General features: G+C 46.4%; 1 long non-coding RNA gene across 1 annotated transcript; it reads left to right on the top strand.

The window, feature by feature from the left end:
* Positions 1–330: 330 nt before the first annotated feature.
* LOC142451342 (uncharacterized) lies at positions 331–41,409 on the top strand. Its single transcript, XR_012784987.1, has 3 exons — positions 331–504; positions 18,133–18,218; positions 41,251–41,409. It is a non-coding gene; the product is annotated as an uncharacterized LOC142451342 (long non-coding RNA).
* Positions 41,410–72,089: the final 30,680 nt, after the last annotated feature.

Genomic DNA, 72,089 nt, shown 5'->3' on the forward strand with positions numbered 1-72,089 from the left:
AAGGGTACAGAGTCTCATGCATTACTAACTCATCCTCCAAACACCCGCTCAGGAACAGGAAATGACTGTGGCCGCATCCCTCGGAGCTTGTCCTTGCTTGGGCTTGCAGTTACCGCCTCCAGGCAACACACACAGAGACACCTTTCTCTTGGGTCTTAGGGACAGCCCTCCCCGCATGTGCCGTCGTCTCTGGTGAACTTTACTTTAAAAATTACAGCCTGGGAGCAGCTCGGAGGCATTTGAAGTATCCAGCCACATTCCATGAGTGGTTAGTTCCCTTGTAATTCGTTTTTGGTAGTCCTCTGATTAGCACTTGAGGTTTTGTTCCTTGGCACTTCACATAGTCACACTGAAATCTGTTCGTTGGCATGAAGGTATTAGAAGAAAGGAAATCTTCCTTGGTGGAATGTGTATTCCGTTGTATTCAATGTATGCAGTTGGCTAGAAACTCCCGGTCAATGGAATGCCCACATTGACGTCACCATGATTTAAAGGAAATGAAAGGTAAGCAGAGTCAAGGATTTCCATTTGGGAATAGAAGAACTAGATAGTGCCTGTCACTACTACTGACCAGGAATACAATGGATGGATCCTAATGTAAAGGGAGAGATGTGGAACAGAATTCCAAATTTTTAAAGAATCCAGATTTACTGGACCCAATAAAACTGGAGACTCTGGCCCTGAGCCGCTCTTAAACCCTGGCATTTAAACGATCTCCTGAAGTCACCTTTAAGCTAAGCAAACATTTATCCCAAAGAATAAACCTTTCAGAATTATGTTTCTAAAAGGAAAAGTCTGTTTGTTCCTACGGGTCAGCAGTCATTTAAGTCATAGATTAAAAAGCTGTGGGGACAGATGGGGAGCAGAGGCTGGGGTGGGGGTGGAAATTAAGTAAATGGAAGTGAAACAATGAGAACAGAAATAAGAATGTTGACACCATTTGAAAAATATAATGGTGGTAGTTACATAATCTGTTGCCAATTTGAGATTAAAGAGTGAAGGGGTGGAGTTTAGCCTGCCAATCAGGTTGCAGCTTGATGACCTCATTTGGAGGCACTAAGGCAGCCGTTCTCAACCTTTGGGTCGAGACCCCTTTGGGGGGTCGAGCGACCCTTTAACAGGGGTCCCATGATTCATAACAGTAGCAAAATGACATTTATGAGGTAGCAATGAAAATAATTTTATGATTAGGGGTCATTAAGGGTCACAGAATTAAGAAGGTTGAGAACCACTGCCTTACAACAATAACTAGGTAAGAGATTCGTCTAGAAACGTTATGAGGTGTTCTTTGTGTGCAACATTCTGTAATAACTCCAATGAGAAATGAAGTCTTGTGAAACATATTCTCAGACCCTTATTTAGACTTTATTGCATATTGACTCTATGTCTTCCTAGCTTTATCTGTTTTCCTAAGTACACTATTTTGTTTCCAAGTGATTTTTGTCTCTTGTTGATCAACTATATCTGTAATTGTGTGCACTCACACATACCTGTGGCAAATATCTAAAACAATCTACTGATAAAATGATATGTTCTGTCAGGCGTGGCTGTAGGGAAATGAAAGTAGAGATGGTATATAATTTATATCAAATTGTCAGGTTTTAGGTATTTCTACTAAACTACAGAGGAGACCATTTTGTCTTAAAACCAGAAGGTTTATCAATTGATGTCTTAAACTGACTTAACCTCCAACTCCATATTGAAAGAATGTTGGAAGATTATTTGTGGGAAAAGGACATGAAGACATTAAACCACCCTTCAGTAAATAGTCAAACCCCAAATAAATCCAAAGTTGCAAACTACTTGATCAAATTACAATTGCTAATTAATGGTTATATGAAGAATATTCTCACGTCAAAGTTGTGGGCAAGGTTTCCTATAACCAGCATATTACCCATGTTGCTCCTGCAGCAAGTCTTTCTTTCCAGTGAGAAGCGAGAATGCATTTTGGACTGAGAGACTTATCCATCTTGTCAACAGGTTAAGAAAGAGATCAAATGTACTCATCAAGAGTGATCCTTCCATTTTTACTGGTAACAGTTGGAAAAGAGAACTGATTTTTACACACTTAACCAATTTTGCTGAGGCTTCTTGGGAAATCCAAAAGACTCATAAATATTACCTGGGGAAAGAATCAGCTTGCTCCAAGTACCCATAGTCCACAAACTTTTCTCCTTTATCGCCTCATGGGTATTTCTTTGCATCAATCAGGCAATTTCTCTCTTGAATAAGAGAAAAATCTACATGAGGACCATAGACGTCTTTTCAGCACCAAAGAGAATGGAGACCAACATAGGAGCCAAAATATGATATTTCCAGTATAATTTTCCCTCCCACCCTGCAGACTTAGATGTATTCTGTTTGGCCCCTGTCTTGGTCAAACAGAGGGAATGTTGTTATATCTTGACTCTACGAGGCCATGAAAGTATAGTTTATTGACATTCATAACTAAGACGTTCCCATGGCCATCACAAAAACGTAAGTCTGCTATTGTTCTTCATGACGGACGTAGCCACTCATCAATGACTACAATCCCGGGCAAGCACCTATGGATAACCAAGAGGGCTCATAATCAGTGACTAAAACAGGTCATTGTGGGCTTTCCACAGGTATTTCCTTATTTGAAAATCAGCGCCATGTGGTGCTCAGGATAGGCCCATGGCAAGCTGTTAGATTTCATGAGAGCTTTCATGTTGTGTGAAGTTGAGAAGCTAATCACATCCTCAATCTCATTATACTGAGAAATTGCATTTTTAAAAATTTCTCTTGCAGCTCAAGAATCGAGTGAATAAAATGACATAAAGCATCTTAGCAGCTGGATGGTAAAATTAATCTTTTCAGGGTATCCCATTCACAACTGTAAACCATTGTGATTTTTAATGGAATAATTGTCAGGGAAGGCCAGACTCACAGTGTTTTGAAACCAGAAAAATAGCATGGCCTTCCTTCTTTCCTGAAATGGTCTTGGGTCAATTCTCATCTTGTTTGACGTTTGGTGTACACAGTTTTAGAAAACACTTTGTTGTGCTTCAGGCGAAGGTTTACAGAGCAGATAGATCATCACGACTTTCACATCCAACAATGTTTACACATTTGTTGCAGCTCATCGATTGCAAGGACTTCACTAAACCTCCCTTATCCCACCACCACCCAGTGTTCCCTATTTCTTTCTTTACTCATTCTCTGGACTTCGTACTTGGGCCAATGTTGCCTTTTGGGTCTTAAATGGCTGGCTATTCTAATTCGAGGGTGACTTCACTTTCAGACTGAAGGGTGATTGAGGAACATAGTCACTCAGGGACATGGACAGAACATAAGCCTGGTCAGTGGTGCGAGTGTGAGTGCCGTTCTGCATTTTCACCCACTTTATCCAGTGTGATCCTTGTCAAAGCTGTTGGTAGTGGAAGCCAGGCACCATCTAGTTCTTCTGATCTCAGGGTAGTGGTGCCTGATGATGATGCGATGAGGTCCATGAGTCCATTGCACTAATTAATTCCATGCATTTTTAATTTTTATCACTTCTCTTTCTCCTGACCAGAGAGAGACCTATCATTCCACCTTAGGTGACTGCTTATGAGCTGAGAAGACCCTAGTTTCTTCTCACAATGTAAGAGGGGAAAATAATGCTGTCTTTGAGAACTGCGTGATGCCAATTTACTTAGTGTCCACTGAGACTGTAGTCCTGAGTCCCTTTGCCCAGTATCTCACCCATGAAGATGTTTGACGGTATCTAAGAAGTGTTCTTAACTGTGCCCCAATATTCTTCCCACATTCATGGATAAATTTGTAGCAAAGTTAAGTACAAATACTCTATTTCATATATCTATATTTAGCTATATATACTCACACTTTCCCTCCCACATGTGTTCAGCCTACATAACAGACATGTCATTTCTATTTATGAAAAAAAATGAAAAAGGAAGAGAGGATTCCTAATAAGGAAAGACTTGCTAAAATATTGCCTTAAAATAGTACATTTTTACATGATGAATGGCATTATATCTTTGAGTTCATCGTTTCTTCCCTGCAGATAATACTGAATAGACTAGAATTTCCATAGATGAAGCAATTATACTAAAAACATAAAATATTGGGAACTATCAGAAAGGCTAATATCTGAAATATTTACTCTTTCTCCCAAATCGTGAAACAAAAATAGCCTAGAGCTTTAGTAAGACATTCTACACTATGTATCACTGTTATTTTTTAAACGTTTTATTAGGGGCTCATACAACTCTTATCAATCCATACAGACATCAATTGTGTAAAGCACATTTGTACATTCATTGCCCTCATCATTTTCAAAGCATTTGCTCTCCGCTTAAGCCCTTGGCATCAGGTCCTCTTTTTTTCCCCTTCCCTCCCCACTCCCCCCACACTATGTATTATTTAAAGAAAAAATATATCAATGGGTTTAAGCAGTAACATTTCTAAAATGAATCAGGTCCATTTTGACCCTGTTTTCTGCCGATCTGGAACATTCGAATAATGACCAACATTCCAAGGGTCTGATAGTTTATTTATTCTTCCTTAAAAATATTACAGAATAAATCCCGTTCAACTACAGAGATACACTTTAACCTGTGTATTTCTCTGTGTCTACTATGAATGCTCACCATGGATCTAGTGTTACTTTCTTCACGTTGTTTCTTAAATATCGCGGAATTTTCACTTTTCATGTCGATATGGGATATGAACTCAAATAAAGCACCAGACCTAAAAACAAATACAAATGGATCTGGTACTAAAGTCTTACCTTATTCTTTAACACAAATTCAAATTTTCTTTCTTATCATTAAAAAATGTTTTTCTTTGTGGTGAAGCTAAGACTGTGGATATTACATATCATGGGGTATATAAGAGAGTCTGTTCTTTACAATGTTTGGTATAGTAGGAAGAATTTCTAAAAATCTTTTTAGACTATCTAAAACACATTTTATTTTGTTTTGCTAATTTATTATTTTCAATTGGATATTGTTTATTGTGTATATTTTTGCCATAATTAAAAAATAATTACACTAATAATGAGTACAAAGAAGAAGAAAATGTTCTAAAATTGATTTTGGTAATGATTCTACAACTCTTCTATTTATTTATTTTTTTAGCGATCATTTTATTGGGGGGCTCTTATCACAATCCACACATCGATTGTATCAAGTTCATTTGTACATAGGTTGCCATTATTATTTTTTAAACATTTATTTTCTATTTGAGCCCTTGGAATCAGCTCCTCTTTTTTCCCTCCCTCCCCCTTCCCATCCTTGTGACCCCTTGATAAATTATAAATTATTTTTACTTTCATATATTACACGGGCTGCTGTCTCCCTAAGGGGTCTCTGTTGTATCCCCCACCCTTAGTGGGGAATCTGTTTATTTGTAGGTCATTGCGATCAATTCCCCCTTCCTCCCCTCTTCTCCCCACTTTCTCCTATCCTCCTGGTATCCCTACTCCCATTTCTGTTCCTGAGAGGTTTATCTGTCCATGTGTTGTGAGTTCTTATCTGTACCCAGCGTACATACTCGGGTCTAGCCTGCAGTGAAAGGCAGGACTGGGGTCATGATAGTGGGGGTTGAGGAAGCCTCCAGGATCCAGAAGAATATTGCGTGTTTCATCAGAGCTATGCTGCACCCTGGTTGATTCATCCCTTCCTTGTGACCCTTCTGTGAGGGGATGTCCCATTGTCTACAGATGGGTTTGTGTCTCTGCTCTGGGCCCATTCTCAACAATATGTTTTTTGTTTGTTTGTTTGCTTTGGGTCCTCTGATGCCTGTTACCTGATCCCGTCGACACCTTGTGATCGCACAGGCTGGTGTGTTTCTTCCATGTGAGCTTGTTGCATCTCTGCTAGATGGCCACTTGTTTAACTTCAAGCTTTCAAGACTCAAAACACATTTTGATCATAATGTTTAGAAATATTTTTGTGTATGTTCTTGTTTCAAATTAACATTATTTCTTTTCCCATTGCTTTTGTGAATCAATCATTTAAAATATTAATAGTTTTATTGACAATTAACCTACATGTTATACAATGTAATAATTTGAACATATTAAAAAGAGTTGTCCAGTTATCGCCACCATCAATTTTAGTACATTTTCTTCTTTCTTATACATGCTATTTTAATTTTCCCCAATAACCTCTGCCACGACCCCAAGAGACTAGCTCTATAGTTTACCTCTCCTGGATTTCATGTAACGAAAAACAAAAAGCAAAACAAACAGACAAAAACTCTCAAAACAATGACAGGGAAAAAAGGAAACCGTAACAGAAAACAATAAAAGCTAGAAGAAGTATAAAATGGATCAAAGGGAAGACGGATGACACGGCGTCACATTTTGACTTCATTGCATCTGCACTGGCCCACGTTCCAATGCCCTTTGTCGGATAACTAGGCCAGTCACCTCCCTGGTCAATGGTCACAGGAGACTCCCCAAAGGCTTAATGCACACGGGGACCCTGCAAATGAATGTTAGGCTTTCACCGACATCCATAGCCTTCAGCAAACTGGCTGCTCAGCATTGAAACTCTAATACTGTTCCTTCCTCCTGTCTTGGGTGTTATTATTTATAATCCTTGGATCACACAGAAAGTGTGCTTCTTCCATGTGGATGGAGCTGACATCTAACTTAGATGACTGCTTGTTTTAAAACAAAGTTTGAAAGCCCCAGGCACTATCTGTCTGCTAGTATCACACCAGTTGGATCCTTCACCACACCCAGATAGCATATTTTCAGTGGTCTTTTCAGGAGGGTAAGTATGGAAGAGGGCTCTGCCATAAAACATTGTTCTTCCTTTAGGGCTGAGATGAAGTATGCATTCAAAATCCACTCACGTCTCTATGGCTCTGTAAGTCACGGATCTACTCTAGAGGCACCATTCTCCTGTTATTGGGGAATATATGAACCATTTCCCGTGGGGCATATGGTAATTCTAGTGACAGTATCATCAATTTAGCCAAGGGTATTTCAAATACTCTTTTGAAAAGGAAAGCACACATGTAGAGGACAACTTTTTAGACCAAGTACATGGATTGTTTACCAGAGAATAAGGACTGGAGCTAAAGTGAAATTTCATAAGAAGAACCATGTCTGCTAGATTCAGACCTGTCATTAAAACAAAACAAGCAAACAAACAAACAACAAAGAGAGCATGAAAATAGTAAATATATGGTTGCCCCCAGTAGCTATTCATTGGACACCCACAAAGCAAGAGATCTGAACCAAAGTCCAATGACCTCCAAATCCATAACCTTAGGATAGCAGCCTTCTGATTCTTCTCACACGAGGGCATTTCAGTCTAAAGTCCAAGGGAATATTTTAGTTCCTTAAATCTGCCACAGGTGAGTTTAAGGTAAAGTTCAGTTCACTTAGTGGGGTTTCCAAATTTGAGCCTTCTGGTATATCCTATGAAGGATATTGGACATTGCAAAAGGATGAAGTCTAAAGTCCTGCTGGGCTATAGCATTCAGCCTGGGTCACCCAGGACTGGACAGAAACTTGGTCAAAAGTACCCAATTATTAACATAATATCTGATTAAGTTCTTATCAAGTTTTAGACTTTCAGAAAGTATTGTTGTTATCAGTTACTCATTACCACTTTTATGTTTGATTTCTGCAGCTAAGTTTTACTTTGCTTGACCAAAAGATTTCTTTTTTAAAATGTATTAGATTAAAAAAAAAGACTAGACAAAGTTTCATACATAGTTATTATTGGACTAAATCAAGATTGATAGGAATTTTTTGAAGAAGTGGATGACATTTTCAGATTACTACTGATCCAGAGTTACCTGAAATTAAAATTAATCACACTAGACACATTAGATACTGTAAAAGAACAGAATTACTATGAGATTTATGCATATATAGGAACATTGCTGGTGCTCTGTTGTGTTGACTAGATCTCAAGGAAATATTTTTCTTTTCATTCCCTCATTAGTCCAGATTTGTACCTATTTCAATAGTATAATTATTTTATTTCTTTTTTTAACCTCAGATATGATTAGAAGATGTCATAGCCCATGGCAAAACTCTGATTAACTGTATTCTGAGAGTTTTAACTAATTCAATCTAGTTTGCTGTAGTGAAGTGAAGTTTCTTAATACGGTTCTTCTATCCATGTCTCTAAGCCCCCCGCCCCGCCCCCCCGACCAATGCAAACAGACTCGGCAAATAGGGTGTGTGCAACACTAATCCGGAGGACTGGTCAGTTTTAGTTGCTGCTCCGCTGATTATTAGGATGTACCATCTTGGCAGGGAGAAAGGGAGAAATCCCAGGACCATTGGAAGTGGAGCCTGTTCGAGAGCTCTGTCTGAAGTGGAGGAAGTCGAGATCAGAGCCACCAGAGCCAAGGCAAGGAGAACAGGAGAGCTTGTTTGAACAGGAGAGCTTGCTGAGACCATGAGACCACGAGGCAAAGCGGTGGGCTGAGTGCCTGGCCCACGGAAGTGGCTGAGAGGTTGAGAACTGGAGAGACCTGGCTGCTGGCTAAAGAAAGCTATTGCTGCAGACTAATGGCTGAATCTGTGTTAGGCTGGGTTCACTAGAGAACCAATCCAGAGACACACATGTATATGTAAGAAAGAGCTTTATCAACAAAGCCCACATGGAAGAAGCACACCAGCCTGTGCGATCACGAGGTGTTGAAGGGATCAGGTATCAGGCATCATCAGAACAAAAAAATATTACCATAGTGAATGATGGGGGGAGTGAGGAGTGGAGACCCAAAGCCCATTTGTAGGCCACTGGAGATCCCTTACAGAGGGGTCTCCGGGAGGAGACGAGCCTGTCAGAGTGCGATGTAGCAACGATGAAAAATACAACTTTTCTCTAGTTCCTAAATGTTTCCTCCCCCACCACTATCACAGATAGGAACTGGAAACAGAGGGAATCCAGGCCGGATGATCCCTTCAGGACCAGTGATGTGAGTGGCGATACTGGGAGTGGGGAGGGAGGGTGGTTTGGAAAGGGGGAACTGATTACAAGGATCTACATGTGACCTCCTCCCTGGGGGACGGACAACAGAAAAGTGGGTGAAGGGAGACGTTGGACAGTGTAAGATATGACAAAATAATAATTTATAAATTATCAAGGGTTCATGAGGGAGGGGGGAGCAGGGAGGGGGGGTAAAAAATGAGGACCTGATGCCAGGGACTTAGTGGAGAGCAAATGTTTTGAGAATGATGAGGGCAATGAATGTACAAATGTGCTTTACACAATAGATGTATGTATGGATTGTGATAAGAGTTGTATGAGCCCCCAATAAAATGATTTAAAAAAAAGAAAGAGCTTTATATCAAGAAGTAATTACCTATCAAGCAAACATCGCAGCCCAGTTCCCAGTCAAGTACATAAGTTTGATCCTAGCCCATAAGTCTGATGCTGGCCCATAAATCCCTCTTCAGAATCACGCAGCCACCTGCAACAATGCAGAATGCAGGACGATCACAGGCTGGTGGGTACAAGGTCTTATGGATCCAATGGCGCCGGCTGCATCACAGGGCTCGCAGGTCTCAGCAGGGCTGCAGCAGCAATCCGAGTGAGTCAACGGCAGGTAGGTGAAAGCAGAGCGGGAGGCTGTTGCCAGGATCCTCCTTCTGAGAAGGTCTTGCCCAACAAGAGGTACTATCAGGCTGTGATCTGATTGACAGGCTAAACTCCACCCCTTTCCTCTTATACCTTCAAGTTGGCACAAGATTATGTAATGACCACAGTATCCTTCATGTTTTCTGATCCTGGCTTGTGGCAATCTATGAACTTCCCTAATCAATTCCCTTCATTGGGAGAATTGTCTGGGAGTTCTGTGCGGCTCTTGCAACACAGGGTTGAACCCCGCATAGATAGAGAGCCCTGGGAGACATGGCAGGTGTGAGAACAGGTGACGAAGGATGGACGATGGAAGGGTGCCTCACTTTCACAACCAGTAAATGGCAGAGCTAGGGCTCAGAGATCTTGGTGCCTCTACTCTTCAATTCTTACCCACCATGCTGTGAGGAGACTAACCATCCCCAGCCCCCACCCCAACCCCAACCCACATCCACTGAGTCAATTCCAACTCACAGAGACCCACTCTAGGGTCTCTGACACTGCAAATGGACACAGAAGCAGATAATCTCTTCTTTCTCGTGTGGAGCCACTGGTGGATTTGAACTGTGGAACTTGTAATTCATAATCCAAAACACTTATCCAACAGCACCACCACCAGGGCTCTTTGAATGGAGATGGAAACCTCCCAATATTTGTGCTGTTTGCCGGTAATCCAGATCTCTGTGGAGGTGTCTGGTCATTTCTGTTCTCAGAACTATTCTGAACGTTAGAAACAACAGATGTGAAATACGTATGTTGTTAGGTGCCACTGAGCGGGCTACAACTCCCAGTGGTCCCATTGATCACCGAATGGAATGCTCCCTCGTCCTGGACTGTTCACGCAATCATGGCTATGTCTGAGTGCATTGTTGCAGTTACTTGTCAGGTCGTCCCATGGAAGTCTGTCTTCTTTCTGTCTAATTCTTTACAGTAACAAACATGATCTTCCCCTCCGTCAATTGGACTCTCCCGATGATGTGGCCAAAGCACAAGAGACGAAGTCTTGCCATCTTGCTTCTAAGAATTATTGTTGTACTTCCTTTCTCTTTCTCCCTGTGCGTGTGTACATACTCACACACACATTGATGTGTGAGGAGGAGATGGAAAAAATTAGGAATATTTGATTATTTGAATTGTAAGGGAGAAATTGGAAGAAGTGCACATACAAATATGTTTGGACATAGGCAAAGGTACACCGTTCAATTGCATTTAGCAATATAATGCCCTTTATCTTTTCTGAGGACACATAAGAGGCCCTGACCCAATATGAAAAATACATTTCCAGTAGAGAAAATTCTAAAACATTGGAATAAACTGCCCACATGAACTTAGGTGTTACCTAAAAATATATATCATTATTATATCATTAATATATTATACATACTTCATATATATAATTAGTGCTTTGACTATATGACACTCCAAAAAATTTTACTTCCCCAATGGGGTAAAAAGCCAGCCAATTGGTTGGTTAGTGTTATGCGGGACCCCTGGTAGCTTAGTGGTTAGTGTTGGGCGCCTGCTAACTGCAGGGTACGCAGTTCGGAACCACAGGAGAAAGACTGAGCTGTGACTTGCATCAACTCAATAGCAGAGGTTTGTTTGGGGTCCTGTAGGGCATTGTGCTTGGGAGAGTAGAGGGCTGAGGAGAGAGAGAAAGACACTCGATGAAATTGGCACCATGGCTGCGACAATGAGCTCCCACACAGCAGTCATTGTGAGGATGGCGCCGGACCAAGCAGTGTTTTCATTCTGTTGTACATGTCCTTGATGGCACCTGTGTTCCTTCGGGTCGACCAGAGAAGCAAATCCAGGCACACTCAAATATGATTAGGAAAGAGATTTATATCGAAAGCAATTGCATATTGAGAAAACACCCCATTCCAGCCCAGAGAAAATCCGTAAGTCCATATTAGCCCACAGGTCCGATACCAGCCCTTAAAGTCCTCGTCAGACTCGCGCAGCACATGCAATGATGCCAAATGCAGGAAGGTCACCAGCCAGTGGGTGGGAAGGTGAGAGATCCAATGCTAGTGGACTCAGCTCAGGGCTCTGGCTGCCATCAGTGTGGCTCAATGCGGCTTGTCAACAGGAAGGTGAATAGACAGAGAGGCTGTGTCCTGCCTCTGGGGAGGAAGAGAGGAAAACTCCCAGAATCCTCCTAAGAAGACCCCGCCCACAAGGAGGCACCAATTAGTCTGTGACCTGATTGACAGGCTAGACTCTTCCCCTATAGACTCTTTAACAAGATGATACAAAATTATGTAAAAGCCACAGCACCCAACAGCAAAATCATGGTGTAGTTTTTAGAAGAAGAAATAATATATGCATTTAAATTCTCACTTTTTAGCAAATGGTATGTAGAGAGAGCTAGCACCTAGCTCACTTCTTCCAAGTGACTGTGCTGTCTTATTGGGGGCCTGCAGCAAAGCAGCACGTTCACGTCTGAGGGGACCTTTGGGCCTGTTTCTGAGTGGAAGGACTAAGAACGGGTCATTTGTGCTGAGCCTGCTGCCGGGTCCTGCTGCGTCTGAAGGACAGACTGAATGTGTGCTCCGTCTCAGTCCTTGCAAGAGTCTTCAGTGCGCCTGGAGCCGCCAGCCACACAGGCTGTTACACTGGCGGTAGGTGTCATCTAGTCCATTCTGACTCAGCGAATCCACGTGACCGAGTGCTACCGCCTCATATGATGGGCTTGGCTGCAGTCCTTAAGAGAGTTCATTGCCAGGCCTGTCTCCTGTGGAGCTGTTTGGCAAGTCCTGTAAGGGACCCCCTGAAAGCTTAATCACCGAGTCACCGGTGCTTCTTCACACAGCTCTAGGCCTTTAAACGATCGTGAGTTTAAAATCTACTCAACAGCACCAAACAACAGCGGCCACGCAACTTTGGGGAAACCATAGAATGACTGTGTAGGACTCTTTTCTGATTCAGTGGTTCTTTCATTCAAAGGTGAATAAAATAGGAAGTCGTACTTTCCAAAATGAAATTTAGGGACCACTCAATCCTTTGGAAAAGATGTCCACACCATTGCCCTTGGGAATTGATGTTGTGAACACGAATAAAGAGAAATCTATACAGGGCCTTGCCGGCTGGTGGGCTGTGGTCAGAGGGGTTTGGAAACCTGAAAGGTACCCTCGCTGTTCTGTTAGGTGTGCTGTAATTGTAATCTTTCCCATCGGCGCAGTGTTTGCTGTGATTCTACAATCCATGATTGATGTTAAGTGCTATTGAGTAAGTGCTGACTCGAAGCAACAGATGACCGATCGCAACACTGCCTGTTCCTACATCGTCCTCAGAATTGTTGCTGTGCAAGAGCTCACTGGCAGCTTCGGCGTCAGTCCGTGTCCTCGCCAAAGCCTTTCTCCTATTCGCTGACCCTGACCTGGACCAGGCATGATGTCCTTCAACAGGGATCGGTCTCCCCTAATAAGACGTATAAAGCATATGGACAAAGACGTGCATTCCTCACTTCTAAGGAGCATTCTGGTTGCACTCTTCCAGGGCAGACTTGTTCATTCTGTTGGTAGCCCAGAGCACAAAGACAAGTCAAAACGTATTGTTACCAGGAGACCAATTCATACATCATGGGATTACAAGAGGATGCCCACCCCCAGCCCCCAATAAAAGAAAAAGGTTTTTTTTTCTAAAGCTATGTATTTAATTTTTTTTAAACAAAACTACTTTATCACCTTCAAAGTACTCTCCATTATACTCAATGCATTTGTCAAATCTGCGATTCCATTCTGGGAAACATTTTTCAAACTCATCTGTTTGGATGGCTGACAGCACCTCCTTCGTTTTTTCTTCACCCCTTCTACATGGTATAATCGCTGTCCTTTCATGTCCCTCTTCATTCTTGGAAACAAAAAGAAGTTGCACAGAGTAAGGTCAGGTGAGTAAGGTGTGTGGGGCAAGAGACGCATGCTGGGTTTTGCGAAAGACTGGCGCACTGAGATGGCTGCATGAGTAGATGCATTGTTGTGGTGGCAAAACCAGTGCCCTGTCTGCCTCAAATCAGGCCTTTATTTGCATACTGTTATGCAATCTTTTCAGAACCTCTAAATAGAAAGCTTGATTAACAGTCTGACCTAGTGGAACAAACTTCAAATGCACTACAAGTGGAAATTTTTGTCCATTCAGGAAGTTGACGGATGTCCAGAATGAGGTTTGTCATCAATCAACATTTCACTGTCTTTGAAAAAGAAAACCACTCGCACACTTGAGTTATTTCCATAACGCTGTCCTTGTAAGCTGTGTTCATTATCACAAAAGTTTCTGTGCCATTTTTCCCAAGCAGGAAACAAGATTTCACAGCCACACTCTGTTCTCTTAAACTGGCCATCACAAAAAACGATGTTCAAGTGAAACTGCTTTTGTGAAAAAATTCACTGTGACCAGAAAGAATCTTCCTAGGTGATGCCACTGGGTGCACTAACTCAGAGTGAGTTGCTCGACGCTCGCCGACTGGGAAGAATGGGTATTATGGAAACCCCGCCTAACAGAGCTTTTTTCCGTAGTTGTTTTTTTTAAGGGGGGGGAGAAGCCCCTAATATTCCAAACAAAATGTATTTGAACATGCTTTTGTGATCAATGGTTGGCTACAGACAAATTCTCTGTGCAATACCCCTGACTTAGACTTTTCAGAATGCTTTCAGAACAAAAAAAGTCCAGTCAAAACGGTGTCTTCTGAGGGGATCTCTTGGCCATTTCAATTCAAGGCTGGAAGGCCAGCTTTGCTGATATGGTCGCTGTTTCCTGGGTTTTATGAAGGAGTTTATTGTATTAGATTTGCTTAACGGACACAGGACCATCATGGTGCTTATTGGGAAGATGTTTTCAGAAAGTTGAAAAGTATACTAGTGACAAAAAAGGCCAGGAAAGTGGTACAGAGATACACCCCTCAATCCCCCATTACAACCACACACCTGCTCCTTTCTTATGGAAAGCAAAGGCTGTCCTACAAGAATTTTCTTGGGAAACCTTACCTTATCCACCCTACAGCCCTGATCTTGCTCATTCAGACTTCTTTTTAGTTCGCAAAAAAAGTGTGTTTAAAAGGAACATTATTGGAGCCCTAAGAGGACCCCCAAACTGCAGTTTTGATTAAATGAATCAAAGAACTCAGAATCCTTCAGGGAAGGGTTAGAGATGGAAACACGGTCTAGATGTAGGGATACGACAGCTGTACCTTTTGATATTTTTATTTAATACAGGTTTTGATGACTTTGTACCAATGCTTTTTACTTCCCCTATATATTCAATATTCTTTATCAGTACTCTAATTCAAATGCATCCGTTTTTCTTGGTCTTTCTTATTCATTGTGATACATAGGGTGTGTGGGGGAGCAGCCTCCAGAATAGAAAGGGCCCTAAGGGGAATTGTGTAATTGAGGGGTAAATTAAAGAAGCGACAGACGAGACATGCAAATGCTTACCTCTCCCCTGGTGACCAGAACCAGAGTGAGGGAGGAATATGTTCTCTTAGCAGACATATAATCTCAGGCATGTGAGCCACGTCACACACATGCGTAGCAGGAAGGGATTGTATTACAGGCATATACATAACAGGAGGGGGATGAGCTAAGGATGTACACGCAATAGGAAGGGGAGGTACTAGAGCACTGTTCTTAACCTGCCTCATGTCGCGACCCTTTCATTCAGTTCCTCATGTGGTGGTGACCCCCCAATGAAAATTATTTTTGTTGCTACTTTATCACTGTCATTTTGCTACTGTTAAGAATCGGGCAATCCCTGTGAAAGGGTCGTTCAACCCTCAAAGGGGTCTCAACCCTCAGGCACCCATGTGACAGGAAGGTACATACATACCCGGAAGGGCAGGTCTAGAGGTCAGATTGTGGCCTAACCTTGGTTGTCTCTGAGCTGGCTGACCTTAGGTGTCCCTGAGGCCTTCTCCAGAGGAACCATCCAGGATCCTCCTGCGTCAGGAATGGACCGAACTTCGGGTTAGATGGCCTGATTGCTTTTGGTGGAAGATCACCTTCAGGCAGAGAGCCTTCAAGCAGTTAAACTTCAAGAGTGTAGTAAGCATGTGCTTGCGAAATTGGCATTACTCTGGGGGGACGTCATAGGGAACAACTTTCATTAGGAGAATCTGACTGGGATGCATCTCCAACTCATGAGTGTGAAATCCTTCCTCCACCGGAGTCTGCCTCCGAGACTCCTTAAACACGTCCGCGTTCTCTTTGTCCCACAGTAGGGCCGCTGTGAGTCAGAACTGACCCAGGGGACTCAACAACAACATTCCCTGTCCAGCTGTAGCCTGTGGAGACGAGGTGAAGGCACACCTCAGTCCTGAAAATGACATTTTTGTTATTTGACTCTTTACTGAGTTGTTGTTTTAAAATATATTTACCTAATGAAACTCTGATTAAATACATATTATTGAAACATTTTCCATCCAAATAGATAATTATTCACTCCCAAATATAGAGCACTTGCAATGTGCCAGACCCGGGCTAAGATCATCAAACTAAGATAGCACATTATCTCTCATTTATAAATGAGCAGGCAGCATGTTAGAAAAATAAGTCACTGTTCCAACCAAGTCACAAATCTCAGAGGAGCCGAACAGGATTCTCTCCCACCTCTGTCTGATGGGTATCACTTAAGGGGTCTTAATACTGATTTCCCTTGGTTTTCTGTACTCCTATAAAGTAAGGGCCTCTTTTCGGATAGGTTAGGAACACATTTTAATACATGTTCACAGACAGTAACTTCCTACCCTGTCCATTTACTGCTCTGCTCTGCCAAGGTCTTATTTTGTGCTCCGTCTGTTAGGTAGCTAGCTTAGGGACAGGGTTGGCTGTCCCGTGCACTCAACGGCCCCCCTAGAGGAGGTTGGAAAGAAATCAGGCAACTATTAGGAAGCCCCCAAACGGAGCATGCTCACACTCTAGCCCCCAGCCAGGGGATAGGTACATTTGGGCAGGCCAAATTAGGCCCAGGTTCAGGACATCACCCAGGTGGACTTAACCCAGCCAATGGGGTCAACCAATACCATCAACCATGCCTCCCCAGGCAGAGGTTCGAAATATCCTGGATGTGGGAAGGCCACTCTTTCTGACCCTGCTCCTGGTTAGAGGCAGTGGGAGGGGGAGGGTCTCCCTCCCCTGAGCGGGCACGCATGCACCTGCTCTGGGCCTCCTCGGGGCCACAGCCTCTGGACCCACGTACTCTTAGCCTCTAGAGTTCTTGGGCTTCTGGTCTCCTAGGATTCCCGCCCCCTCCCTGCCCCCCTTCCATCTACAATCCTGGGTGATCTTTTCCACGTGGTTTTTCGTGCCCAGTGGGGAACCCCAGCGGGGCTTCCGCACAGCTGGGCATGCTTCCCAGAGAGAGCGTGCATCTTTTAGAGACTGTAACACCTGGAGCTTGTCTCTTCCTTCATAACATCCCACGTGGATCACACAACGTGCTTCGGCAAAGAACTGAGTGAGGCATCACACGCTCTAGAAACCTAACTGATCCTGCCCTTGCCACATCTGCACGGTATATTGGGTGCTCTTGTGCCCACGCAGGACTTCTTTCTCCCGTGGTGCACTTGTCCTACCAGTTCACAGCCGTCCTCCTTCTGGAGGAAACTCCCTCCCACCACCTAGCTCCTCCTCCCGCCCCCCTCTTCCTGTAGCCGTGCCTACTAGACTTAGCGGATGAGGGAGGAGCACCAGTCCAGCGTGTTCACAGAAGCTGGGACCTGAAATCAACTGAAGCTACTCTTCTGTTGTTAAGACTTCTATTGTTGTTAAGACTCCACTGCTCCCCGATAGCTCCCGTTCCCTTCCTCCCTTGTCCTGAGAACACAAGCCACTTCTTCACAGCTTGAGCAAGGATCCGCATTTTTTACTCTTCCAGTAGCTAACCCCATGGTAGATCACTGGCCATAGCTGAGTTTTTCTCTGCCATAGCGTTGAACTCTTACTTTTAAATCGTTGGCTTTAAGGATCGCACTTGAACACTTCTGCTCACGTTCATTGCTCGTTTGTTGGAAACACATCCGAGTTCCTTGCCTGTCCTTCAGGAGAACAGGTCCCATTTGAGCAAAGGCGTGATCTCATGCGCCCTTGTGACACTCCCGGTCTAGCTTCAGAGATCTTTGTCCTGCCAGGGAAGGACAGAAGTGGACGGAAAGGAAGAATCTGTCCTAGGGAACCCTGAGCTTCTGTTAGGGTGATGGTCTAATAATAGTGGTTGACCATGTGACGGACATCATTAACGCCATTTACATATGAAATGATAGAAGTGTCAAATATTCTGCGACATGTATCTTATTCTGATTTCTAAGAAAGAGAGAGAGAAAGAGACAGCTTGGTCCTACGATCTGATGGCTGACACAGGAGATGGCTTAACAACATCTCCTTGGTTGCGTCATGTTATGTCACAAGTTCATAACAACGTTGCAGTCTCTCCTCAGATAACATGCTACGCCGCTCCTATTTAGTGTACAATGATCGCTCTAGCCCAGATTCCTTCAGCTTTCCAAGTGTTTGTACCGAGTCACAAGGTCTGACATTCATTTCTTTTCTTCCCCAAGGGAAAGCACCTCTCCTGACTTTCTCTGTGCCTAAGGCCCGTCCCGATTCCTAAGTCACACTCGGATCACTGCACTGCGGACCTCTGGTAAGCCAGTCTGCCATAGCACCCTGCAGCGATAGCACAGCACGTTCTCAAGATAAATAAATTAAAATGCATTTTCCAAACGGGCCTGCCTTATAATTTGGAAGAATCATTTCCCTGAAAACCCAGCTTAAACTTGGGTGTTGAGAGAAAGCAAATATATGTTTGGGAAAACTGCCAAAAATGCATTAAAAATTCTGTTTTCTGCCAGTTAATCATTTGCCATTTTAAGTCTAGGTAGATAAACAAGATCCGACCCCCAAAGATAAGAAGGTTGGAAAGCAACCAAGGGACATTCGCAAGTCCAAAGTCTAGAAATCATTCTGCAGAGTCCATTTGATCCATTCCATGGTTTCAATTTCCTCCACAGCATAGGGGCCACGACTTGAGAACAATGTGAATATGGCAGGAAGAATGCTTTCAAGGTTCATCATTGGTACTAAATTCTAACGAAGCTGCCGCACCTCTTGACACTTGACACATAGAGCTCTTATCTTTCCTCCTCAACTGTCCCACTGTGTTTATACTCACGGATGATTTAGTCTCGAGCTTCACAAGTCTCCAAACTCACTGCCATCGAGTCGATGCTAACTCAAAGAGACGTGCTAGAACAGGGTAGAATGGCTTCTGTGAGTTTCTGATGCAGTGACTTTATGGGAGTAGAAAGCCTCCTCTTTTTCCCTCAGAGCAGCTTGTAGTTTTGAACTGCTGACCTTGCTTGTGCTGAGCAGCCCAACCCTGACCTACTCTGCCACCAGGGCTCCCATTGATATATCCTGACCCCATTTCCCAAATGATTTTAGCCTTCCCTTCTCTTATTTCAGACCTTGATGACATGCCTTTTCTCTGAGGATAAAACTTCTCCAGGTGAATAACAATATGACTGTTAAAGTACATGGCGTGAATTGTTCAGGTTTCCACAGTCCAATGGTAAAATCCTCAGAGCTCTGTCTCATGTGCAGGTAGTCCAGGTCACCTATTCTCCTTTCGTTGCCTCTTTCTTCCTAGACCAGTGGTTCTCAACCTTCCCAATGCCTCCACCCATGAATACAGTTCCTCGTGGTGTGGTGACCCCGTATGTGGAGGTCTCTGCCTGTGGGCAGACCCGCCTGCAGACAGTGTAGAGGAACGGAGTCTCAGTCTCGGTTCCTAAGACCATCAGAAATATGGCCTTAGACGACCCCTATGAAAGATCCTTCGACTCCCACAGTGGTCGTGACCCACAGGTTGAGAACTGCTGCCCTCCACCTTCCTCCGCCCACATACTGCCTCGCTTGGTTAACAGAGACTACCAGCAAAGGGCAGCGACAGAGTATAACCTCATGAAAGCATTTGTCCTGCGCCCCAAACAGACAGAAACCAATCGTGAAGCTTCCCTTTAAATGGTAATTTGCTTGAAATTGCCCCTCAACCGGTGAGTCATTTCCTGCTAACATTACTAAGTAATAGTCCCTTCCTTTCCGACAAAATTCTCAGAGTTTCCCCATAGCACATAATGCCAATGCCTTTTCCCGAAGTAAAACTCACCCATTTATAAACAAGCAAACAACAATGAAAACATTACCATTCCGTTGATTCTGACTCACAGGACCTCATAGGTCAGTCTAGAACTGGCTAATAGGGTTGCTGAAGCTGCAATCATTCTGGAAACAGGTGAATTCTATGAACCCCAGAAAGCCATGTAGAACTCACTAGAAATATTTGGGACATTTTCTATGTGAATCAACCTAAGAATTAAAAACTGCAAAATGATAACTGATTTCTTTACCTTTAAAAGCCCCAAAAGTAGAACTCTCAACACTCATGTTAATTAGTCTCTTGTTGAAAGGACTTGTTGATCAAGTGGTCTACCTAAGGTCAGAGGACACTTGCTAATGGACTATTTTTTTAATTGCATAACTCACTATTTTGGGCTGCTCATTTGGCTTGCAATAGAACAGTGTTCTTTCTGGGTTGAGAGAAGCATATTTGTGGAATATTTCCATTAGGCGATGTCTTCAGTAATGTCACTCCCTTTTCCCGGTTTTTGATCCTAGAAAAAGCTAACAGCCAGGGAGGCAGGTCACATCAGTCCTTAACATTCTCTTTCTCAATGTCCCCTTAATGGGCAAAAGGTGTAGCTTACTTTTTTCCTAATAGCTTTAAAAAATCATTTTATTGGGGTCTCATACAACTCATCACAATCCATCCATCCCTCCATTGTGTCAAGCACATTTGTACATTTGTTGCCATCATCATACTCAAAACATTTGCTTTCTGCTTGAGCCCTTGGGATCAGCTCCTAATAGCTATTTTTAAGTGTTATTTTTTGTTTGTTTTTAGATCATTTTATCAGGGGCTCTTACAGCTCACATAACATTCCATATATCAACCCTATCCAGCACATCAATACGTATGTTGCCATTATCATTTCCAAAACATTCTCTACTTGAGTCGTTGATATAAGCTCCTCTTTGGTCCCTCCCTCTCCCACCTTCCCACCCTCGTGGATCCTTGATCAATTGTATATTGTTACTATTTTTTTCACATCTTACTCTGTCTGTTGTCTCCCTTCAACCACATTTCTTTTATCTGTCCCCTTGGGAGTGGGGGACTATATATCTAATCTTGTTATGGGTTCCTCCTTTCTTTCCCTTCCCCCTCTCTTACCATCCTCCTATCTCTTGATATCTCGTGCTGCCACACTATTTCTGAGGGGTTTATCTGATCTGAATTCCATGTGTCAAGAGCTCTTATCTGTACCAATGTGTGTTCTCCAGTCCAGCCAGTTTTGTAAGGCAGAACTGGCTCATGGTAGTGGGGGGTGGGGGGTGGGGGAGAACACATTCATGAACTAGAGGAATGATGTGTGATTTGTCATTGCTATACTGCACCTTGGATGAATCATCCCTTCCTTATAACCCTTCTGTGGGGTGATGTCCAATTGTCTACAGATGGGCTTTGGGTCTCCATTCCAACCCCTCTACTTCACATTGATATAGTTGTTTGCTTTGGATCTTTTGACACCTGACACCTGATCTCATTGAGACCTCATGATCACACAGGCTGGTGTGCTTCTTCCATGTGGGCTTACTGTATTTGCTTTTCGGCTAGGTGGCCGTTTGTTTAATTTGAAGACTTTAACACCCAGATGCTATATTTTTGATAGTCGGGCACCATCCTCTCTCTTCACCTCATTTGCTTATGCCCCCATTTTGTCTTCAGCGATTGTGTTGGGAAGGTGAGTATCAAAGAGTGCCAGGTTCTAATAGCGATGTTTGAGGTATAATTTAAATATCACAAATTTATCCCTCAGCCCCTCCCTCTCCCTGCAAATTCACATGAGCCAGTATGTGGTCAGCTCCTACTGGTGCCACAAGCACGCATACATACCGATCTCTAGCAGTTTGTCTTTTCTGCACATGTGACATAAATGTAATCATGCAATATGGAGCCTTTTCCATCTGGCTTCTTTCACTGTGGGTGTCTTTTTGAGCTTCGGCTCGTTTCAGCTTGTGATTTTGTGTGCTGCATCTGTTTTCAGGTCTTTGGGCCAATTCCTAGGAGTGGAATTGTTGAGTCTAGAATAATTTTATATTTTATCTCGGAAGATAATGTCATTTTTGCAGTTGTCTAAAAGAGAGATTAAAATCATGAATGAACGAGGTTGTTAGTGAGAGACTACGCCAGTGTGGACAGAAATGGGCAAAATAACACTTTATGGTTATAAAACCAATAAATATCCATCTTAACAATTTTAATACACATAATAAGGAGGAGAATACCACCTTTCATAGATCTATGTGTGTACGGTTTTGGTGCCTTGGGGTTTGGGTCCAAGGCATGGCTGTCATTTTGAGGGGTAAAAGGGCTCTTGCTTCATGTGCTTGCTACAAAGTCAGAGGCAGGCCGAGGTTATCGCGCAGGTAAGACGCAAGCGAAGTGGGCGCTGACCAGTTTTCAGCTAGTACCCCTCCCCCCGCCCCCACACACTGTGGGTGCCCCCCAAGGTTAGGTCTTGGACGAAGGGCGAATCCACGAGCGAAGTGTTCTCCAGGGGGATGGGTCCGCGCTGGACGGGGTCGGCGCCTGGTGGCCCGCTGCGGGCACCCTTGGGCGCCTGCTCCCGCCCGACGCCCTGCTGGCCTCTCCGCGGGGGCCTGGCGCCCCCTGGTGGCGCCGTCGCAGCGCAGCCGCCCCCCTGTCCGGCGATGTCCAGCCGGAGGCCTGTCCCTAAATGCCCTCCGTGCGGGCCCTCTGTGGCTCCTCCTGCCACACGGCGAGACAGCAGGCGAGGCGTTGGGTTTTGCTTTATTTTCCCCTCCCCTTCGGGACACCATCCAACTTCTTTTTTCCCTTTTAATTAATCCAGGCACGGACTGAGTTGCCCTTCTTTTTCCACCGGGTCTCACCGAGTGAGGGACTGGTCATGTCCAGACCCACCGCACGCCGTCGCTGCTATGAACAGCCTCCAAACTAAGCCAGTTCTGAACCTGCCATTACTTAATATCTTTTTAAAATAAAAATCATGAAATGAAATCTGCTTTTTTGGGGGGAGCAGGGGGAGTGTGTCAATATAGTGAAATGAATGTTCCGGGAACACGGAGGGAAACAGCAGGGCTACCGCTGTGACGAGGGATACTGGGCTTCGTCCCACGGCGTCCTTTCGCTGTAGACTTAAGCACAGATAGCCATGCTGCTAGTTTAGCAATGAACCCAGAAGTTTCCTCTGCCAGGCTGCCTCAGTCCTTTACAGCCGTCTCCGTGTGCTAAAAGCAGGTCTAGCTGGAGGAGCAGACGGGGGCGAAGGCACCAAGAACAGGCAGCGTGCACCTCCTTACCCACCCACCCACCCACACACCACTCAAGGTCCTCTTTTTCTTATTTGCAGCCCAAGAGGATTTAATTCACCCACTGCCATCAAGTGGGTGCTGACTTAGAATGACCCTGCAGGACAGGGAAAACGGCCCCAGTAGGTTTCCAAGACTGTAACTCCTCACGGGAGTAGAAAGCCTTGTTTTTCTCCCCAGACGAGTAGCTGGTGGTTTCGAACTGCTGAACTTGCAGTTAGTGGCCCAACTTGGAACCACTACGCCACCAGGGGGATCTTGAGGATTTAATTCGATGCCCCATCAACAACTCTCCCAGTGAAAGCTCTATGTAGAAACATATCGCTTCATCTCCGCTCACAGAGGCATCCAGGGTTCAGTGGAAGCCATTGTTCTTGGCCGCCAGGTGGAAGACCTACACTCTGTTTCCACAGCCACCTGCCTCTCCTGGGAACCCTGCACGCTGGTGTGAGAGTGAACTGGTTTCAGCCTGAAATGGACTAGGAAGAAAGACTGTTTTTGTTTGTTTGTTTGTGGGAAACAACAACAAAAAACAGCCAATAAAAAATGCAACCTGCCGCTGAGGATGAGGACACAGATGTCACAGAGCTGGGCAGCATGCTGTGAGGTCCCCGTCCATGGAGAGCCCCCTTGATAGCAGTGGATAGCAGGGCTTCTTCTTTTTTTAAAAAACAAATAATTTTATCGGGGGCTCATATAGTGCTTATCACAATCCATACATACATCAATTGCGTGAAGCACATTTGTACATTCATGGCCCTCATCATTCTCAAAACATTTGCTCTCCACTTAAGCCCATGACATTAGCTCCTTATTTTACCCCCTCTCTCCCTGCTCCCCCTCCCTCATGAACCCTTGATAATTTATAAATTATTATTTTGTCATATTTTACACTGTCTGACATCTCCTTTCACCCACTTTACTGTTATCCATTCCCCCAGGGAGGAGGTTATATGTAGATCCTCATTATGAAGGCTGAGCAAAAGTACAAGGAAATAGAGGAAAGATCTAAGAGGCAAAGGGCATTTATAAAGGTCTAAATAAAGGTATGTATATATGTAAATATACCTTTATTTGACAATGGGGAACTAGATCTATGTGCATATATTTATAGGTTTTGTATTAAGGTAGCAGATGGATATTGGGTCTCCCCTCAAGTACTCTCTCAATGCAAGAATACTTTGTTCTATAAAAACTGGCATTCCATGATGCTCACCTTCCCAACACGATCCCTGAAGACAAATGGGTACATAAGTAAATGTGGTGAAGAAAGCTGATGGAGCCCAACTATCAAAAGATACAGCATCTGAGGTCTTAAAGGCTTGAAGGCAAACAAGTGGCCATCTAGCTCAGAAGCAGCACTTTTTTACAGAACCACAGAAGAGAAGTCTTTTCTGTGCACCCACCGCCATCAAGGTGTGCTTGTGATGTCAAATCCAACAACAAAACAGGGACAATTCCTTTCTATAAGTTCCTGGCTCAAGTGGCCAGGGCATCTTCATCTGTCCTTCAAGCACAGGCGGCCTTCATGATACAGTTGCAGTGGGTGAAGAAAGACACCCCTGTTTTTCAAGAATGGACCTCCTCAACTTGAATTGCTTGCCTTTGATTTCGACGGGGATCCAAACGAACATGACGGTTTTGACCTCGGCAAAGACAAAGGCTGCTTCAGCCCAGAAAACACGTCTGTCTCTATTTATTGGTGGAGTTTTCAGACTGTGTTTGATGAGTGACTATTGATGGCCTTCCAAACACAGTGCTGGAGGAAGGGGATGTAAAGGATGTCTTCAGTGAATCTTGCTGCTGGTGGTGATGGTGGGGTGTTCTTTGAGGAGGTTAATCTGCACACTAACCTTATCACCCTGAGAAGGAGCCCTGGTGGTGCTGTGGGCCGCTAACCTCAAGGTTGGAGGTTCAAGCCAGCAGCTGCTCTATGTGGAAGAAAGATGAGGCTGTCTGCTCCCATAAAAGTTTGCCGTCTGGAAACCCCTGAATCAGGTCTCTGTGCGCTGGATTGAACTGGTTGGCAGTGGGCTTTGATTCTTCCTTGGTGTATCACCCCGATACCACGCTCTGGGGAATGGAAGAGATGAGAGATGTCAGGTTGGGTGAGTTTTCACTTGGATGTTGAGAAGTCACCCAAGAAGGCTCACCCACCATGCTGTCTCATGATCTGGAAATGGAGAAGGCCGGTGTTTGACCTCACGAAGATTGGGGACGGGAGACAAGGGCAAGAAGAGAAAGTGTTCTGCGGTGGGTGGGGCATATCAATGTTGACGGAGTTCATTGCCCGCTCCTGCCTGACTTGGTGTCAGCAGACCTTAGTCAGGGAAATGCCATTGAAAGAACGCATGGAAAACAAGCACATACATACGTAGATAAAACCAAACTCTCTGCTAGGGAGCTGATGCCAACTCCATACAAGAGAGATCTGTTCCCAATTGGTGACCTTGTGGCTCGCAGTCCAACGCAGGGTTTTGTGTGTGTGTGTGTGTGTGTGTGTGTTTATTAACCGACTACTGTGTATAGACAGCAACCTACTATTACTTTGGTGTGTCTCATGTCCAGGGGAACTATAGCAATAGACTGTCACAAAAAGGGATCTGATGGACAAGGGGGCCCTGGTTATTTGTCTGCCTGCAGAACCCCACATTTGCATGTTTTCATGCAAACAATGGACCTTGTCCTAGAACCGTGCTATTTTGGTTTTTGTCTGTCATCTGCCGTTCACATCATCAGTCATTTCACTTCTCTGGAGCCTGGGTGAGCGAGCCGTTTTCATTGGATGATTTGGTTCCCTTTCGAGAAGCCTCGAGTGGGAGGAGGCTGAGCGTCCTGTCAGGACAGGGCAATACTGTGAGGCGGGCTGACACTGCTGCTGGGTCATTCCATGGCGGGCATTGGAAGGAACGAGAGCATATTTGTGTGCCCGTGGACTTGGGCTGGGTTGGGGTGTGGCTGCAGGTCTCCTGCTGCAGCGAGTCTCCTGGACAAATGATTAGACTCCAGTGCTGGAGAGCTGCTACCATCAGCAGTTCAGATATGGTTTCCGCCTCCCCCCGCCCCATTTTCTTTCTCCCACCCATGAAATACACAACTCCCCTCTAGCTCTATAGTGCTTCCTTCCCCCCACTGTCATGACCTCAATTTTACCTGACAAATCAGATTAGACCAGAGCATGCACACTGCTGCAGATAAGATCCTGCAACACAGGGAATCCAGGACAGATAAACCCCTCAGGACCAACAAGGAGAGTAGAGATACCAGGAGGATTAGGGTAGGGTGGGAGGAGAAAGAGGGAGCCAATCACAAGGATGAACTAGAACCCCCCCCCCCAGGGACAAATAACAGAAAGGTGGCTGAGGGGCGACGGAGGACGATGTAAGATATGGAAAAAGTCATCTATAACTTATCAAGGGTTCACAAGGGTGGGCGGGCCAGGGAAGGAGGGAGGGAGAAGAAATGGGGAGCTGATATCAGGGGCTCTAGTGGGAAGAGACTGCTTTGAAAATGACGGTGGTGGCATATGTGCAAATGTGCTTGACACATTGGAGGAATGTATGGATTGTGATAAGAGATGCAAGAGTCCCCCCCAAAAGTATTTTTTTTTAAAGAAGAAGTTCTGAAATGTCATTATCCTCTACACCTCCAGGCTGCCGGGTGTACATTCTCTTGGTGTGTAATACCCTTTAATAAAGAGGGTCCCAGATGGTCCCTGCTCGGATTTTCTCCAGCTCGACCCTTCCCCGCCCGGGCAGTACAACCACGTCTAGCCGGGGCCAGGGCTCTCTCTTCCTTGTGGACACGTGGGTCTCGGCACAGCACCATCCCCGCTCCTGAAGTTTGGCTAGCCACGCAAGTGACCCGCCTCAAGGTCAGAAGCGCGGAACCAAACGTGTTGAGGGGTGGGCCGATGAATCAGTAGTTGAACAGTCTGCAAGCTGATTCCAGGGGCCCTGGTGGTTCCCTGTGGTAAGCATTGGGCTGCTTATTGGAAGGTTCATGGTTTGAACCCGTCCCCCACAGGAGAAAGATGCGGTAGTCTGCCCTGGTAAAGATTTATAGCCTCAGGAAACCTCCGGACTCGTTTTACTCTTTCCTATGGGAGCTGGAGTCCAGTTAATGATGACGGGCTTGGTTTTTCTTTTTCTTCTCTCTTCCTTTTCCCCCTCGGTGATTCTGGGAGTCCCGGGTGCAGGGGGAGGGGGAGAGGGGGGCAGCAGAAAAATCGACCTTGAGGGGACAGAATCCTTAAAACTGTACTCTGACTCTGATCCCTGCTCGCATTTGAACATGGGCGTTCTGGATTTGCCTCTGGGGGACACCCAGGAATTCTAGGCTCTGGTGCTCAGAACCCACTTCCACCACGAACATACTGCTGTCAGTTCTGGTTCTGCTGACAGATGGTCTTCTTTGGGCAAAATGCAGCTCCTGGCCATGGGTCAGGTACATTGGTGGACTGATTTGTCCAAAATTGTAACTTGGCTTTCTAAGCCATTATGAAAATACACCCATCAAAGTAAGTGGAGAGAGCATGGATAACTTAATATGTGTTAGTATGATTTATAGCTTTTAAATATTGAGACATAGGCATGTGGGCCTGCATTTTTACTCTTATCTTGGTCTCTGCAATTAAAAAATCATTTTATTGGGGGCTCTTACAGCTCTTGTCACAATCCATCCATCCATTGTGTCAAGCACATTTGTCCATATGTTGTCATCATCATTTTCAAAACATCTTCTTTCTACTTGAGCCCTTGGGATCAGCTCATTCCCCTCTCCTTCCACCCCATCCCTCCCTCATGATCCTTTGATAATTTATTATTTTTTTTCAAGTCCACAAATTTTAAGGGTAGACCTCTTCTTGCTAAACATCTACATTCTTTCACTTATTCACTCACTCATTCATTTATTATTTTGTTTCTCTCTGTGGATATTCTCTATTTGATATGACGGAGTCATCATACCTGCCTCTACTTCTTTGACCATGATTTCCTTTTGTTCTTGAACATGTTGTGATGGCTACCTTCAAGTCTACGGTGGCTTGGTTAATTCTGATTTCTCATAGACAGCTTTCATTTCTTTGCATCATCTAATAATGTTTTATTAAAAGGTGGACATGCTAGATGATGTTTTGATTGTTGCGACTCTGGGCATTGGTCCCCTCTCCCTGAAGTTTGTTCTTGTCATTTCCGTGCACATTTATTCAGAAACTGGTTGGGTTGCTTTATGGAAGCATATTGACTTGGTTAGGAGTCCTGGTTACAAATTAGAATGCCATCCCAAAGGTCTGAAGTTCGAAGTCACCAGGAGCTCCGTGAGAGAAAGATGAGGCTTTCTATTTCTGCAAAGAGTTACAGACCCGGCAGCCCGTAGGGGCAGTTCTACCCCATCCTGTAGGGTCACCATGAGTCATAATTGGTTGCAAGTCTGGTGCTAGGGCATGACTCCTGCTCAGATGATTAGACTCCATTGCTAACGAGCTGCTATACCATCACAAGTTCCAAAACGTCATTATTCCCTATACCTCACCCCTCCTCCAGGCTGCCTGGAGGTTTTGTTTTGTTTTGAGTGTTGGCTTCAGTAATTAATCCTGGTGCTGCAGTAGGTTAATTATTGGGCCAATTAATAAAATGTTGGTGTTTCGAACCCACCAGCTACTCCAGGAGAGACAGATGAGGCGGTCTGCTTCTGTAACGATTTACAGCCTTGGAAACCATATGAGAAAGTTCTCCCCCACTGGAACAGACCAGAACTGAAACATGGGGAGTCCAGGGCAGATGAACCCCTCAGGACCAATGATGAGAGTGGTGATACCAGGAGGATAAGGGGAAGGTGGGGGAGAAAGGGGGAACTGCATATAACCCCCTCCCTGGGGGATGGACAACAGAAAAGTGGGTGAGGGGAGATGTCAGGCAGTGTAAGACATGACAAAATAATAATAATTTATGAATTATCAAGGGTTTGTGGGGGGGAGGGTAAAATGATACCAAGGGCTCAAGTAAAAAGCAAATGTTTTGAGAATGATGATGGCAATGAATATACACATGTGCTTGGCACAGTGGATGGATGGATTGCAATAAGAGTTGTTCGAGCCTCCAATAAAAACATTTTGAAAAGAGAAAAGATAAAGTTCTCCACTGCCCTTTCCAGTCACTATGAGTCAGAATTGACTCAGCATCACTGAGTTAGTGGCTTGGGTCTAGATGGCACAAACAGGGAAGGGCTTGACTACTAATCAAAAGATTAGTGCTTTGAACATGCCCCCCCCTCCCAAGGAGTAGCCTGGAAGAAAGGCCTGGTTGTCTACTTCTGTAAGGTGACAGCCTTGCAGACCAATGGTGCAGCGCTCTACCCTAAAGCACAGTGAGTCGGTCTGAGTCAGAATGCAGTTGACCTGGCATGGGTCTGAGCAGGGCTCGCTTCTTCACTGCCTCCGACTGTACGCAACTACTGTGTGTGATCTACGCAGTGCCCAGCCAACTTTGCCTTTGCTGTCAACAATGCCCTGGGATATAAATGGCTCTAAGACTAATTCAATCAAATTTAGGCATTGGGGGAAGGAACAGCTTCCTGAAGCCAATGTTTCATTTTGTTCTCACCCAAGAGGGCCTTCTACCCATCTCCTTCTCCAACTTCCTTCCACTCACTAGCCATTTTACAATGAATATTTAATTGTTCATAGAATTGATGATCTCTCCCCCCTCCCCGCCTGCCGCTGCTCAATGCCCTTAGCATCTCCTGCTCTGCTTTTAAGAATTCCCTCTGTCTTGAAGCTGTCCAGGCTCTGTGGCAAATTACATCAGTTCTGTTTTGAAAAGCTGTTTCATGTCTTTGCTTCTTCCCTTCCTGCTGTACCCCCACTTCACAACATCTCTGATCTAGGGCTCTGGATCTGGGGGTAGGGTCAATGAATGCTTCTGAGTGACACTCTCACTTACGGAGCTGAGTGCTTGGCTGGGCAGAGGGAGAAGCAGCCTGAGATCTCTTGTCGAAAGCACCAAAAGGTGGTTTTTGTTGGAATGCCGATTATAACATGCAGTGGTCTCAATCAACCAGGGGTTTTGCGAGAAATATAGAAGACTAGGCACAAATGCTGTGACAAAAAGGTCAACTGAACTCATGTGACAGGTGAAAGGAGGAAGGTGGGACGTCGAAGTTTGGCACATCGGTGTGGGAAGCTTGGTACCTCCGTGTGGGCTGGATGGAGTGTGGTCTCGGGCCAGAGGAAAGCAGTCTGGGTGTTTCTGGAAAGATGACACAGAGGTCTGCCCTGGACTAGGTGCCGCTGCTCACGGCTCGCCCTGCCACGCACGCACTGGGCTTGGGCAGTGGTCCATGCGCCGCCGCCTGGGTTGAGCTTCTCTGGAAGCTGTTCTGCAAGACACTTCTGTGTCCCCGTGGAGGGATCTGTAACAGGCCTTTCTGGTACACCATTAGGGTGTGTTGAGCACATCCTGTGTTTCCATATCTATCCTTGGACAATTTCATTGAATGATGTAAAGTTTCATTGGTTCCAGCTTGTTTCTCCTTACAGGGATGGCGGGAGGACGGGGGGCGTGGTGGGGAGCACCAGGAGTGCTCTGCCCATGGTAACGCCTCTATTCTATGTGGGGGAGCTGAGTGGGAGAAACCCTAAACCTACCCTCAGTGACAAGTCATTGGGAACAGAAAGAGCAAAGTTGATGTCTTGCTCCTCCAGGGAATGAGGCCTTGTTGCTGAGAGCCAGGGAGGTGGAGCTCTGTGTTCCTAGCTCCCTGCTCTGGAGTGGACTTTCTGCCTTGCTGAGATGGGAGGAGGGCAGTCCTGGCTCACCTACACAGGCTCTTGCTTTCTTAATGAGTTTCTGTAAATGTTGGTGCATCGATATTTATTCACTTCCTGCACACCTTTAAAACATATATATTTACAATATATTTTACATATTATATTACATATGTAATATATTATTGTATAATATATACATGTAAGTATACATGTATAACCCATATACTTTCTTTTATATGTACTTCATACTTTCTTTCATGTATCTAAAGCATATATTGAAGAATTTTCAAGGGCTTCAGTGGGGTTTGCAAAGGTCTTCATGCTGTCATAGCAGAAGCCTCTCTTTTAATCACTTATTTGCCATCCACTGCACATCTACTATGTGTCTAGTCCTGTCCTGGGGGCAGGGATATCATCTCAGCAACTGCAAACTGACCACTGTCTGGTTGATTCCGACTCAGCAGCCCAGGGTACAGAGTGGAACTCCCCCTTTGGGTTTCAGAGATTTTCAAATCTTTACCGGAGCAGGTAGCATCTTCTCTCTCCTGACGTGTGAGCTGTTGACCTTGTGCCTGGATCACTGCAGCTCCTTAAGGGGTGTGGATATGCCAAACCAAACCAAACAAAAAACCCAACCCCAAACTCACTGCTGTAGAGACTGTTAGCACCCCTGTTGTTATTACGTGTCATCAAGTCTGTTGCGACTCATAGCAACCTGACGTACAGCGGAACGAAACACTGCCCGGTCCTATGAAAGCCTCACACTTGTTCTATTGGAGCCCATTGTTGTAGCCGCTGTGTCACTTCACCTTCTTCAGGGTCTTCTCCTCCACGTTATCCAGCGGGCTGCCCTTCTCCAGTGTGTTAGCCCAGGTAGACTAGAAAAACAAATCCAGAGAGACTCAGGAAAGGACTTGTGTGAGTCTGGGTTGACTAGAGAAACAAATTCATAGACACTCATATGTGTATAAGAAAGAGCTTTATATCAAAGAGTAATTGTATATTAAGAAAACATCCCAGCCCAGTCCAGCCAGATCAAGTCCATAGTCCAATATTAGCCCATATGCTTGATAGCAGTCTGTAATTTCCTCCTCAGACTCATGCAACACATGCAATGATGCCAAATTCAGGAAGATCACAGGTCAGTGGGTGGAAAGTCTTGTGGATCCAGTGGTGGTGGAAGCATCTCAGCGCTGGCCAGGGTCTCCAGGTGACTCTTCCGGCTCCAGGACTCTGGCTCCATCAGCGTGGCTCCATGTGGCTTGTCAACAGGAATGTGTAGCAGAGAGAGTGTATCTGGCCTCCAGTGCACCTCCAAATGAGGTCATCAAGCTGTGTCCGGATTGACAGGCTGGACTCCACCCTTTCCTCAAGTTGACTGCAGATTATGTAACTGCCCCGTGAGACAAACTTTGACATCCTTGCCTCTAGGGACCATTCTGGCTGTACTTCATCCAAGAAAGATTTGTTGGTCCTTTTAGCAGCTCATGATATTTTCAATATTCTTTTCTAGCACCATAATTCAAATACATCAGCTCTTCCTTATTCAATGCCCAGCTTTCACATGCATGTGGGGCAATTAAAGATACCCTGGCTTGGGTCAGTGCACATTAGTACTCCAAGCAACACTCTTGTTGGCACCACTTTAGAGAGGTCTTGTGCAGCAGACTTACCCACCACCATGCACTGTGTGGCTGCTCAGCTGCCACTTCAGTGAGCACTGAGTGTGGATGCAAGCATGATGAAATCCTTGGCAATGTCAGTCTTTTCTCGCTTGGTCGTGCTGTCACCCACTGGCCCAGATGTGAGGCTTTGGGTTTTCTTCACATTGAGTTGTCATCCATTTTGAAGACTGTAATCCCTGATCTTCATCAGCAAGTGCGTCAAGTCCTCCTAGCTTTCAGCAAGCAGGACGGTGTCATCTGCATATCGCAGGATGCTGACAAGCCTCCCTCCACGATACTGGAGAACAAAAGGGGCACCGCCCTGTTTGTCGGCTTGGCGCATGCGCGAACTCAGCAAATAGCTGCCGAGTAAACGGATAACAGAAATAGAAGTGGTTTTGTTTTCCTTTTTTAAGTTTGGGAACTTTCTGGGCCATATTACTAACTGAATTTTGAGAACTGGGGTTTCCATTCTTGTGGAACCTGACTTCTGGGTTCCTGGTAGTGGGGTGCCTTCCTCCCAGGTCATTGTCCTGAGATGATCTTTGGGATCTTGAGCTTTGAGCACATGATCTCCTAACATGCCTATAAGTCAATAACTCTAACGACGGGTCATTAGTAAAGACTATTTTGCCTTAAGCGTTGTGCTTTTCTGATGAAGTATCTATGTGCACTCTATTTAGAGAAGCAGACATTCCAAGGTTAGACTGGAAGCCATGTTTTGGGGGAAAATCACGATTATATAAATAACACTGCGCTAGCCATGTTTCCATGGCAGTATCGATAATCTGGGATGTAGGAATCTAGAAGTTCTCTTACCGTTGGTAGTGTCTCACAAGTGTGCCTGATTTCCAAATCGTCTATTAAATAAAATCATTATGTGTATTAGGGACTTATTCCTATGATTGTCTATGCAGTTTCATGGCCCTGTAGGCTTGGTGGTTCTGCACTGGGAGGCTCAGTGCAGAGTCAGCAGTTTGAGTCTACCAGCCGCTCCGAGGGGCAGGGGCCTTTCTACTCCCATCAAGAGTTACAGTCTCAGAAACTCACAAGGGCGTCCTGCTCTGTTGTGGAGTGTCACTATTAGTCGGCGTGGACTTAATGGCAGTGACCTGGTAGAGCCCTGGTGGAGCCCTCAACTGCTAACCAAAAGGTAATGGTACAAACCCATTAGCTGCTTTGTGAGGAAAACATGGGACAATCTGCTCCCATGAAGATTACGGTCTTGCAAACTCTATAGGGAAATTCTGCTCTGTCCTATAAGTCAGAAGCACACAACCACAGGAGGCTATGTGTTGTTAAGGGGACCATGCCTGACTACAATATCCTATCCTAACACAACTTCTTTTAATCCCCATTTCTTAGAAGGTGTGCAGGTAGCGATTGCTATCATCATTGTCTATTGGACCACCCACCACATCCCCTGTGTGCTCCTCTGCCTTTGGGGACCTCAGAAAGGGTTAAAAAAGTGCCCCTGCCCAAAGGTCCAAGGCTCGGGGACTACAGCAGCATGTTCTTGGCATGGTCCTGATCAGGAAAATCCTTCTTTTTTGTTGTGTCATTGCAGATGATCAGTCTGCACCGGTTTCCCTGGCACTCCCTAACTGACATTTTCTTCTAACATCTGGTTATATCCTGTTCAAGAACCCAGGCTGGGACTTCTTCCCAATCTATTGCTCTTTTCAGGAAAAACTCCGGGCATGCTTGGGCTGAGCTGCGGTAAGAGGGAATGTCAGGCATCCAGTCTTAGAGAAACCTCGCGGTCCCTGCTCTGCCCAAGCCCTTCATGGTAAAGGGATAGTCTACTCAGCCATCAAGATGGTTATGTGTTTAACAGAGAATGAGGATGTGTGTTAGGCTGGGTTGTCTACAGAAACAAACCCAGTGACACTTATCTGTGCATAAAGAGCTTTATATCAAGAAATAATGATATGTTAAGAAGGCATCCTAGCTCAGTCCAACTCAGGACCATAAGGCCAATGCCAGTCAGTCTCCCTTCAGACTCACATAGCTTAGGCTGGTGACTGAGAATGGTCATCCCAGAAGCAGGAAGATCACAGGCCAGTCAGTATAGGCTCATGGATCCAACGGTGGTGGAAGCATGGTAGGGTGCTGACAGCTCTCAAGGTCAGTGGCAGAATCCCAGCAAGCAAGAAGGCAACATTGCTGAGATAGAGATAGGGATAAAGGTTCCTAGTTCCTCTTATAAGAAAGTCACACCCTCAAGAAGGCATGATCAGGCTGTGACCTGGCTGACAGGTGGATCTCCCTCCCTATATTTTCATAAAAATTCAAGTTGACCTCAGATCATCTTACTACCACAGAATGCATCTGAGTAACGGGGAAGCCTGACCAAAATATATGCTCTGACTTCTGGAAGCCTATCAAAGGAGAAAGTGATTGTTGGGGTGAGCTCTGAAGGCTGGCAGCTAATGGGACTGGAGGAGAAGGTGGGATGGATAAAGGTCAGAAAAGCTCCCTGGGGTGGCCGTGCCAGCACCAGAAACACAGATTGACATTCGAGAACGAATTAGATGTCTCCCTCCCCTTCGCGAAACTGGCAGATGAAGATGATGATTTCAGTCCAGTCCAGAACAGGCAAAGGCTCTCTCAGCTCACCGTGCCTCTGTTTCTGCTCCTGAGAGGAAGCAAGGCTCAGAGATAAATAAGCTATTTTAGTGTCTGCACAACGTGCTACATAAACACCTTTGGGGAAGAACCAACAAGGGGAGCAATGACCTCCTTTCTGGGACGGGAGAAAGCGGCTTGGGAGGAGCTGGGCAGGCTTCTGGGCACCTTCTCAGATTTGCTGGGCTGAGATAGTCTCATGCTCACAGGATTCTGCTGTTACATAAATGTCGTCCTTCGGATGTGTAACTAAATATAACCTTATTTTAGGCTTTGATAGGAATTTTATGTGTTAAAATTTTAAAAAACCTATCTCATCACTCAGAGTCATTTATTCATTCATTCATTCAACAAGCACTTATTAAGTACCAGTAATGCTCCAGGCACTCTGCTAGATCCTCGGAGGATAAAGAGGAATAGGATACAACCCCCAGCTCAAGCAGAAAGAAATTGTTTTGAGAATGATGATGGCAACAAATGCACAAATGTGCTCGACACAATGGATGTGTATGCACTGTGATAAGAGCTGTATGAGCCCCCAATAAAATGATTTTTAAAAAGATTTATAATAAGCAAAAAAAAGATACAATCTCCACCCTCAGGAAGTCCTTAGTCTATCTACTAGGGCTAATGGATCCACAGGCACATCATTATAATTTGACAGGAAGCAGGGAATGGTAAAGGGATCCAAGCTATGCGGACAGACGGACGGGAAGAACCTGACTCTGACTCGGCAGAAGTGTGTTTCAGAGAAGGCTGAGTTTAAAGATGAGTAGGTACCACCCTGAGAATAGAGACTGGAGCGAGGGCTTTCTGTGCGCTTGCCAGCCAATCTACACGCTCAAACAGAGAGGCGGGAAGCATCATCGTACGCTGCTGGAACTGCGAGAGCTGGATCCAGTAGATCGCTAGTCTAAGATCTCCAGAAGCTCCAACTCACTGCCACGGGGTCTATAGTCTGTCCCTACGTACAGGGACGGGCGAACTGTGCCTGTGGGTGTGACTGTCTGCAGGGAGCAGCCAGCCTCATCTTTCTTCTGTGGAGAGGCTGGTGTGTTGGAACTGCCGACTTTGCAGTAGCAGCCACGAATAATACACTATGCCACCAGGGCTCCTAAAATAAGGGGGGGAAATAGGTGGTGCTTTCCTGGAGAAATTTTTAGGGCTCATTAGGGAGCATGGAGCACCTTCTCTGTGCAAAGAAGAGCTACTGTAATGTTTTATGCAGAGAGAGACATGGTCAGATTATTGGTCTTGGATAAAATGCGTTGAAAGTTGGAGACAATATTGGAAGTGATGAAACTAGAGGATGCTGATGAATAAATAGATTTGAGAAACAGCTTAGAGTTACCACTATGAGAACTGGAGATGGACTGAATGCGGGATGCGAGAGAGAGAGAGTAGCAGAGGATGTCTCATGGTCAACTTCACCTTAAGAAGAAATACAATAATATATGCACTGTGATTACCTACCTCGAGTCTGTTGCCACAAATAACTCAGATTGCAAATTACAGTTCATGGAAATTCATCCATTTCATGTCTTAAAGATTCTTCTTTTGCAAAAGCCGCATAATAAAATGTTAAATTACTAAGAAGCAAATACTTTTAAAACCTGTTAATGTGTTAGGTGAAGAAATTATTTAAATTATTGAGCTGAGATCATTATAATCATGATTGGATTATATAAGCGTCTACTCTGGGGCCATGTTTTCTTCCTCTGGGGACTTTTCACAACTTTTTAATTTATTTGATTTTTCAAAAATTTTGTCCTTTTTTTGAGGAGAGTAGATCAAGAAAGAAAAGCAAAGGCACGTTGCCCTTAGCAACTTGACTTGAACGATCTGAGCACCAGGCAGCGAAAATAGCAACTTGATTAAAGGCTCAGGCATTCTGGACTGTGGCGGCCAGCTCAGGGAACTAGATAACGCATATATCCGAATACAAGCAAAAGGCCAACATTTACAGATGTGACTAGGATTCCACCAAATCACGACCAAGAAGACCTCTAGGGGCCCAGTGTCATTCTGAGCCAGAATGAACTCACAGCCTTGAGTTTCGGTTGGATTCGGCATGAAAAATCCTATTGCCATCAGTTGGTTCTGATTCATAGTGACCCAGTATGCTGTTTCCAAGGCTGTCAATCTCTATGGGAGTTCAACCAATCAATCCCTCTGGTAGGTAGCCAGAACAGGGAAAAGGGTGTGTACCTCCCATGCCTATACAGGCCCATAAAGCAGGTTGGAAAGGAGGACTCAGGCAAACATTAGCCACCCATAAAAACCTCCACCCTGGGCATGCTCCAATTCAGGTCTCTGAGCCAGGTGAGCAGTATACCTGGGCGGCCCAAACTAGGCCCAAGCTCATGATCCCACCCAGGTGGGCTTAATTCAGCCAATGGAGTCAACCAAGACCTTCAACCACACCACCCCAGCCAGAGGTTTGAAATACCCTGGCAGCGGGAGGGCTGGGCTCTCTCTGGCCCCTCTCCCGGTCAGTGGCAGGCCGGAGAGGACTCTCTTTTCTCTTTCACCCAGCCCCATTGCCCACTCAGGCAGCGCCGCTCACTGTGGCCTCATTTCCACATGTGGGGTACACTGCTCCACAAGCTCGTGTCTAGTGGTGAGCCCCGGCGCAGCTTACACGTGGTCTGGCATGCTTCTCTGAAATAGCATGTACTCTTTGAGACTGTAAAGCCAGAAACTTCTCCCGTTCTTCATAAAATCGCATTTGGATTACAAACCAGGCTTTGGCGTGAACTCTTTCTCCTGCAAAACAAAGACCCGAGGTATTACCCACTCGAGAAACCTCACACATCAACCGACTGACCGACCGACTGACCAACCAACCAACCAACCAACCAACCAACCAACCAACCAACCAACCAATCTATCCAACAGTAAAGGGATGTCTGGATGGCACATGTTTCCCATACTTGGCTGCTCCCTGAAAAGATGCATGTTGAAGACCACCCTGAGCCCCCTCAGAAGGGAGTCCGAACAATCTCTGGCTGAAAAATCAGCCACTGAAGACGTTTGAAGCCCTGCTTTACTTTGACACAGAGAGGATCACAGAAAAGTGAGTTGACTCTGACACCTTTTTTTTTAATGTACAGTAAAAATAAAGACAAATATGATTCCTCATCCCTTAGAGCTCGTATTCTAGCTGGAGAAGGCAGCAAAGAAAGAGACAATCCCCAGTGACCAGGGATTGACCCCATAAAGCCATTGCATTAAAAGTCGAGGTTCATAATAACAAACAGGTGATGCTCAACCGCATGCTCGTGCTCGGTTACGGAAGTAGTAGGGCAAAGATATGTTGGTGTGCTTGGGGGCGTTTCTTTAAGGTTTTTATGCACAGAACGGTTCGGAAACAAGCACACAAACTCCAATCCACTGCCTTGTGGTCAAGTCCAGCAAGCCAACCGTTTCTAAGGCTGTCAATCTTCATCGGGGCAGACAGCCTTGTCGCCTTCCGCGAGCCGCTGGGGCTTGAATCGCCGACTTTGTGGTGATCTCTGCGATGCTTAGCGAGCAGCACCACAAGGGGCCCTGACAGCGACGTACACGACACACAATGCACCAAGACGGACGTTTGACTAACTGCATACGAGCCATGCCTCACTATCCAGCTTACTTGCAAGGGGGGACCTGTTGTCATGGCGCTGCCCGGACGAACGCTGTGTTGGTGAGAGTTTCAGAAGGTGGATGCCCAGTGCCATGTCCTGGGTGCTAATGATAACTTTCACTTTAATCCAAAGATTTTTCAGAGCCTATCTTAAGAGTCTCCTTTTTTATTCATTTGTAGAACATGGGTTTAATAATCTTATGATATGGGCCAATGAATATGACAGCCATTTCCTCAGGGAACACGCAGTGTTGTAGGAGTGGCAGTGATGCAGACGAGCAATTTGCATGCAGTGTGATAGGGGCTGGGTGCCTTGTTGGATGTTACGTTGGTCCGGGTTGCTGAGAGAAACAAATCCAGGACACTCATATATATGTAAGAGAGGGCTTTATATCACAGAGTAAATGTACATCCGGAAAGCACCCCAACCCAGTCTAATCCAAGCCCCTAAATCCAATATTAGCCCATCTGTCTTATACCCATCTAGAAAGTCCTCTTCAGACTCACGAAACACATGCAATGACGCTGAACGCAGGAAGCTCACAGGCCAGTGGGTAGAAAGCCTTTGGATCCAGTGGCATTGTAAGCTTTCAGTGCTGGCTGGGGTCTCCACGTGGCTTCTCCAGCACCCAGTGCTGCATCAGGGTAGGTCCATGTAGCAGAGAGAGAGATTGTCCCCCACCTCTAAGGAGGAAAGACTGGGGTTCCCAGAATACTCAGGCGAAGGCCATGCCCACACAGGGGCCTCATTGGTTAGATCTTGATTGGCAGGCCAGACTCCACCCCTACCCTCTTAATCTCAAATGGACAAGAGATTAGGTAACTACCACAGATATGTTCCGAGAACCCAAAAGGTTGGCTGTTCTAATCCACCAGTTGCTCCATGGAAGTTTCCAGCCATAGTGATTCCAGCCAGGGAAACTCATTCTGCTCTCCATAGATAGCTTCGAAAACTTTATGGAAAGTTCATTTAATTAAAAAACAATCGTCTAATTAGCATACACCTCACCGATCATCCCATTTAGTGGTTCTATCCGGTTCAGATTTACACACTCCGTTCCAGACTCATTTCTTCCCATTGTCCTAAGCTCCCTGCTTTCCCTCCAGCCACTCCTGTTCCAGCCTGGCTTTCCCATCCGGAAGACACGGCACCATCATACAAAGTCCTACAGAGCAACCCAGTGGGTGCGTGGGAAAGCACGCAGTGTCAACCAGGAGGAGGTACCCCGAGGGCCGAGTGGGGACAAGGTCCACTGGAGGAAATCCAGCGATTTCCTTCTGGCTTTGCCAGGAGCCTGTGCCAATGAGATCACGTCCTCAGAGCCCTTAGGTCCGCAGTCAAGGGCACTGCCACCGTTGACTGTGTGTCACCGCAGAGGTAGATTCTGCCGGTGCCATGTACTCAGAAATAGGCTCATTTCCGCTGCTGTGGGGGACCATCAAGGGGAAGAAGGCCGATGGAGGGATGGTGCGGTTCTCTGGAGGAAAACCAGGGCCACCTTTCCCTTCACAAACAGCCCCCTGCATTGGCTCTTTAGAGAGCCCTGTTTCCTGAGCAGGCCTTTGATAGGAAACGCGTCTGCAGCCTCCCTCACATGCATTTTCTATTAATTAACACAGTACTTCCTCTGCCTAGACATTGGCAGGAGTTCCCATGATCCGAACGAGAGAGCCGGATTCCTGCCAAACTGTCTATCCTGGGCCTGCTTTGCATAATGCCCCCTGTATGAGCTTGGACTTGGGTCAAGCGCCTGGTTCTGTGACACACTCCCCTAGGAGGTTTTTTGTTTTGTTTTGTTTTTGAAGTCTGTGATGTGTGAATGGTGGCTGTCAGGGAACCAGAGCCTATTCAGGCCCAGAAGGAGCAGGCGCTTTGAGGGCCAGCAAAAGCTCATGGCCTGATCAATGGGGAAGGGAGATGGCTAGGGCAGGGGGTTACATTTGAAGAATCTTGGGACGAGGCCTGAAGTGACCTGTGTGTCTGGGAGGAAAGGGGGTGGGCCAGGCCTCTTAGCAACTGAAAGCCGAGGCAGAAAGGGTCCATTAGACCTCCGAAGTCCCAAAAGAGCAGTTACTGCCAGGTGGCTGCCCGGATCGATCCCACTTCATCCCTAGAACAAAGCAAGACGAAGCATTTATCTGTTGAAAGCCTCCCAGGGTAAAGACCCTCACTAGTGGGAGGATATGGAATGGAGCGGGTCAAATTTTCTAGGCCTTAGTTTCTTCTTTTTAGGGAAAAAGAAAAAAAAAGGTTATTATTTGGTCGCTAAGAACTATTTTTCCTCTGCTAAGAACCTAACCTCAAAATGTAGCTCTGCTCTCCGGTGGGAATGGAGCGGCAAGGTGGAGCCTGACACCTTCTCACCTCCACTTTTTCTGACGGGCATGGACAGGGTTCTCTGGCTTGTTCATGAAGGGTTCTTTCTCTCATGAAGGACTGATTGGGGTTAGAAAGAGCGGTGCATGCTTCTTGCTCTCATAACCTCGACAAAGCAAATTCCACATGCATATCTGTCTCCAGACAGGCAGGCATATCGGGCAAAGGAATGACGATTCAAGGTGAAGAGGCTGCTTCAGATCCCTCACCAGGAAACATCACAGGATGCGGCCTAAAAAACAGGCTCCTGGAAGTCACCGAGGGGCTGATTATAATGTGCTGATGAATCACTTGGGAAACATCCCCCAGGTAACACTTCCAGAACTCCTTTTTTTTTTTTTTTTTTGAGGCAGGGTAGGCAAACAGTAGTGGCAATTGTTTGGAAGCTGGAATGAATGAGGCCAAGGTCATAGGAGCCGATACTGTTCTTCAGCCCCGATGTGCCCTGGAAGGTGGGCAGTGAGGACGGCCTCAGGGTCTGAGGTGGGCACGAGAGAATGGCAGAAGCCCAGACTGAAGGCCCTTCAGGACTGTCTGCTGAGATAACACACTAAGTAGCATGTGTGATTGAATGCACCCCTTCCCCACACACTCTCAGGACCGACCTTCCTCTCCCCTGCCTCACAGCCCCAAGAGTGTTGCTGGGAAGGTCCCCCCTGGCCCATTCCGAAAGAAGCCTTCCCACAAGGTTGGCAGTTGGAATCCATGAGCTGTTCTTTGGAAAAAAGATAAGGCTTTCCGTTCCCATAAAAACTTGCAGCATTTGAAAACCAAAGGAGGCAACTTCTGTCCTCGGGGGTTGCTATGAATCAGAATCCACTGGAAGGGTGAAAGGAAGGGAGGGAGAGGTGAGGGAGTGAGTGATAACATAGACGTGAATCCTGGCAGGTCTCCCGCATGGTGCACTAGGTGCTGGTTTAGCCAGAACCCATTTCTGCAGGAAGAACGACTAAAAATCTCACTGCTGCTGAGACTATTCCAACCCACAGCAATCCTATCGGACAGAGAAGAACTATCTAGTGGTCTCTGAGACTATAGCTCATCTTCCTCCAGAGGAGTAGAAAGCTTCATCTTCCTCCAGGGGAGTGGTTGGTGGTTTCGAACTACTGATCTTTCAGTTAGCAGCCCACTGAAGAACCCACTCTGCCACCCGGGCTCCTCAGAGTGAGTAAAATCACCCCAATCTCTGCTTTGCTCTGGGTCTCTGCCTCTTCCCGCTTCTAAGTGAGCAGGTAGACGTGCTTTCCAATCTCCAAACACCACTGGGACACTGGGTCCAAGTCAGTCTGCTGTAATTCCAATTCTTGAGACAGACTCTTGTAGCCCATTCCAGGTAGCATGTCTAGCTTAAATCCAACCATATAGGGGCCAGGGGAAGCCCAACCTCTTCCCCAGGGGCCTTAAGGGATGGGCAGTTTCCAGGGAGGAGAGTGTGGACAGAGCCCTCTCTCTGAGAAACCTCCGCCACACAGATACAGGTGGTCGTAGGTGTAGAACTATGCCGCATGGAGTTTTCAGTGGCTGGTTTTCCAGAAGGATGTCCCAGGCCTTTCCCCTTCTGTGGCACCTCTGACTGGACCCCAGCCTCCCACCTTTCAGAGAGCAGTGGGGGCTAACAAACCAAATTGTTCCTGCTGCCCAGGGATTCCTCTCCTGTTACAGCCCCTCTCATTTTCTTAGTTATGTATATGCAATTGTGGTCACTACATAATTTTGCAATGTAGGGGTGGAGCCTAGGCTGATTGGTCACAGCCTGATGGTGCCTCCTTGTGGGCGTGGTGTCTTCATAAGGAGGGTCCTGGGAACGTCCCTCTCATACCCTCTCTCGCTCCGCTTCACCTTCCCTCTGGCAAGCCACTCTGAAACCTGTGCCAGCCCCGTAGATGCTTCTGCTGCCATTGGATCCCCACAACTCTGCACCCACTGGCCTGTGATCTCCCTGCATTGTGCATCATTGCATGTGACTGCGTGAGTCTGAAGAGGGATTTATGAACTAGTGTCAGACTTATGGCCTTGATCTGGACTGGGATGTTTCCCTGATCTATAACTACTTCATGATATAAAGTCCTCGCTAACACATATATGAGTGTCTCTGGACTTGTTTCTCTAGTCTCCCCAGCCCGACACGATGCTGGATCATAAGTTGCACAGAACAGAGTGCTGGAGTTGTGCCTGCTTCTGCAGTGCGTAGGATCAGGCCTGGAACACGAAGAATGGAGCACATTAGACCATCCACAAAGCTTTCCCACTGGAAGCACTGAATGGATGGCCACTCAGCTCATTTGGACATGAAAGGATGGAAGGGGGCGGGGGTGGTATCAGCTGCTGGCTGCCCTGCCCTTCCCAGTGGCTCAGCAGATGAAAGTCTGCTGGTTTTAAGGCAGCGCCGTATTTGCTGCGTAGTGCTCATTTGCTTCACACACATTTCCTATTAATTAACACAGTTCTTCCTTGGCAGATCAGTTGGCAGGGCCCGGCAAAATTAGAGTTTGAATGTCTGCCAAACTGTCCATCCTGCAGTTGCTTTGCATCACATGGGCCGTGTGAGTGCTGACCGTATCCAGTCCTGGGGTTTTTAAAATGACCACCTTGGCTGGGCTTTCCACATTGCGAACTTGACTCTCAGCTGTTCCCAAAGTTCAGGGCCAGCTTGTACTCATCTCAGAACTTGTCATGTGTGGAACCAGTTAGCTCTGGAATGGGGCTGTTACATGTATTAGGTAGCTAGAGTCAGGGACAAGGGGGTTGTCCCTCCCATGCCCACAAAGGCCCCCAGAAAGGAAGTTGGGAAGAACTCAGGCAACCGGCAGACACCTATGAAGACTCCCAAACTGAGCCTGCTCAAATTCAAGACCTTAGCCAGGTAGGAGGTACACCTGGGCGTACAATCTAGGCCCAGGCTCATGACATCACCCAGGTGGATTTAACCTAGCCATTGGGGTCAACCAATACTATCAACCATGCCTTCCAAGCCAGAGGCTTGAACTATCCTGGCTGTGGGAAGGCCAGTCTCTTTTACTCTGCTCCCGGTCAATGGCAGGTTGGGGTGTGGGCGCAAACACCTGCCCCTGGATGTGCCCCCTCAGGGCTTGCTTGCTGGCCATGTGCACCTGCTTCGGACCTACTCGGAACCTGCAGCCTCTGGGTGCACAGACTCTTGGCCTCTAGGGTTCTTGGGCTTCTGGCCTCCCGGGATCCCCCCACCCCAGTTCTGCACACGTGGGTGCTCCCTTCCATGTGGTTGTTCATGTCAACAGTGAACCCCAGTGTGGTTTCTGCGTGGCTTGGCATGCTTCCCTGAAAAAGCATGTACTCTTTGTTGAGACTGCAAACCCTGAAACTTCGCCCGTCCATCATAAAAACCCACTCATATTACACAACGGGCTTCAGCCTGAGTTCTTTTTGTGAAATCATTTTATTGTGGGCTCATACAACTCTCATCACAATCCATACATTCATCCATTGTATGTCAAGCACATTTGTACATTTGTTGCCCTCATCATTCTCAAAACATTTTCTTTCTACTTGAGCCCTTGGTATCAGCTCCTCATTTTTTCCCTCCCTTCCCGCTCCCCCTTCCCTCATGAACCCTTGATAATTTATAAATTATTATTATTTTGTCATACCTTACACTGTCTGATGTCGCCCTTCACCCACTTTTCTGTTGTCTGTCCCCTATGGAGGATGTTATCTATAGCTCCTTGTAATAGGTTCCCCCTTTCCACACCACCCTCCCGGTATTGCCACTCTCACCACTGGTCCTGAAGGGATCATCTGTTCTGGATTCCTTGTGTTTCCAGTTCCTATCTGTACCAGTGTACACCCTCTGGTCTAGCCAGATTTGTAAGGTAGAATTGGGATCATAATAGTGTGTGGGGGGAGGAAGCATAGAGGAAAGTGGTATGTTTCATTGTTGCTACACTGAACCCTGACTGGCCTATCTCCTCCCTGAGACCCGTCTGTAAGGGGCTGTCCAGTTGCCTATAGATGGGCTTAGTGTCCCCAATCTGCACTCCCCTCATTTACAGTGATATGATATTTTGTACTTTGATGCCTGATACCTGAACCCTTCGACATCTCATGGTCACACAGGTTGTATTTCATCGTGTGAAGCCCAAAACCAAGGTATTATCCACTCCGGAAGCCTTCTGCATGTAGGCCCTGCTCTGCCCACAAGTTGATTGGCCTGAAAGCCGTCTGGTCTTCACACAGCACTGGATCCCAGCCCTGGCACACAGGCTGGGCTGAGTCATCTCGGTCCCCTTCCTTCCTTCCAGTGGTGGCTTCCCCCAACTTCACAGGGCTCTCCTTGCTATGTGAAAACTCATTTCTGCCCCTTGAAAGCTCTGCCGCCTAGAGCCCAAGGCTGCAGCTCACACGATTAACTCTTGGATAGCAGTTATTTGGCAGTAGAGTAGGGAGAGGTGGCTTGGGAAGATGCAATTCCAAAATTTCTCTTTTAAAAGCCAAATAAACCCATGCGGAGCAGCCCTGTTCTCGTTTTGAAATGAAGCCTGCCGAGAAGTGCTCACAAGGGACAGTCCCCGTGCCCTCTTCTGGGCTCTTCAGGAAGGTGAGGTCATCGTCAGGTGCTGAAACTCACCCTGGGTTGCTAGGGGACTCATCCTGTGACTCTCTGTAAGTGGATTTGGCTTTGATCAGAAATAAATGACAAAAAAAGAAAAAACGCCTGTTGAACACACACACAAAGAAAGCTTTTCATATTTATGATCAATCTCTCGAAATTATTAAGTACAATATAGTGCTTTGTCGGGGGGGGGGTGTCATGGTGTCAAAATGTTGTTGGCGTTCTCATAATTGTTGCCTGTGAAGACCCAGGTGGATCTGGGTATTTTTATGATGACCTAACCTCGCACATCATCCATCCATTGTAACACATTACTGACCGTGCTCCCTCCATCGGCAGCTGTACAAAGACATGCAGCGTTGGACTGAGAATGAATTTATCTGTTCATTTAGCTTGGTTAATTGGCTGCTGAAATAATGTTCCCATTTCTTCATGGGTGCTCCACTTGATGGATCAGGCAGATGCCAGAGACGAGGTGACAGCTCAGAAAGGCACCTGGCTTATGAAAATGTTTGTCAAATGCGTGACAAGAGAAAGCAGGTTGGAATGTTCTCGCTGCCAACAAGCTAGATGCTGCCAACCCTGGAGGCAGCTGACTGACGGCTTGTTTAGAGGGAGGCTGCTTACTGAATAGTAGGGCCATTTTGTATTCTTGATCATGCTCATGCATATGCAAATGCACTCAGAATGCATCCTTTCACATCGCAGCAGACACTGCCGATGACAGACTCTCAATCATGAGCGACGTTGGAGGGCCCAGGCCTGGAACCTGAGGCTCTCTGGACGAGAAGCTTACACGGAGATTTTCTTTGTGTAAATCATCCATGTGGTGCCTTCCGTTCAATCGACTCCTTGGTCATATCCCTGTGAACGTTGCTGAGGCTACTTCTGGTCGGCCATTTAAAAAAAAAATGTAGATCTTATTTAAATGAATAGTGTACACTTCTGGTCTTTCAAATTCTAACTGAAGCTGATTGAGAGCATCTTCATTTTCTTATCCTCAAGCACTGTCCCGTACACCACCAGCCCCCCGCCCCAATTTTATGTCCATCCAGTTTGTGGTGAAGCTCGTCGGAGGTCAGTACTGCTTTACCTCGTTTCAAGAGGACACTGACACAGAAGAGTGTGGCTTCTCACCTGCCAGGTTTCTGGAGTGATTTTTACCTCGGATCTTGCTTTGCCAAGCTGGAAGCGTTCGTGCGGCACAAGCACTTCTGTCATCCAAGTGACTCTCTCAGGGAAAGTCTCCAAAAGTACATGCTCTTTCTGGAAAGCTGCCCGGAGCAGCTCAGGAGTCTGCCACGGAATGTGGAAAAACCACCTGGAAAGAAGATGGCAAGGGTTCAAGTAGAAAGTAAATATTGTGAGAAAGATGAGGGCAACGAATGTACAGAAGTGCTTGACACAATGGATGCATGTATGGATTGTCATAAAAGTTGTATGAGCTCCAATAACATGATTTTTAATTAAATAAATATATATATTTTTAATGGGGAAGACCACAACAGGAGAGCGAAACCACAGGGTGAGGAACCAGGAAATCCAGCCGCCAAGAGGGAGAGTGGCCTGAGCATGTGGGAGAGCGCCCCGGCCTCCGCTTGCAGAGCACCCCGGAAAGAGAAGCAAGGCTCAGGCTGCCTGGCCTGGCTTTTCTCCCCACGGCCGTGGCTGAAGGTATTGGCCGACCTTACTGGCTGCATTGAAGTGCACCTGTGTGATGCCCTGCCCTACGCTGTGGCTAGGTTTCGCTTCACCTGTGCCTGGGTGGCCCTAGTCTGGGCATGCTCAGTTTGGATTTTCCCATAGGTGTCTAATTAGTGTGACTGATTTCCCTGCAGCCCCTTTCTTGTGACCCTAGGCAAGCAGGTGGGGAGACAAGCCCCCACCCCCTTGGTCCCTCTTCTGGCTACCTAGCACCCCAGTTGGTATTACCTCAACAAGTGGTGTTTGCTTTGCTGATTTCTCGTTAGTGTGCTCTTAATCAGAATCCCTGCTAGCTGGCAGTTATGCACTGGGCTCCTGACCACATGGTCAGCAGTTTGAGGCTACCAGTCACTTCTCCAGAGAAAGCTGAAGCTTTCTACTCCATAAAGGGCCACAGCCTCAGAAGCCCACAGGAGCTGGCCTTCTGTCCTATAGGGTTACTTCGGGTTGAAATTGATTCAATGGTGTGGCAGTCACCTGAGAATTTTGGGAAATCTGGTCATTCCTTTTTGGAGGTGAGAGACACCATCTCTCTCAGTTCCCTCCCTTGGAGAGTCTCTACTGACAAGGCGGACTTCCTGCGAGGCATCCCTGAGGAGATGCCACATGGACCTACCTGGATGCAGCCCTGGGAGCTGGAATGGCCACGTGGAGACCCCTGCCAGCGCTGAGATGCTCACTGTCACCACTGACTTTGCAGCCCCTGGCCTGTGATCACTCTGCATTCGGCATCATTGCATGTGTTTGGTGAATCTGAAGCAGACTTTATGGATTTGTGCAGGACATATGGGCTAATATCAGACTTATGACTTTGGACTGGACTGGGTTGGGACGTTTTCTCAATGTCCAATTGCTCTTGTATATACATCTCTTTCTTTTTTTAAAAAAACATTTTATTAGGGGCTCATACAACTCTCATCACAATCCATACATATACATACATCAATTGTATAAAGCACATCTGTACATTCTTTGCCCTAATCATTTTCTTTCTTTTTTTTCCTCCTCTTTTCTTTTTTTACATTTTATTAGGGGCTCATACAACTCTTATCACAATCCATACATATACATACATCAATTGTATAAAGCACTTCCATACATTCCCTGCCCCAATCATTCTCAAAGCATTTGCTCTCCACTTAAGCCCTCCGTATCAGGTCCTCTTTTTTTTCCCTCCCTCCCCGTTCCCCCCTCCCTCCTGAGCCCTTGATAATCCACAGATTGTTATTTTGTCATATCTTGCCCTATCCGGAGTCTGCCTTCCCCCCCTTCTCTGCCGTCCATCTCCCAGGGAGGTGGTCACATGTGGATCCTTGTAATCAGTTCCCCCTTTCCAACCCACTCACCCTCCACTCTCCCAGCATCGCCCCTCACACCCTTGGTCCTGAAGGTATCGTCCACCCTGGGTTCCCTGTGCCTCCAGCCCCCATATATACCAGTGAACAGCCTCTGCCCTATCCAGCCCTGCAAGGTAGAATTCGGATCATGGTAGTTGGGGGGAGGAAGCATCCAGGATCTGGGGGAAAGCTGTGTTCTTCATCGGTACTACCTCACATCCTGACTGACCCATCTCCTCTCCTAAACCCCTCTATGAGGGGATCTCCAGTGGCCGACACTTGGGCCTTGGGTCTCCACTCTGCACTTCCCCCTTCATTACACACACATATATATATATATATATATATATATATATATATATATATATATATATATTTGCATGATGCCTTATACCTGGTCCCTTTGGCACCTCGTGATCACACAGGCTGGTGTGCTTCTTCCATGTGGGCTTTTTTGCTTCTGAGCTAGATGGCTGCTTGTTCACCTTCAAGCTTTTAAGACCCCAGACACTATCTCTTTTGATAGCCGGGCACCATAAATCTCTTTCTTATACACATATGTGCGCCCATGGATTTATCTAGTCTACCCAGACCAACAAAAATGGCAATGAGCTTTTGAGTCAGTCTCCTTGCAGAGATAAGTTCTGACTTGACAGCACCTAGTTCAGCCCCCCATGAAGCTCCAATGGCATCGTGGTTACATGTTGATATGCTAACTTCAGGGTCAGCAGTTCATATCCACCCCCTGCTCCTCCGGTCCTATAAGGCGTCACAGCCTCAGAAACTCATAAGGGCGGTTCAGACCCTGTTCTAAAGATCTGTCATGAGTCAGAATCAGCTCGATGGTAGTAGGTATTTTTAGTTTGGGGTGCTTTAAATTTTCTTTTCATAAGGAGGCCCGGTGATGCCATGATTAGGTGGTTCAAACCCACCTGGGTGGGTGTGGGTAAAAGATGAGGCTGCCTGCTCCTACAAAGACTTGTCTTGGAAGGCCCTGTCCAGGGTCACTAAGGGTCAGCATTGACTTGGTGGCTGTGGGTTTGGTTTGGGTGTTGGTTTAGAAGGTTACCAGTTAGAGAATCCTGCTAAGTGCCTGATTAGTCCAAACCCTGGGCACACCGATGGAGTCATTTGCTGGCACTGGTGATGGGTGTAGGAATCTATTTCACGTGTGCTCAGGGAGAAGCGGGGCTGCTCTTGAGCCAAATCTCCCTGTGCAGCCTGCTGCCCTTTCTTCTCAGCTCTTTTATTCTCCCAGTGGTCAGGCAATCATTTCCACAAAGTCCTTGGTGGGGGCTTCCCAAGTTCTTGGTGGGGATTCTAGCCTTCTAAGGCTGTTGTGCGCTTTAACTACAATAGGATTTGGGAGATGAAAGCAGTGCCGGTGAACATGGAGCTCAGACTTTTCATTTTTGTGGGGATTTTAGGAGGAATTAGACCCAGAGGTTTTAAACAATTTGCCTCGTGTTACAACTCTCATATCTTATAGGGTGTGGGTCCAAACTGCCAATTTCTATGAAAATAACACGCAAGCTTCGAAACCCTCTCATGCATGTTTGCTGTGTGTGCCAAGTGCATTATACGCATGTGCGTGTTATTTTACGTGGGCATGTTAGATTAGAAAATACAGTATACCTCATTCTGTACTTTCTAATGACCCCATTCTTTCCTTTCTAATGATGCTTTTAGTATGATGAATGCTACACATGAACGTAACACCCATCACCATCCATCCATTGGGTCACGTTATCTTCATTTTGGAGAGGATGCCACAGGTCATTGAGGTTAAGTAACTGGTGATTGAAAGATGGAGTCCAGGGTGGAGCAAAACCGTTCACATGTTCAACCACTAGCTGGAATGTTGGTGGTTTGATGCGGAAGAAAGGCCTGGTGATCTACTCCAGGGAAAACACCAGCCATGGAAAATCTGATGGGGCGCAGTTCTACCTTGTCACACATGGGGTCAAAAGGACTCAGAATCACCCCAATGGCAACTGATTACTAAACTGATGGGGGCATGGACTGGCATTTAATCAGCTGGCTGGACAATCTTACAGCTACTGACCCTTATATGCTGACCCCTCCCCTCCATGTTCTTCCTATCACTACTGTCCGCTGCCCCAGGAAGGGAATGACACTGTCACTGACTGGTAGATATATAATCATTTGTCAATTTGAAGATTAAGAGTGGAGGGATGGAGTCTAGTTTGTCAATCAGATCATAGCCAAAGAGGCTATGTGTGTGTGTGAGCATGGCCTTCTCCTGAGGATTTTTTGGAATTTGGTACTTCCAACTTGTAGGTGGGAGACTCTGCTCTCACCCTGGCAGACATGGCAGCTGACAAGACATATGGACCCATCCTGATGCAGCCCTGGGTGCTGGAGATGCCATGCAAAGACCCCTGCCAATGCTGAGATCTTTCTATTACACTGGATCCAAAGACTTTTTACCCACTGGGCTGTGATCTTCCACATTCTGCATCCTTGCATGTATTTCATGAGTCTGAAGAGAACTTTATAGATTGGTATTGGACATATGGGCTAATATCAAACTTATGGACTTGATCTGGACTGGGCTGGGCTGTTTTCTCAATGTTCAATTGCTCTTGTGTAGAAATCTCTTTCTTATACACATATGTGTGTCCATGGATTTGTTTCTCTAGTGTACCAACACTAACACACCGTCCACCATGATGGCCTAGAAATCCTATCGCCTATTTGCCACCAATTTACAGAGGGGTGTTTCCAATTAATGCTTTCTTTTCCGGCTTCTCTGCCAGCTATTCTGACACATTGGTCTGGAAAAGTTTTTTTTTTTTTTTTTTAATAAAGCTTTCAGGTTATGTCCAGCTGCTGCTGAGAGGATGGTACTATTGCAGGATGGTCCTAAAAACTCCCTGCTCTCGGGACAATTCCAATGGTGGCCCTAGAAGATCAGAGTAGACTTGCCCCTGTGTATTCCCAAAGCAGTAACTCTTTCAGTTAGCAACGTCCACACCTCAGGTAGACCTCATTGGCTATGGCAGTGCCACTGCACACAGCTTGGGGCTGTAACTCTTGATGGGAGTAGGAAGTCTTGTTTTCCTCCTGAAGTGTGGCTGGTAGTTCCAAAAGAGCCAACCATGAGGTGAGCAGCCCAATGTGTTAGCCACTGTGCACCGGGTCCCTTCATTGTGGCATAGTCAAACAAAACAGCGGCCAGCCCAACTGCCATTGAGTCCACACGGACTCATAGTGACCCTATAGGTCAGGGTAGAACTGCCCCTGTGAGTTTCTGAGACTGTAATTTTTATGGGAGTAGAAAGCCCCATCTTTCTCCCAATGAGTTGGTGGCTTTGAACTGTTGACCTTGCAGTTAGCAGCCCAATGTACAACTACCGTACCACCAGAGCTGCCTCTCTGAAGGCTGGGAGAGACGGGGAAAACCTCACTGCCAGTGGTCCTTCTGGAATCCCCGCTGATCAGGGATTCCCAGGTGTGCCTTTCATCTCCCTCATCCCTCCCAGCGCTGTAGGGAGCACACAAACCATTAGAAACAGATCAAGAAGAGGTTACTTTTCCTACCTGGGTCACAGCCGGTGCCCACGATTTCTCCGGTTTTCATACTAGGTTGCTGTGGACGTTCACTTTGTAAAGAAATGCAACGGTACTTGTACCTTCCGGGCCCCTGCAAAGGCTGTGGGATGTGGTGTGGGGTGCTGAGCGAGCTCTGGCTGGAGGGCCGCAGAGCCTCGGTCCCTCTGAGGTTCCATTAGATTGTTTGATGACTGCTGAATTCAGCTGAGATCTCCTTAGAGGTGAGCGAAGAACAAAGCTCTCTTCTTTAGTCTGGTGGTGGACCGAGTGTCAACAGAACAACGAATGCCTCAGTCTCATCCAGTCCACATTTTACCTTTGCCTGGTAAACCTGCCAGTGAGTTAGAGCAGAGTGCTTAAACCTAGAGTGGCCAGCTCCAAATGTATGGGTGAACAGGATAAGCTGTGTGGTAGTTACACAATCTGTTGTCAATCTGAGACTTAAGAGTGAAGGGGTGGAGTTTATCCTGTCTATTGCAGCTTGATGACCTTATTTGAAGGCACTAAGGAGATAAATAGCTCGCTGGAGGTGGGGCACACGCTCACTCCCTGCAAGACAGTCCTGCAGAGAAGACACATGGAGCTACTCTAGAGCTGAAGGAGCCACGCAGACTCTAAGAGACCCCTGCCAGCGCCGAGATGCTTACAATGCCACAAGACTTCCCCTCCACTGGTCTGTGGTCTCCCTGCATTCAGCATCATTGCATGTTTTTTGTGAGGCTGAAGAGGACTTTATAAATTGGTATTGGACATATGGGCTAATATCAGACTTATGGACTCGATCTGGACTGGGCTGGGATGTTTTCTCAATATTCAACTGCTCTTGCATATAAAGCTTTTCTTATACACGTATGAGTTTCTATGGATTTGTTTTTCTAGTCTACCAAGACTAACACACTATCCATAGATTTTTGTAAGTCCCACCAAATGACTGGGTGGGACTATGTAAATAGAAGGTGCGAAACCCTAATGGAGGGGACAGGTCGGTTTTGTTGTTGTTGTTGTTTTGGGTTTTTTTGCCATCGCACTGCGTATAAGGTGAGTCATTTCAGAAGCAAGGACAGAGAGTACCAAGTTCATGAAGAAAGAGAGTCGGGAGGGAAGCTTGGCTGAGAGGCAGCAGAGAGGAGGCAGCGGAGTGTAGGCAAGACGGTGCGAGCCACACAGGAGCAGTGCTGAGAGCTCCAGAGGAATTGAGACCATGCAACAAATAAAGCTGGGCATTTGGGGGCAAGTGGCTGACTTGCAGAGTCAGCCTTTGATCTCTTATCGGTGATTAAAGAGCATTATAACATTTGCTCGGACAGGGCGGAGGTCAAGGGCTGCATGGCTGAGCATCTGGAGACCAGAGGCAACAGAACCTGCTGGCACAGCCGGGAAGAAGCTGAGAACAAGGTGATCGTCTCCTGAATGTTCTGGAACCTTCGAGCTTCCCTAATGAACCCCACGGCTGTGGCTAATGTCTGGGAGACGTGTGTGGTCACTGCGACAGATGACGGGAAACAGAGGCACAGAGACATCAGGTTCCTGCCCCATGGTCAGCACAGCTGAGAAGTGAGAGATGAGATTGAAGGGAGGGAATAGTGCACTAAGCCCGTGCACTTGAACCCTATGCGGTACACCCTCACGTGCCCATTATAGGCTTATTAGCATTCATTTTAAAGATGAGGGCACTTTTAAAAGTCCATAGGAAAAAACCCCATAATTTTGCCTTGCGGGAAGCCACCTTGGGGCGGTGTGGAGTGTGATTCTCCTTCTCACTCAGATAGCCGGAGAAGGTCAGACTGGTCTCCCTGCCACTGTCCCAACTGCTCGTCGGTCTAATCCATTTACCGCCCGCTGGCTGTTGAGCTTACAAACCTCTCCCTTTCTGTGATTGCGTGTCTGAGGGCCCTGGTTGAGCTCCTGATTCTACAGCCATGGATGGCTTGACCTCGGGGGAACCGTTTGCCACCTAGATGCCTTCGTGAACTCACAGTGAAATGGAGATAATAATAGGGTCTGGAGGAGATTAAAGGAGCTGGTGCAGCCAAAAATGCTTCTGATGTCCAACAGTAATCACCGACTTACCTGACACATCACAAATGGGCCACGGCGAACACACTGTGCATATAAGGTGTGGGGTTCTAATCTAAGGGCTCTCCAGATACCTTATTGGATCCTATGGACAACTCTAGTGTGTTAGTCTGGGTAGACGTAGAGAAACAAACTCATGTATATAAGAAAGAACTTTATATTCAAGAGCAATGGAATGTTGAGAAAACATTCCTGTCCAGTCCACATGAAGTCCATTAAGTCTGATATTAGCCCACAGGTCTGATACCAATCTATAAAATCCTCTTCACACTCACAAGACCCATGCAATGACGCTGAATGCTGGAAGACCACAGGCTAGTGGGTGGGAAGTCATGTGAATGCAGTGTCGTTGTGAGCATCTCAGCGCTGGCGAGGGTCTCCATGTGGCTTCTCCAGGTCCAGGGCTCTCACTGCCATCAGCATAGCGCCAAGTGTCTTGTCAGTAGAGAGTCTCTCAGGGAGCGAGCAGTGAGAGAGAGCGTGTTCCCAGAATCCTCAGGAGAAGGCCATGTCCACACAGAAGCCTCATTGGCTATATCCTGATTGACAGACAGGCTAAACCCCTCCCCTTCACTCATCAGTCCTTGTAAATTGACAGCAGATTATATAACTACCACACATCTAGCAAGTAGTTACTCTCATCATCCCTGCTATAAGAAAACGCAGGCACAGAGAGGTTAACTAACTTCCCCAAGGTCACACAGCCGATAAGGGACAGAGACGCGATGTAAAGCAGGGAATCCGGCACCAGAAGCTGTGCACTGTAGCTGCTGCCCAGTACTTCCTCAAATACCTATATAGGCTTATTAGTATTCATTATACACGCGAGGGGACTCTTAAAGTTCATAGCAAAATCCAATTTCCTTTTTAATCTATCCCCCCCCCCCTCCAAATACCCAGAAGCATCTTTGCATGTGTGAAAGTTAAGAATCAGTTTCAGCCTGGAAGGCAAAGCCCAGGGTCTAATCCACAGGGGGAACTGCTCACGTTGCCCTGAAAGGGTTGGGTCAGCGCTGAGGGTTTACCTTTAGTTCTCTTAAGATAAGTCAATGAGAGGTTCCAGTTTGTCCCCACCCCCCCTCCTAAAAACAACCCTAAACAAGATGACACACTTACACACAATCTCAGCATCTTCAGAGACTGTGCCTAATTACTCTGTTGCTCCAAACCAAACTCACCGCCGTCCAGTTGATGCCGACTCAAAGCACCCTATAGGACTGGGGTGAACCGCCCTGAAAGGAAAACCCCCCATCTCCCTCCTGCAGAGCGCCTGGGGGTTTCGAACTGCTGACCTTGCAGTTGGTCGCCCGATGCCACCAATAGCATGACCACTATGCCCCCCCAGGGGTCCTCGCTTACTCCAAACAGAGAAACTGCTGAACGGTCGGCTTTGCTGAGTGACAGAAGAAAACCTACTCACATAAACTAAGAGCGCATTGCTGCTGGCCTCCACGCAGCCACCCTCAGGAAACCCCAGCCCTCAGATGGATTCTCACTCCTGGTGGCTGTGTGAGGCTCTGCACATTGTTTATGGGAGCAGGCAGCCTCCGCTTTCTCCCCTGGAGCACCTGATGGCTTTGAACTGCTGCTCTCATGGTGACCAGTCGAACGCTCATACTTCACCCCTGCACGGAGGATGAGCTTGTCTGTCAGAGAGATCAGGTATATGGGGCTTTGGTAGAGCAGACATCTGGTCTACCTGTTGACAGTGGGAGGGAAGAAGGGGCCATTTCTAAGCACTCTTCCCATCACCTCGCGTGATCTTGGCTTCCAGGTGGGGAGCCCTTAAATGAGGGCACAAGCCTTCACCACGAGAGGGAGCCTAGACGTCTCAGGTAGTTAGCAGGCAGGTGGCCTTCCCGGGTAATTCCTGGTGATGGCTGGTGTCAGTGAAGTTATTGTACTATGTGGCTTGCGGGTTGCTTTGATGCTAGACGCTATGTTACAGGTATTTCCACTACTAGCAGGAGCGCCAGAGACAAACAGGTGTTAGCAAACCTTTCAGACGCAGAGCAGACAGCAAAGAAGGATTCGGCGGTCCAGTTCTGAGGCATTAGCCAATGAAAACCTCATGAAGAGCAGAGGAACCTTGTCAGATATCCTGCCAGAGGACTGTCCCCTTAACCCAGAAGGGACCCCATGGGTTGGCACAGTGGCCGCCACGACGGGCTCAAGCCCAGGATCAATGGCGAGGAAGGTGCGGGCCCACTGTGAATAGGGCTGCTGTGGGTCGGAACAGACTCCAGGGGACTAACGAAAAGCTTGAGGTTGTCTATAATTATCCTAGGGAAAATCATGTAGACCCCAGGGATGCAAATGCGGGATGCACTTGTCTGCTAACTGCAAAGTTGAGGCTGAGACCACTCGGACGTGCCTTGGAAGGGAATCCATTGCTGATTAGCTGAGCTGGTCACTGAAAAGGCTATGGCCACAGTCTATTTGGATGCAGGAGTGGCAACAGGGAAAGGGGAGGAGGTGGACTGTGGCAGTTACATAACTGTCAACCTGAGTGAAGGGCTGGAGTCTAGCCTGTCAGTCAGGCCACAGCCAATGAGGCCTTTGGGTGGGTATGGCCTTCTCCTGGGGATTCTGGGAACTCCTGTCTTCCTCTCTGGAGGGGAACTATGTGGTCCGCTCTCTGAAAAATATTCCTGTTGACAAGCCACATGGAGACACACTGATGGAGCCAGAACCTTGGAGCTGGAGGAGCCACGTGTAGATCCATGCCAGCGTGGAGATGCTTCCATTGCCATTGGCTCTATGAGACTTTCCACCCACTGGCCTGTGATCTTCCTGCACTCAGCATCATTGCTTGTGTTGCTTGAGTCTGAAGAGGAATTTATAGATTTATAGATCAGACATATGGGCTAATATCAGACTTATGGACTTGATTTAGACTGGACTGGGCTGTTTTCTGAATATTCCATTGATCTTTGATATAAAGCTCTTTCTTGTACACACATGGGCATCTATGAATTAATTTCTCTAGTCAACCTGGACTAACACCTGGGCAAAAAAACGGACGGTTTAACATGGGAAAAAAATTGCTTCATGAAGAACAAAAGAAAGAAAGAAAGAATAACTCCTTATTCCTTAGCTGTAAGATCTGGTCTGAGTGGCTGAAATAGGAGGGAAAGTAAAACTGAAGTAGACCTGGAGTCTTAAATGAGATGCTCATGCATTTCACACATCAAAGGAAAGGAAAGGAAAGCCCGCAGAGCACAGTCTACTCAGAGATCGGGTGAGAGTTGGCTTGTGTGTGTGATCATCTACTTGGAACTGAAGTGGTTCATATGAGTCAGAATCGCTGGGACATTTATTCAGCACTAGATACTCTTGTAAATACCGCATTAACTCATGCCACTCTCTCAACAACAGTCGGATGAAGTTGTCCATTCTACAGAAAACGGAGACTCCGGGAGGTTAAGTAGCTTGCCCAAGGTAACACATTAGAATCCCCGGAGTCTTTACCCTAGAGACTGTATTTTAAGGGAATACATCCTGTCGAGGTACTGAAAAGCCTGCAGAGATGTGAAATGTTGGATTGGGGGTTGTCAGGGTCAAAATGGGGCTGTAATAGGATTTTTAAAATCCAAGACACCCCCCCACTCCAAATTGCAAGTGACATCAGTTTGGGAGGCTAGCCAGAGCTGAGATTTACTTCCTTTGGCTCCCGTTTGAATCAAATTTCTGTTCTTCCCTTGAATAGACAGTTTTTCATCCTTACTACTCATTGGCTTTTACAACCCTAAAGAGTAGATTCATTTATGAATTTATTTCGGTGGTTCCCATAAGGTGACTGTGAAATCCAGGAGATAGAAGCCACATCTTATTCATCACAGGATCCAGCCTCTGTACTTAGTAGATGCTCAATACTTGTTCCCACTCGCTCTCTGCCATCCAATCGATGCCAACTCAGAGCAACTTATGGGACAGGGTAGCACTGACCTTGTGGGTTTCCTAGACTGTAACTCTTTATGAGAGTAGAGAGCCCTGTCTTTCTTCGACAGAGCAGCTAATGGTTTTGAACTGCTGACCTTGTGGATTGCAGTCCCATGAGTAACTCCTCAGCACATGCTGGTACATAGGAATTAAATTTTGGGGGTCTGTATCAGTCACCTTGAATTCTTAGCCCTGGAGAAGCATCCCCTCTGTGTACAGGCAGGTGAATCATGTTTGCCCTTCATTGACCTTCCTTCCTTCTCTCTTCTCCATCTCTGCAAAGGGGCAGTATATTTCTTTGCTCACAATTAACCTGCAAGAGTTGGTTCTCTTTCCAATCTATGTGTGCTAGTCTGGGTAGACCAGACAAACAAATTAATGGACCTTCATATGTGTATAAGAAAGAGCTTGAGATACGAGAGCAATGGAATATTGAAAAAACCTTGCAGACCAGTGCAGATCAAGTCCATAAATCCAATATTAGTCCATATGTCTAATACCAGTCACCAAATTCCTCTTCAGACTCACACAACGCATGCAATGGCGCTGAGTGCAGGAAGATCATAGGCCTGTGGGTGGGAAGTCTTGTGGATTCATTGGTGGTAGAAGCAACTTAGAGCTGACAAGAGTCTCCGTGTGACTCCCCCAGCTCCAAGGCTCTGGTTCCTTTAGTGTGTCTCCATGTGACTTGTTGTCAGTAGTGTCCCCCAGGGAGTGAACGTGTGTCCCCCTTTCAATGAGCTATTTATCTTAGTACCTGCAAATGAAGTCATCTGATTGACAGGCTAAACTCCACCCCTTCACTCTTCAGTCTCAAATTGACATCAGATTGTGTAACTACCACACTATGGGAGAGAACATGCATTTTGTATTACCATACATCATCTTGGAAGCCCTTGTGGCAAAGAGGGTCACATGATGGACTGCTAACCAAAGGTCAGCAGTTCAAAAGTCGCCAGCCACTGCGAGGGAACAAGCGTTCTACTTCCGTACTGGTACCATCTTGGACACCCACGGGGGGCAGTTCTACTCTGTCCTATTGGGTTGCCGTGAGTCAGACTTGACTAGATGGCAGTTGGTGTAGATAATTTTGGAGTAGTGCAAAGGTTAATGAGCTTGGCTGCAAACCCAACAGTATGAGGTTCAAGTGGTAATGAAAGGGACTGGCGATCAGCTTTTGAGCAGTCAGCTATTCAAAACACTGTGGAGGGCCGTTTGACTGACGCCCATGGAGCTGCCAGGGGTGGTGGTTATTGACTTCGTGGCAATATTTGAATACATAAAGCCTTTAGTTTATCACCTTACATTTGTCTTCAAACGTTTAGTGTGTATCCTGCTTTCAGGGAGTTGTTGCTTCACAGGAATCACATATGAATCCAGCCGTTCAGACTCCTTTCGCTGCCACGTGCTTCCTCCTGTTTTTCCTGCGTCTGTCTATGGGTCAGCAACTAGCCCAGGGCCAAGTCTTCCCCCAAACCCCAGGAATTTATCTCCATCTGAAAGGGCCCTTGGCAGCTTCAGAAACCCCTTTGCTCTTTCTCTCTCTCTCAGGGCAATCAACCAGACTGCTGCTCAGCAAGGGTCAGGAGTGGGTTACCCCGTTAGCAAGATGCATTGAAACCCAGGTGAACTGAAGCCCATGCTAACCTTAAATACTGGGTACTCCATCCCCCTCAATGACTGTAAACTGGAAAAGAGCCTTTGCTCATAGGAAGGTCCTGTAGGGTTGGGAACGAGGTAGCTGCCAGCCATACCTAGAAGCAGAATCTTGGCTGTGGTGGAAAAAGACAAAAGACAAAATTGCTCATGGCAGATTAGCAAGCAAGCACAAGTGTTTACCTTGCTTCTTGCGTAACTCAGCACTGGCCAAGGCACGTTCCCACCCTGGGGTCCTGGACCACTTTTAGTTCAGTAGTTATGCCATCTTCCGTGTGCTGTACCTGCATCCCAGCCTACCCAACCTCCTTTTACTGGCAGGGAATTTCCGGAGAGAGGAATTTTCCACTTTGCCCTCTGATGGGTTTCTACCCCGTGGCTCATATCCTGGCCGGGCATAGAAGGCTTCTCACCAGATTCCTGCCTTTCGTACAGACTTTAACAACAGTGCTTCACCAATGCTGTAGTGGATGAAACTGCATTTGGCCAAGATGAATGGTGGAAAGATGATTAAATGCTTGGCAGCACTCGATAAAGACTGCAGTTGAAAGTGATAGTTTTTCCAGATCTTCTCATGACAATGATTAACCTCACGGGGACTTTCTTCATGCCGGTGATTCTGGGCCAAATATAATTTAAGTTCCATCCTTATTAATATTAGCAAAAACAGCTCTTTTTAGAGTGCTAGGGAAATCTCCCCAATTGGGAAGAGTCATTTCTTTAAAAAGAAAAGAAAAAACAAAAACACTAAACAACACATCATCATTTGCACACACACACACACACACACACACACACACACACACAAAGCATTTTGCTTCTTTCTTCTTCAGAGAGGGCTAGGCAAGACTGGAGGAAGGGAAAATGGGGCGTGCCCATCATCAAAGAATGTTTTCAGAAACAGGTGTGCTTTTATTTCCAGGTGGGTTACCATTGGCATGGCTAACAGACAAATGAAGGGAAAGGGACGACCTCAAATTATCAAAGGCGGCTCATTAGTTGGTATCCTGCCCCCGACCCCTCCTCCCCGAAAGGCTGATTGAAAGTATTTTCATGTGTTTGAGATCATCAAGGCCCGGGGTCCGAGCTGCTCCCCATGATGGCAGGGTGCAGGCGCTGTACCAAAGGCTGCTTTGTTTCTGGTGCAGTACGTCTGCGGTGCCCCTCCCACGCTGTTTCCTGCTCCCCTGAATTTTCTTCCTCTGACCCTTTCTCGTGACTTCAGCTGCTTATCAGCAGGGCCTTTCCCCCAGCTTATTTTGCTGAGAGTCTAGTCATGCTGCACGGACACAAAGGAAGATGCTAGAAATAGCTACCTCCGGCATGACACAGCCTTCCTCTGAAGGGGTAATGGCCTTATTTAAGACAGCTGGTATGAAGTCTCAGTGTTTCAATAAAAGTCACGAATGGCCTTCCTTTTCCAAACCCTAAAGGCAAAAAATCTGTTCTGAGCCCCAGGTTAGAGCTAGACAGTCTGACAGTGACGTGTGGAAACCAGGTTCATTCTTTTTTTTTTTTTCCTGCTTGAAAAGTAATCATTCTAGCTGTAGAAAATAATCGAGAGACAACATAAAGGAGCAAGTTAAAATCTCACAGGCATCTACCTCTGCTAAATTTTGGCATCTCTCCTATATTTTGTGTTCTAGAAATAAAAATACAAATGCATGACAACGTTTCAGAATATGTGCAAGCAGTTGAACAATTCTGCTCCCACATCAGTGTGCTTTTTGGGAGTTAGAGTGAACTGTGAGGTCGCCAGAACAGGGAAAGAGGGGGAGGGGAGGGAGGTGGGCCTTCCTTTGCCTGCATAATGCCACGTAATGGGGCTGGAAAGAAATCAGGCAACCATTCGGATACCTATGGGGACATCCAGAACTAGGCAGGTGCAAACTAAGTCTCCACCCCCATCCTCCCCCATCCCCAGAGCAGGTTGTAACTTAATCCTAAAGCTACCTGGGCCCGTGACATCACACAGGTGGGCCTGAACTCAGCCAATGGGATCGGCCAATACTTACAACCCCGCCTCCCCAGCCAGAAGTGTTAAATACTCTGGCTGCTGGCAGGCCCTGTCTCTGTTCAGTGGTAGGTGGAGGATGGGAGCTCATGCTCTAGGCTCTGGGCCTCAATCTCCAGGATTCCCCAGTTCCGCAGGTGTGGGTTCACGCTCCTGTCCTGGTGATCTTGTCCACGTGGTTTCTCTTGTCCAGTAGTGAACCCCAGCATGGCTGCGTCGCTTGGCATGCTTTCCAGCAACAGCCTGTACCCTGTGGAGATGATACGACCAAAAACGTTTCCTTTCCCGCATAAAAACTCACTTGGATTAACAAGTGCTTCTGGGACAGGAATTCTTCCAGCGATGTGTAGCAAGATCCGAGGCTTACCCCACTGCAGACACCTAACAAACGCAATAGCATTTGGCTTTCTTAGGGGTCCTTGGTATGTCTGTTGCACTCGGGTAAGTTCAAAAGTAGCTGCTGGGGCTCTAGTTCATGTCCAAGCAAAACATGTTCAGACATGTCCCTATGATCAGTGGACGGTTGCAGGCAAACTCTCTCAGCAATGCACTTTCATGTCATTTTTAAGGCTGATGGAAGCATTGGTTTTTGAGGAGATCTGCTGGGCCAGTGGAATGGTGAATTTTTTTTTGAGGATTCCCAAGGGATTCTCTTGATAGATTTCTGGAGGAGAGCAGGGTGATCATGGGAGCTTATAAAGAAGAAGTTTTAAGAAAATTGGACACTGCACTGGTGGGGAAAAGGCCCGCCAAGCTGTGCTGAGGAATAATTTTCCATCGTGACTATGTAGCTGCCAATCCTTGGGGGGTAACAGGGCTGTCCTTTGCTGGGAAACCTGACCTCATCCACCATACAGCCCTAATCTTGCCGCTCAGCCTTCTGGGTTCCCGCCCCCGCCCCCCAGTCCCCAAGACGCAAAGAACGTTGATGAGGAACATGACGTGAACACCTAAGGGTGCCAGTTCTTCAGGGAAGGGTGAGAGATGGACACATGTAGAAATAATAGTTTCATATTTTTATTTCATAACAGGTTCACTGATTTCATAAGAACACTTTTGACCTACCTTCTTATATATGATTTATAGTCTAAGATAGGTATCATGCCACCTATATATGCATATACATACACACATATATATGCATACGTGCATAGCTATCTGCAACTATGAATTTATCCATCTGCATGACATGTTCCAACAAGATGATGAAGCGCTAGAAGCCCTCACTGGTCTATGCCAGGAAATTTGGATAAAAGCTACTTGGCCAACTGACTGGAAGAGATTCATATTTGTACCAAATTCAAAGAAAGTTGACCCAACAGAATGCTGAAACTATAGAACTATAACATTGATATTACATACAAGTAAAATCTTGCTTACAATCATCCAACAACGGTTGCAGCAGTACCTTGACAGGGAGCTGCCAGAGGTTCAGGCTGGATTCAGGAGAGGATGTGGAGCAAAGGATATCATTGCTGACGTCAGATGGACCTTGGCTCAAAGCAGAGAACAGCAGAAAGATGTTTATTTGTGTTTCATTCACTGTGCAAAGACATTCGATGGTGTGGATAATAATAAGCTGTGGATAACCTTGAGAAGAATGGAAATTCCAGAACACTTCATTATGCGCCTATGAAGTTTGTACCCAGATCATGAATAGAACAAGGAACACTGCATAGTTTAAAATCAGTGTGTCCTCTCACCGTACTTGCTCAATCTGTATGCTGAGAAAATCATTGGAGACGCTGCATTATATGAAGAAGAATGTGGTATCAGGATGGGAGGAAGGCTTATTAATACCCTGCGACATGCAGATGACACAACCTTGGTGGCTGAAAGCGAAGAGGACTTCGAACACTTGTTGAAGATCAAGGGTTACAGCCTTCATCATGGATTAAGACTCAATGTGAAGAAGACCAACATCCTCACAAACGGAGCAAGAGGTAACATCATGATAAATGAGGAAAATGTTGACGTTTGTCCAGGATTTTGTCTTACAGGGATCCACAACCAAAGATCATGGAGGCAGCAGTCAAGAGAGCAAAAGGATGGATTACTGTGTAAATCCAGGTAGACTAGAGAAACAAATCCATACAAACTCATATGTGCATACGCGAGAGTTTTATATAAAGGGTAATTGTACATTAAGAAAGCATCCCAACCCAGTACATAAGCCTGATATTAGCCCATATGTCCGATATCCATCTATAAAGTCCTCTTCAGACTCAAGAAACACATGCAATGACGTCAAGTGCAGGACAATCACAGGCCAGTGAGTAGAAAGTCTTTAGATCTAGTGGCCTTGTAAGCATCTCAGCGCTGGCAGGGGTCCCTATGTGGCTTTTCCAGCTTCAGAGGTCTGGTTGCATCAGGATAGGTCCCTGTGGCTTCTCCAGCTCAGGGCACTAGCGTAGTTCCATGTGTTTTGTCAGCTGCAATGTCTCCCGGGGAGTGAGCAGAGAGACAAAGTGTCTCCTGTCTACAAGGAGGAATATTCTGATTTCCCAGAATGCTCAGGAGAAAGCCGTGCCCATTGGTGATGCTCCGATTGACAGACTAAACTCCACTCCTTACTCTGAATCCTCACATTGACAAATGATTCTATAACTCCCACAGTTACATTGGGAAAATCGGACGCACAGACCTCCTTAGAATATTGAGAAGTCAGGACTAAGGTGCACCTAGCCCAAGCCATGGCATTTCCGACTGCTTCCTGCGCATGGGAGTGTTGGGCACTGAACAAGGAAGACCTAAAAATGATGGATGCATTGGGATTGTGGTGCAGGAGAAGATGACAGAAAGTACCATGGATTGCAAAAAGGACAAACCACAAACCAATCTGCTTGGGAGACATATGGCCAGACAGCTCCGTAGAAGCAAGGACAACAAGACTTTGTCTTACACACTTTACACATATTGTCAGGAGAGACCAGTGCCCGGAGAAGGACATCAGGTTTGGTGAAGTAGAGGGCAGTGAAGAAGAGCAAGGCCCTCGATGAGATGGATGGACATGGTGGCCGCATCAATGGGCTCAGGCACGGGAATAATTAAGAGGAGGTCACAGGACCATGCAGTGTTCATTCTGTGGCGCACAGGGTCCCTGTGGGTTGGTACCAACTCGATGGCACCTAGCAACAACAACAACAACAACATATGTGCATTTTTGTGTGCTTTCCACTTTTTTTTCACTTCATATTATAAGGTAGTCATTTCTCCCTGTCTTTAAATAATAAAAAATAATTATTTAATGTATCTGATGAACATTTCAGTTAGTTGTTTTTAGAATTTTTACTATTATAAAGCAATTATAAATAGCCTTTGGGTAGATCTATGTAAATACTTTAGTTAAATTTTTTAGGTATCCGTTTTATCAGAAATGGTAACCACTGGTCCAAGAGGTAGGGGTTCTTTGGGGTCTCTGATGATATGTCCAATTGTCTTTGAGAAAGGCCATTCCAATCCGAAATCCTACCAGCAGTGAATGAAAGTTCCAATTCCAGGGCAAATTCTTATTAGCATTATTGGTGTATGTAAATATGCCCCTGCAAATAGATACAATGACTTAGATAAAGAAAGATGGTATAAGATTTTTCACTTGCATTTTCTATAACTAGTGATGTTATGTCCTTGTATATTGATATTTAAATAGGTCAAGTGATCTTTAATAAATTATATTGGTTTTCCTAGAAAGTTTTAAGGCAGCTAAGAGGAGATTTGTATTTATTCCATCCCTACCCACCCCACCCATCCCCACACCAAATTCCTTCTCATTATTAAAGTAGTCTTACTTAGGTAGGAATAGGTACTCAATACTAAGTAAAATACAGTGTAAAGCAGAGAATTGTTGTGGTATTTTAGAATAATCAACTCAAAACCTCAGAGCAGCAAAGGATATAGGATAAGGAGAACCAGGTGAGTGAAGCGTACCTAAACTTGGTATGGAGAACAATGGTAGTAAGGAAGGATTTGTGATGAAACAAAATCAAGAGAAGCAAAGGAAAAACAATTTCCTCCGTTTCACTTGTGCTATCCCTCAATTACGTCAGACACCTTAAGTGAGACAGACAAGCTTCCTGCATTCATTACCACCTAGGAAGCCTGGAATCGTGGTGAAAGGCACAACTGCCCTTAGACCTAGGTTTCAGCCAGACTTTGCCTCTGCTTTCCAAATGACACTGGGTAAATGTTTTAGCCACTTGTAGCCTCAGTTTCATCAAGTGTGCTATGTTATCAAGGGGAGCTCTGTTAGTCTGGGTCGGCTAGAGAAGCCAATTCATAGCCACTCATGTGTAAGAGAGAACTTTATATCAAAGATCAATTGTACATTAAGTGCATAAGTCCAATATTACCCCATATGTCAATACTAGTCCATAAATTCCTCTTTAAACTTACAGAGTCATGCAATGATGCTGAATGCAGAATGATCACAGGCCAGTGGGTGGAAAGTCGTGTGGATCCAGTGGCAGTGGAAGCATCTCAGTGCTGGCAGGGGGCTCCATGGGGCTCCTCCAGCTCCAGGCCTCTGGCTCCATCAGTGTAGCTCCATGTGGCTTGTCAACAGGAATATCTTGCAGAGTGTGTATGTGTCCTGCCTCCATGGAGCTATTTATCCCTATAGGGCCTCCACATGAGGTCATCAAGCTGTGACCTGATTGACAGGCTAAACTCCGCCCCCTTGACTCTTAATAGTCTCAAGTTGACACCAGATTATGTAACTACCACAGAAGCAATATCTATTGAACTATGTTGCTGCAAGGACAGCAAAGGGGGGAAAAATGACACAAGCCCTTAGAACCGTGCCTGGTACATAAAAGGACAATAAGAAATGATAGAGCTCTAATTGTGATCTCCCAGGATGTGAAACATCATCTGCCTCCAACATCTTGTGCCAGGTCACCATGCCATGTCTCTGTGCTGGTCTCAGACAGTAGAGCGATGGCGAAACAAGCCCAATGCTTTCTTTTCATGAACACAAAGGTAACCACCTCCCCTCATCATGTTTCAAGTTATGTTGTTTTTGTCAAAACTCAAGAGAACAAAACCAATTCCACTGGAGAAAATGCAGTAAACAAAGGGCAATTCCATGTCCTCCAGTGTGTTTTTTCATGTTTCGCTCAGACTAGTCTCTTAGTCAACCAGCAGAGAACTAGAGAATGCAGACACAGACCCGGAGGTCTCTGACTGCAAAGGCTGTGTTTTGAACGAGGTAATGCTGTTTCTCGTTGACAGTATTATGGGGCACATCGAGTTCTATTTCTACTTATTGGCCGTTTATTTTATGATCCAGGCTGCGTTGTAACAGTAAAAAAGTGTGCACACATACAGAACTTTCGTGTGAAAATTAAACATATTGCAAGGACCGAAAGTGTTTTCTTGCTTTCGCCCTCGGGAGGCCAACACCTCCTATCGGAATATTAGCTACATTACCAACAGCTGAGGGATTTACTCAAGAACAGAGAAAAATACGTGGGACTCACGCAATTCAAATGCTTCCCAATGACTAAAATCACCATTGAGATTGACACCAGCCATCATTCGCCTGCTACAGATGTGGTTTTTATTGTTGTTGTTGCTGTTATTTTGTTTGTATTCTTTCTTGAAAAAATGGCTAATACCCGGTCTGTTCTTCCACATCCCACAGGAAAGGGCTGGGTCCGACAGACCGGTCCTCACAGAGACCTAGTGGGAGCCCAGAGCTGCCCGGGGCCAGGCAGCCTGCAGCTGAAGCTCATTTCCCTTCTCCGTGGTTTGGTGGGCAGGCAAAACCCGTTGCCACGGCAACCTGCAGCAGCCATTCCCTAAGGCGCGTCTCCATCTGTGCGTCCTCAGAGAAGTGGGTGGGGAACCACTTCCTTCTGGGATCTCCCCCAGCTCGCAGCGGTGGAAATGGGCAGGGGAACTGCGTTGCCAGGGCAGCAGCGCCTCCGGTCTTCCATTGGAAGAACGCCTGGCTCCAGGGATAGGCCGGCACTCCCAATGGCAAAGTCAGCGCGGAGCTGCCTGATCGTCATGGTTTCCACGCTGGGAGAGAAACAGGGAGTCTGGCCGGTCACCCCGTTCCCAGGGACTTCGCCATCCTGGAAGCATCCCCAGTGGCAGGTACTGGGCAGGCCTCTCTCTCCCGGGTTTAACCCTGAGGCCACCCTTTCCAGAGCACAAGTCTGGTCTTGTTCCCCTGCAGTCTCTCACCAACCCCGGGATCCGGCTGGCTTCTCTTCATCCACATCAGGAAACTTGCCATGAGGCCTTTCCCTGCCTCAACACGTGTTCCAAAGGATGCACACGCCCCTATCCTGCTGTCCAGCAGAGTCCCACAGACTCTCCTGGGGGAAGGGGAGCTAGATTTTGTTGACAAGATGGTGGGGATCTATCTATGGGAATCACAAGCAAGAAGCCCGGGAAAGTCAAGGCCATTAACCAAGTTGTAACTGTTCCACGAACCGTGTAAGGGCATCTTTTCTCTTGCGCGGCTTCCATCGTTGGTGGACAGAGAGGTTGTTTTGGTGGACAAACACCTGGTTTTGCATCTTGTTTCAATCTTCTCTTACAGGCTTAGATTTCATGGTCAAGCCACCGCCCCTTCGAGTCGTTTATGTGTTTAGCTGTGGTAGAGCTAGAAAAACGCCTTCCTTGCAGAGCTGCGGAAAAAATCAAGAGAGGCCATACAAGTGCAAGTCCTTTATCAATACTCAGGCATTTGAAAAGCTCCATCGTTTTAGTAATTTTCATGCCCATGGAGCATTCTTTTGTTTTTGAAAATTTTCTTTTTTTTTCCAAAACCATTTTACTGGGAGCTAGTACAGATGCCGTGTCATTTCGCAGTCCGCTCGCATCAAGCAGTGTTGTACAATTGGGGCCACAGTCAGCTTCAAAACATGTTCTTCCTTCTTGAACTCCTTGACATCAGCTCCCCTGACCCCGCTGCCCACCCCCTTCTCTGGCATTCCTCAGTGACTGGCTCATTCAGCTGCTCCCTCAGTGAATGAATTATGGCGTCCAGTCTAATAATTCCCGCACTGCAGGTTACATGGAATCTGCGAGGGTCACTTTCCGCTTCTGTACGACAGCGTCATGTTGTACCAAACGGTGATTTTCATCAAAGTGTGACTTTGGGTCAAAATGTGATTTTGAAGATGAAGTGAGGTACTGAATATAAATATGTACAGCAATGCCAAGCACGCAGGACCTGTTCAGTGAATGGTGACTGCTGTTATTGACTGCCAGCTATGAACGCTACCAGGAGTCTGTGTTAGTCGGGGTTGATTGGAGAAACAGATCCGGAGACACTCATATATGTGTAAGAGAATTTTATATCAAGAAGTAATTATGCATCAATAAAACATCCCAGCCCAGTCCAGATCAAGTTCATAAATTCAACATTAGCCCACAAATTCAGTGTTACCCCTGAATTCCTCTTCAGACTCACCCAGCACATGCAATGATAGCAAATGTTGAAAGATCACAGCCTGGTGGGTGGAAAGTCCTGTGGGTCCACTGGCGGTGGAAGCATCTCCAGGACTTTGGCTCCATCAGTGTGTCTCCATGTGGCTTGTCAACAGGAATGTGAAGCAGAGAGCGCGTGTGTCCCGCCTACAGGGAGGAAGACAGGAGTTCCCAGACTCCTCCGAAGGCCATGCCCACACAGAGACATCTTTGGCTATGCCCTGACCTACAGGCTAGATTCCACTCCTTCACTCAAGTTGTCGGAAGTTTATGGAACTACCAGTCCTTTCCTGGAGTCTTGAGCCCCTCTGCCAATTGCAAATCTTCCTCAATGTGCTCTGTAGCATTTTTTAAAGCCCACACTTAGGAACAAAGGGCAAGACCAGGACATTTCTCCTACAGAGCCCTGTCTCCCCCACCAGAGGCACTGTGAAACGGCCAGCAAAGCAAAGCGATCCTGTTCATTTTGTGTCCTCTTCCTGCTCAAGGAGTTGCGGCAAGCCTGATCCTGAATTTGGGGGCAGACATCAAATTTCACGGCACAGTAGTTTAGGGGTTGGGCTGGTAAAGTTAGAGGTTCAAACCCGCCATCACCTCCTCGGGAGGAAGATGAAGCAGTCTGCTCCCCATAAAGATTTGCAGTCTCAGAACCTGCTGTATTGCTTTGCTGTGAGTCAGAATCGACTCCTTGGGGTGGGTTGGCTTGGTGCTTTTTTTTTTCATCTCGTTTACTCTTCTTTATGTCTTTCTGTCCACATGGACAGAGGGGAACTTCCCCCCTGCTGATGCCCTGGGAGCTCTCACCCAGGCATGTCCACCTGCCAGTGGTGCTGCCAGCCCCCAGCCTCTCCCGAGTCCTCCCTTCCTCCAAGCTCACCTGACCTGCTATTGGCTATTTCTTTCAAGTACAACTGAGCATTCGGCAGTCTAATCAATAATTTATAGGTAAGGCATGAAAAAGTAATGAACACTTAAAACACTGCCCCTCCCAGAAAAATATTCTTGCCGTTCAACTGGGACTTTCAAAGGCTTCCCTGGTCGCCCCTTTGTGAAAACTTTTGTATATACATCAGCCTGTAGTGACAATGCTCCCCCCACCCCCCACGACCGTGAAACTAAACTCGGAGTATTTAACTTATCTTCATGTAAGCACACAGATTTCACTGTGTTTTAATGACCTCATGTGCTATTTCGTTCTCCCCAGTCATCTTGTACATGACTTGAGGATATGAACGGTTTCATCTATTTCCTGCTGCACCTCATTCTGACCAGGCGTGTTGGGTGTACGACAGACTCTCGATAAGAACACGGTGCTGGATTAGGACGGGCGAGACTGCTCAGTTAGGAGCGTGCCTTGGTGCATGTGGAGGCAGAGGGTTACGCGTGCAAGGCTGCATTCTGCCAAAGTCGGGGTTGATTCTCCAAGTAACATTTGTGGAGGTCCTGTCTCTGTAGATATCATTCAGTCCCTGCTTCCATCTTCCTGAACTGGTGCCCCCACAAGCCACACAAACTCCCAAGCCCTGCTCGTGAGTCGAGTCTGACCAGAGCATCCTGTGGGACAGGGTAGAACTGCCAGCTCCTGTGGGTGTAGAAGAGTCCTCTTTAGATGAGGGTGTCATTGGAAGGGTGGCGGCTTAAGGAAACTGATGATGGCTTTGTACACATTTACATCCAGAGAGACATGGGCGGATCTTTAAATATTCTTTATTCAAAATGTCTAATTGTTTCTCATAAACCACTCGATAGCTTAGTTCCAGGAAGTCCAGGTTTAAAATAGGTCCGATGAGAGGGAGTGATGCATAATGGAATTGCATCTTCTTTATTGATTCGATACTTTTAAGATGCGCCTTGTGCTGAAAACCAAAGGATGGAAGCTCAAGAAAAGCCTTCCCTAAAACAGTCAAATCAGAGAAAATTACCAGCTCAGAGGAAGCAAAAAATAAAAGCCCTCTCAGTTTGTAAAGACAGTCTTTTCTCACTCTCACGAATCGGAAGGAGAAACGTCCTCAGCTATAAGCCCCCCTGGGAATAAGTGGAGGCAATGTTAATCCTATCAAACAAGGTATTGCCAACTGTCAGAAGGACATATAAAGGTCTACCTGCTCTCTAAGGCAACATTCAAAGCATCCAATCCCCCTCCCCTCCCCCCCACCCCGCCCCCACCCAGGAGATCGATTGAAATGCCCTTTAAAAAGTACTGCCTGAGCTCACACAGGCCAAAGCAACATCCTCTGAAAAGCCACGGAGCCTGGCTCTCCTCGGAGGGCTGTCTGCATAATGGGTTCTCCGCGGCCACGTCATCGATGGCAAGTTAGACACGGAGGTAGTCCAGGGTTAATTTTCCCCTCAGGAAGCTAGTCGATGCAAAGTTGATGACATTGCACCATCCTATGGGGACAGAGACTGGAAAGGGATGAGTTATGGCCGCTGGTTGTCCTGGACTTTATATGCAGAGGATATGGAAGCAAGGTTAAGGAGTGGGTTCCCAGGTCCCCTTTGGACCCCAAGTTCTGGAGTGTTGACTGCTGACAGTTTGCTATGGACTCCTTCCCAGATAGCTGCAGACCACTGAAGAGAGCCGCCATGCCTAAGTCAGGCCCTCTATTTGGGGGTGAACAGAGTGTGGTGGATGCGATGAACATCC

This window comes from Tenrec ecaudatus, chromosome 6 (genome assembly GCF_050624435.1).
Source record: "Tenrec ecaudatus isolate mTenEca1 chromosome 6, mTenEca1.hap1, whole genome shotgun sequence".
Classification (NCBI taxonomy): domain Eukaryota; kingdom Metazoa; phylum Chordata; class Mammalia; order Afrosoricida; family Tenrecidae; genus Tenrec; species Tenrec ecaudatus.